The sequence below is a fragment of the Betta splendens genome, chromosome 17 (genome assembly GCF_900634795.4).
Source record: "Betta splendens chromosome 17, fBetSpl5.4, whole genome shotgun sequence".
Classification (NCBI taxonomy): domain Eukaryota; kingdom Metazoa; phylum Chordata; class Actinopteri; order Anabantiformes; family Osphronemidae; genus Betta; species Betta splendens.
This window is the reverse complement of record NC_040897.2, coordinates 16,712,882-16,784,970: the sequence shown is the minus strand read 5'-3', so window position 1 is coordinate 16,784,970 and position 72,089 is coordinate 16,712,882. Positions and strand designations below refer to the sequence as shown.

The window sequence follows — 72,089 nt, the reverse complement described above, 5'->3', positions numbered from 1 at the left end:
AGGAGGCAGGCGCCTGCTGCAGTTCCTGCGCCCGTCGCGGTCCCGGCGGACCTCCAGGAGGGGGTCGCGCCCGTCGCGGTCCCGGCGGACCTCCAGGAGGGGGTCGCGCCCGTCGCAGTCCCGGCGGACATCCAGGAGGGGGTTGCGCCTGTCATAGTTCCTGCCGACCTCCAGGAGGGGGTCGTTCCCGTCGCAGCTCCCGCTGCACCTGCATCGGTGCCTGGCGGCTCGGCTCCGGACGCGCCTGCATCGGTTCCTGGCGGCCCGGCTCCGGCCGCGCCTGCATCGGTTCCTGGCGGCCCGGCTCCGGCCGCATCTGCATCGGTTCCTGGCGGCTCGGCTCCGGCCGCGCCTGCATCGGTTCCTGGCGGCTCGGCTCCGGCCGCGCCTGCATCGGTTCCTGGCGGCTCGGCTCCGGCCGCGCCTGCATCGGTTCCTGGCGGCCCGGCTCCGGCCGCGCCTGCATCGGTTCCTGGCGGCCCGGCTCCGGCCGCATCTGCACCTGTTTCTCGTCGCGGTGGTCCAAGGAGGACGCCGCTGGTTCCTGTCTCTCGTCGCGGTGGTCCAAGGAGGACGCCGCTGGTTCCTGTCTCTCGTTGCGGTGGTCCAAGGAGGACGCCGCTGGTTCCAGTTTCTCGTCGCGGTGGTCCTAGGAGGACGCCGCTGGTTCCAGTTTCTCGTCGCGGTGGTCCTAGGAGGACGCCGCTGGTTCCGGTGTCTCGTCGCGGAGGTTCAAGGAGGGCGTCTCTGGCTCCTGCCTCGTCCTTGTCTCGGCTGCCGGACTGGTGGCCTGGCCCTCGGTGCCTCCTGCTGCCTGGATGGCGTTGCCTCCTGCGGCGACGTCCACCTCGACTCCTCAGCCCCTCGGATCAGCGTCCGCCTGGAGGACATCGCCGTTCGGGGGGGTCCCCGTGGACGCTGGCCCAGCCCAAGGGCACTGGGTGTGCCCCTCTGCCTCAGCGGCGGCTGGGCAGGATCTCCCGCTCCCTCTTAAGGCGGGTGGAGACGCGGCGAGACGTCGTTGTTGTTTTTCCTGTTCGTGGACTTCTGTCGTGTCGTGTGGACTCTTGTTTCGACCCTCCTCGGGTCCTCCCTCCACCCACCCTGCTCGTGTGCCTTGTGGGGTAGGGGTTCGGTCCCTCCTCCTGGGACCACCCTCCGCCCGCCCTGGTTTGGGGGGGGGGGGGGCTTCCGTGGGCGCCGAGGAAGGCGCCATAGGGGGGGGGCTACTGTCATGATCTGGGTTTTCGTTCTAGTTGTTTCCTGTTGTCACGCCATGTCCTGTTTTATTTTGTTAAGCTTCAAAGTACTTTCTCAACGTTAGGCCCCCCTAAGACTCGGGTCCCTCGTAGATCAAAAAAAGCTCCATCTTTTAAGCTCCATCTCTCACATCGTGGACTGCGCTCAGATCTGTAACCTTTGTCCACACACCCAGTACAGACGAGACTCGGTTCCATGAGCCAACCCTTATCAAACCTTTGTCTCACCACCTATAGCAATCTTTTGACTTTATCAATTTAACTATTAACATTTTCTAATGTTTTATTCAACTAGAAGACATTTCAGTCTCCCTCCTTTCTGACCAGGCCAAGCCGATTTGGATATAATATTTACACACATCACAAAGTATTGTAGTAAAGAATTATCACAGAATGTTAATATTAATACACCACTCCCACAATGTTCTATCTAATTAATCAATGAGCCTGTTCTTGCCTCTATCTTGATTCACACATGCCTTTATATTTGTGTTGAGGCCGTTCCAGTCCCTGTCGGCCATGTTGCGGCCGTTCCAGTCCCTGTCGGCCATGTTGCGGCCGTTCCAGTCCCTGTCGGCCATGTTGCGGCCGTTCCTGATCCTGTCGGCCATGTTGCGGCCGTTCCTGATCCTGTCGGCCATGTTGCGGCCGTTCCTGATCCTGTCGGCCATGTTGCGGCCGTTCCTGTCGGCCATGTTGCGGCCGTTCCTGTCGGCCATGTTGCGGCCGTTCCAGTCCCTGTTCCTGTCGGCCGAGTAGAGGTTGTTCCTGTTCCTGTCGGCCGAGTAGAGGTCGTTCCTGTTCCTGTCGGCCCAGTAGAGGTCGTTCCTGTTCCTGTCGGCCAAGTAGAGGTCGTTCTTGTCCCTGTCGGCCATGTTGCGGCCGTTCCAGTTCCTGTCCCTGTCGGCCATGTTGCGGCCGTTCCAGTTCCTGTCCCTGTCGGCCATGTTGCGGCCGTTCCAGTTCCTGTCCCTGTCGGCCATGTTGCGGCCGTTCCAGTTCCTGTTCCTGTCGGCCATGTTGAGGTCGTTCCAGTTCCTGTCCCTGTCCCTGTCGGCCAAGTTGAGGTCGTTCCAGTTCCTGTCCCTGTCCCTGTCCCTGTCGGCCAAGTTGAGGGCGTTCCCGCCGGCCAAGTTGAGGGTGTTCCCGCCGGCCAAATTGAGGGGGTTCCCGCCGGCCAAGTTGAGGGCGTTCCCGTCGGCCAAGTTGAGGGCGTTCCCGCCGGCCAAGTTGAGGGCGTTCCCGTCGGCCAAGTTGAGGGCGTTCCCGCCGGCCAAGTTGAGGGCGTTCTCGCCAGCCGCAGTCTCATCGGCCAAGTTGAGGGCGTTCCCGTCGGCCAAGTTGAGGGCGTTCCCGTCGGCCAAGTTGAGGGCGTTCCCGTCGGCCAAGTAGAGGTCGCCCCAGGCCCCGTTCCTGTCGGCCCTGTAGCGGTCGTTCCAGTCCCCGTTCCTGTCGGCCCTGTAGCGGTCGTTCCAGTCCCCGTTCCTGTCGGCCCGAGAGAGGTCGTTCCAGTCCCTGTCACCCTCGGAGCCGCAGCGCCCGCCGGCCTCCAGGAGGAGGCAGGCGCCTGCTGCAGTTCCTGCGCACCTCCAGGAGGAGGCCGCGCCAGCTGCAGTTCCTGCGCACCTCCAGGAGCGGGTCGCGCCAGCCGCGGTCCCGGCGGACCTCCAGGAGCGGGTCGCGCCAGCCGCGGTCCCGGCGGACCTCCAGGAGGGGGTCGCGCCAGCCGCGGTCCCGGCGGACCTCCAGGAGGGGGTCGCGCCCGTCGCGGTCCCGGCGGACCTCCAGGAGGGGGTCGCGCCCGTCGCGGTCCCGGCGGACCTCCAGGAGGGGGTCGCGCCCGTCGCAGTCCCGGCGGACATCCAGGAGGGGGTTGCGCCTGTCATAGTTCCTGCCGACCTCCAGGAGGGGGTCGTTCCCGTCGCAGCTCCCGCTGCACCTGCATCGGTGCCTGGCGGCTCGGCTCCGGACGCGCCTGCATCGGTTCCTGGCGGCCCGGCTCCGGCCGCGCCTGCATCGGTTCCTGGCGGCCCGGCTCCGGCCGCATCTGCATCGGTTCCTGGCGGCTCGGCTCCGGCCGCGCCTGCATCGGTTCCTGGCGGCTCGGCTCCGGCCGCGCCTGCATCGGTTCCTGGCGGCTCGGCTCCGGCCGCGCCTGCATCGGTTCCTGGCGGCCCGGCTCCGGCCGCGCCTGCATCGGTTCCTGGCGGCCCGGCTCCGGCCGCATCTGCACCTGTTTCTCGTCGCGGTGGTCCAAGGAGGACGCCGCTGGTTCCTGTCTCTCGTCGCGGTGGTCCAAGGAGGACGCCGCTGGTTCCTGTCTCTCGTTGCGGTGGTCCAAGGAGGACGCCGCTGGTTCCAGTTTCTCGTCGCGGTGGTCCTAGGAGGACGCCGCTGGTTCCAGTTTCTCGTCGCGGTGGTCCTAGGAGGACGCCGCTGGTTCCGGTGTCTCGTCGCGGAGGTTCAAGGAGGGCGTCTCTGGCTCCTGCCTCGTCCTTGTCTCGGCTGCCGGACTGGTGGCCTGGCCCTCGGTGCCTCCTGCTGCCTGGATGGCGTTGCCTCCTGCGGCGACGTCCACCTCGACTCCTCAGCCCCTCGGATCAGCGTCCGCCTGGAGGACATCGCCGTTCGGGGGGGTCCCCGTGGACGCTGGCCCAGCCCAAGGGCACTGGGTGTGCCCCTCTGCCTCAGCGGCGGCTGGGCAGGATCTCCCGCTCCCTCTTAAGGCGGGTGGAGACGCGGCGAGACGTCGTTGTTGTTTTTCCTGTTCGTGGACTTCTGTCGTGTCGTGTGGACTCTTGTTTCGACCCTCCTCGGGTCCTCCCTCCACCCACCCTGCTCGTGTGCCTTGTGGGGTAGGGGTTCGGTCCCTCCTCCTGGGACCACCCTCCGCCCGCCCTGGTTTGGGGGGGGGGGGGGGGGGGGGCTTCCGTGGGCGCCGAGGAAGGCGCCATAGGGGGGGGGCTACTGTCATGATCTGGGTTTTCGTTCTAGTTGTTTCCTGTTGTCACGCCATGTCCTGTTTTATTTTGTTAAGCTTCCTGTTGTGTCAGCTGTCACTTACCTGTTCCCAGTATCCACACCTGTCAGTAATTACGTAATCACTCTGTGTATTTAGCCACCACCTGTTCCCATAGTCCTTTGCCAGATTGTCGAGTTTCATTAGTGTCGCGTGTTTCTTCAGAGTTCCGAGTTTCGTTCGTGTTTCTTGTGAGTCCCCGAGTTTCATGAGTGTTCCGAGTTTCCCGTGTTCCTCGTGTGTTGTTCCTGTTTTGCCTTGTGTATCCTGCCTGACCCTGGACTAACTACTGACCGTGAGTTTGCTTGATCCCTGCCTGTATTTTTGCCGTGATCATTTTGTGTATGACCTGGACCGTCTGACCCTGCTGTGAAAAAATAAACCTCTGTTTGATCATAATCCCGCCTCCGTGCTGTGCATGTGGGTCCGCCGCCTGCCCGAGTCCTGACAAAGTACTTTCTCAACGTTAGGCCCCCCTAAGACCCGGGTCCCTCGTAGATCAAAAAAAGCTCCATCTTTTAAGCTCCATCTCTCACATCGTGGACTGCGCTCAGATCTGTAACCTTTGTCCACACACCCAGTACAGACGAGACTCGGTTCCATGAGCCAACCCTTATCAAACCTTTGTCTCACCACCTATAGCAATCTTTTGACTTTATCAATTTAACTATTAACATTTTCTAATGTTTTATTCAACTAGAAGACATTTCAGTCTCCCTCCTTTCTGACCAGGCCAAGCCGATTTGGATATAATATTTACACACATCACAAAGTATTGTAGTAAAGAATTATCACAGAATGTTAATATTAATACACCACTCCCACAATGTTCTATCTAATTAATCAATGAGCCTGTTCTTGCCTCTATCTTGATTCACACATGCCTTTATATTTGTGTTTAAACACATCAATTCTATTACTGATTTTATTTTCTCATTCAATTTATGCCATAGCTTTACACCACTTCTAGAAATACAAAATCTTTTTTTCGTTGTGCGTTAAGCATGAATTTTGAAATTTGACTGTCCCCTTAAATTATATCTCCCAGCTTTTTCTTTAAATAATAATTCTGAATGTTCGCAACAGGATCTTATCTGAGTGACATTTAAGGTGCGAATCTTAGCTGATTTTGTGTTATCTAATTGGACACCATTACAACACATATCTGACCTTCGTCAGTGGGACACAACAAAACGGTCACACGCATGAGGTGGATGTGTGAAAGTACGTGTGTACTGGGTCTAGCCTGTGAGCATATAATGTTACAAGTTTACCTGCAACCACAGGTTTTGGTTCTATTCAGTTGGCACAAATCTTTTCAGGGTTGTGATCAGCTGACAACAGAGACACTTGGGATTTGTTTCCCTCCCAATGTCGCCTGAATCACTGTCACTCCCGTGATGTGAAGAGTCTATGCGTCGTCCGATGTGGGCAACTCATGGCTGCTCGTGTATGTGTTTTCTCAGGATCGTGTATTTGGTTTAAACTGTGATTCGACGGTGCAGCTTCAGGCGGCGCTTGGCTCACACCTCAGCTGTATGGTCAACGCTGCCTTTTGTTTAGAAGTTTGTTACTGTTGATCTTGATCTCCGCACTGGTTCACAATTGGTGACGGGTCGTCTGTTGTCTCCGGAACCTTCCTGCAGTGGCTGGTGTGAATTTGCCAAGTTGCTCGTTCTTCCACCTTTACGGCCGTGTGGGTGGTCAGTAGCACCTGGAATGGGCCTCGCCACCTCCTGGAGTTCCAGTGTTTCCTGCAATGTTCCTTCACGATCACCCAGTCTCCAGGTTGGAGGCTGTGGAGGAGTCCCTCCACCTGCTCAGGAAGGGCTGCCTTCACCTGCTTCTGCTGGCGTTAGTTCTATGAAATCCACCATTAGATGTTTAAACCCTCGTTTTGGTGGCGGATGTGCCGCTGGTGGTTTATGACTTTCTTAACTGGATTGTGCTGAGCACATATTACCCAAGATTCAGTGTTTTTGTGCATAAATAGCAAAACCCTTTGTTTAGGTCCGTGCATGAAGTGCAATTCATTATTTATGTCTAAAATGAAAATTGAATAACGACTTTTTATGCTGTGTCTCGTTTCCGTAAATCGGTAAAACACATTTGCGATATACTGATTTACTCATTCTCCTTTTCTCCACTTTCAAAACGAAATAAGAAAAAGGAAACCGGGGGCAGGGCCAGTCGCCGGACTTTCACAATAAAACGCCCAAGAGCATTTGAAGCGCAACATTGGCAAATATTTGTAACTCTTGAAGAATTGCGGTCGCGTTTTGACACACAATGAGACCCACATTGTTAACATTAATCAACGTAACAATCATTTATTTAAATCATTTATTTAACCAAGCTATTTAACCAAGTGCTGACAACTGTCGTTTACGTTACGACTCATGGCGTTTGCTAAAGGAATGACAGGTCAGTCAGCTCGCCACCGTCGGGTCACTTACAGAATCACATGCCAACAAAGCTAAGTTTTCTGTGCATCCTGCTTCATTAGTGCAGCGATATCACGACCTTGTCGACACCTGATGAGGAAGAATTTAGCGCATCTGCGGTGTTCCGGTGATTTTGAGTTTATGATAAGACTGAAATCGCGTCCTCCTGCTTGGCCGGTTGATGCTCTTATGCCCAGGAAGACGCTCTAATGTTGTGCCGATCTTTGCAAGTATTCTAAACAGTGATTTATTACAGTTTATTGTGGCTGTTTAGACATGCTCCATCATTGGACTTCCTGTCTCAGAGCCTGCTTTACCTGCGGGAGAATAACAGCCACTCAATCTGCCTCACAGTAACTGAACTCATTGTGAGCCATGACTGCCCTAATGTGCATCACATCATCTTTATGAGGCAGATTCTGTGGCAAAGTGTGTGTGATCAGATGATCCGTCACGCAACAAGGTGTTACTGTATGTACAGAGCAGATGAGTGACAGGAACTTTTTATTTCCCACCACCTACCTTCGGTATTGGTTTAGTAGTCATCATACCTGAGAGACTGGTTCTGCATCAACAGCGCTGCATGGTGAGCTCAGCAATGGTTCTGCCTACCAGCCTGGCGTCGGAGTAGAGGACGCCATCATCTTCCTGCTCCATGGTTCCCTGGCCCACTTTAAGAAGCCCAGCAGCACTGTGAGGATTCTGTTCTTTGACCTCTCCAGTGCCTTTAATACCATACAGCCGGCTCTCTTAATGAACAAATTGAAGTCAGCTGGTGTGGACAGTTACCTGACAGTGGATACTAGACTCCCTCACAAATCATGCCTAGTTTGTGAGGGTCCAGGATTGGTGTCAGCAGAACCACCTTCTAATCAATGCAGGGAAGACCAAGGACATGGTGGTGGACTTCCACAGATGTCAGTCTACACCCCCTCCTCCAGTAAACATTCAGGGAATGAACATCCAGACAGTGGACTGTTACAAGTACCTGGATGTTCACCTTAACAACAAACTAGACTGGACGAACAACACAGACGCACTGTACAGGAAGGGTCAGAGCAGACTCTACCTACTAAGAAGGCTGAGGTCGTTTGGACTGAAGGGGACACTCCTGAGGACTTTCTATGACTCATTGTGAGCCATGACTGCCCTAATGTGCATCGCATCAGCAGATTCTAAGGCAAAGTGTGTGTGTGATCAGATGATCTGTCACGCAACATCAAGGTGTTACTGTATGTACAGAGCAGATGAGTGACAGGATCTTTTTATTTTCCACCACCTACCTTCGGTATTGGTTTAGTAGTCATCATACCTTGCATTGAACATCTTATGTGCTGATGACAGATGAATCAGAAACAACAGTGCATCCTGGAACACTGTGGGTTCACGTCTTGTAATGCAGTCCCAAATAATAGCTCTGTATGCTGTTGTTCTTGGTGTGGAAGGGATTTTGGCCAAAAGAGGACATTCGTGTCCTGCCTCATATACAGTAGGTCATAGGACTGCATTACAAGAGGTGAGCCCACAGTGTTCCATGATGCACTGTTTTTTCTGATTCTTCGGTCATCCTGATCTGAGGAAAACAGTCTGTAGCTCTTTTAGCAACATGTTTCAAATAATTAAGCCATTGTTTTATATGTTTCTATGCTGATAGATAATATTACATTTTACATGTTCTATAAAGTTCAGCCTTGAAGATGTTGAAGATTTTGAGTTGGCAGATTTAAACTTGGTAATAAAACATTGGTTAAAAAAAACATATGGGCAGTTCTGACTACAAATGTTTTGTGAAAAAAAGGACTGCTGCTTTACTTGTCAGGCTTTTGCAGATATCAGACCCACATGCACAGCGCGGACAGGTTGGTGTTTTAAGAGGTGACAGTCTTTATTATGTAACTTAAGGCAAGCAGAGTTATACAAAGGTGCTCTCAGACGTGAGCACCAAAGGAGCAGGCTCTAATCTTGGTCAAACGCTCAGGTACGTTACCAGTCTTTCCACGGCAAAAGTACAGGCAAGGAACAGGCAGGAATCCGAAGTCAAGGTACGAAACAAGATCACTGGCAAGGTAAGCTATATGATACTGCTGGAAAGCAGTGAGTACACGCGTAACAATCTGGCGTCTGACTGGTGTGTGAGGTGGCGGCTAAATACTGGTGCTTAATTTCGAGATAACTGTCAGGTGTGCGTGATTAACTGGGAATGACATGGAAACAGCTGAGATGTGGGTGAGACAAGAAGTGCTTCAAAATAAAACCAGAAACAGGACTAAGACATGACATTACTATCACGGGAACATGCACATAAAATATTCAATGCAAGGTAGATAGATAGATAGAATACCTTTATTGTCCCGCGATGGGGAAATTACCATGTTGCAACAGCACAGAGACATACAGACATATATACGAAATTAGAACATCATGCACATATAACAATGAGGTAAGGTGACTGCACCAAACAAAGTGAGTAAGATATTAAAGTGTCTGGTGCAATTGCTCTGGAGATGTAGTGTGTGTGTGTGTGGCAGTGTGGTAGAAATGTGCACCATGAGAGAGTTGACAATAGTTCGAGTTATCTACTTGCATAGTAATAACACCAGCGTGTAGTGTTCTGGGCGAGTCACAGCCAAGTCCAAAGTCCTGTCTGTGAGTGCGTGTGACGCTGCAAGAAGGAAAGACCTGCGGAATCTGTCCTTCCCACAGCGAGGGTGGATCAGTCTGTCACTGAGTCTGCTCTCCAGGGCAGACAGTGTGTCCTGCTGTCGGTGGGACTCGTGGTCCAGCATGGATGTGAATTTTGCCAGAACCCTTCTGTTTGCCACCTCCCTCACTGACTCCAGAGTGCAGCCCAGGACAGAGCTGGACTTCTTAATGACCTTATCAGCTTCTTCCTTCCTGTGATCCTGCTGCTCCAGCAGACGACTGTACAGGACAGCTGATGACACCACAGAGTCATAGAAAGTCCTCAGGAGTGTCCCCTTCACTCCAAAGGACCTCAGCCTTCTTAGTAGGTAGAGTCTGCTCTGACCCTTCCTGTACAGTGCGTCTGTGTTGTTCGTCCAGTCTAGTTTGTTGTTAAGGTGAACACCCAGGTACTTGTAACAGTCCACTGTCTGGATGTTCATTCCCTGAATGTTCACTAGAGGAGGGGGTGTAGACTGACATCTGTGGAAGTCCACCACCATCTCCTTGGTCTTCCCTGCATTGATTAGAAGGTGGTTCTGCTGACACCAATCCTGGACCATCACAAACTAGGCATGATTTGTGAGGGAGTCTAGTATCCACTGTCAGGTAACTGTCCACACCAGCTGACTCCAATTTGTTCATTAAGAGAGCCGGCTGTATGGTATTAAAGGCACTGGAGAGGTCAAAGAACAGAATCCTCACAGTGCTGCTGGACTTCTTAAAGTGGGCCAGGGAACGATGCAGCAGGAAGATGATGGCGTCCTCTACTCCGACGCCAGGCTGGTAGGCAGAACCATTGCTGAGCTCACCATGCAGCGCTGTTGATGCAGAACCAGTCTCTCGGGTATGATGACTACTAAACCAATACCGAAGGTAGGTGGTGGGAAATAAAAAGTTCCTGTCACTCATCTGCTCTGTACATACAGTAACACCTTGTTGCGTGACGGATCATCTGATCACACACACTTTGCCACAGAATCTGCCTCATAAAGATGATGTGATGCACATTAGGGCAGTCATGGCTCACAATGAGTTCAGTTACTGTGAGGCAGATTGAGTGGCTGTTATTCTCCCGCAGGTAAAGCAGGCTCTGAGACAGGAAGTCCAATGATGGAGCATGTCTAAACAGCCACAATAAACTGTAATAAATCACTGTTTAGAATACTTGCAAAGATCGGCACAACATTAGAGTGTCTTCCTGGGCATAAGAGCATCAACCGGCCAAGCAGGAGGACGCGATTAAAGTCTCATCATAAACTGAAAATCATCAGAACACCACAGATGCGCTAAATTCTTCCTCATCAGGTGTCGAAAAGGTCGTGATATCGCTGCACTAATGAAGCAGGATGCACAGAAAACTTAGCTTTGTTGGCAGGTGATTCTGTAAGTGACCCGACGGTGGCGAGCTGACTGACCTGTCATTCCTTTAGCAAACGCCATGAGTCGTAACGTAAACGACAGTTGTCAGCACTTGGTTAAATAGCTTGGTTAAATAAATGATTTAAATAAATGATTGTTACGTTGATTAATGTTAACAATGTGGGTCTCATTGTGTGTCAAAATGCGACCGCAATTCTTCAAGAGTTACAAATATTTGCTGATGTTGCGCTTCAAATGCTCTTGGGCGTTTTATTGTGAAAGTCCGGCGACTGGCCCCGCCCCCGGTTTCCTTTTTCTTATTTCGTTTTGAAAGTGGAGAAAAGGAGAATGAGTAAATCAGTATATCGCAAAAGTGTTTTACCGATTTACGGAAACGAGACACAGCATAAAAAGTCGTTATTCAATTTTCATTTTAGACATAAATAATGAATTGCACTTCATGCACGGACCTGTTTACCATTGTTGTGTTAAGGCCTCTAACATCCCCCCCTTGGACGTATAGTCTAACCCATGCATCAAATGTGCAAAATGCAGAAAGAAATGTTTAGGGAGACCTGGTTTGCCATCCGGGCCTAGCCAAATATCATATTCCTTGTTTGGCACCTGCTCGTGCCCAAACCGCGTGTTCCTGAGGAGTTGCAAAAGTTTGCATGTCCAGTGAGGAAGAAAGTGATGGAGCAGGCGACACAGGAGATGAATCAGACAGGCACAATGGTGGAAGGACCCAAATGCACAGCGAGGCTTGAGTAAATAAGTATTTTAATAAGAACGTAGTCAGGCAGGCAACGTTCATACACAGGTTGGCAAAAACAAGATCCGACAAGGCGTGGGCAAAGACGTGGTCAAAAAACAGGCAGACTAGACTATCAGAGACTGGGCTAGAATCAAAACGGTATTACCAAACTGGGTCATGCACGGGAACTGGAAACTCGACAACGCTGGAATGCAGGTCATGAAATGAACACAGACAATCTGGCAGGGTGCTGGGGTGAGAGGTGGTGCTTAAATACTGAACTACTGATTACTGATGATGTGCAGGTGAGGCTAACAAGGGTTGGAAGTAAAGCTGGTCTGACTGGAAATGGGAGCTAAACAGGAAGTGGTGACAAAATAAAACCAGAAATGACTAAGACAGTGAAGTGTAATAGAAAAATTTTGCTTTGTGCTATTTCTTATCCAACACAGTCGTCATGTGCTGGTTAGGTGCAATACTGAACATTCTTACACAAACAAATAATCTCTTGTGCTGTCGTACATCAAGTCTAAACATCTGATGTTCCATTTGACTGACTAATAATTTATGATATATGTTTGTCTTTTATTGGGCGGCACGGTGGTGCGGTGGGTAGCACTGTCGCCTCACAGCAAGAAGGTTCTGGGTTCGATTCCCGGAGGCGGACCTGGTGCCTTTCTGTGTGGAGTTTGCACGTTCTCCCCGTGTTTGCGTGGGTTCTCTCCGGGTTCTCCGGCTTCCTCCCACGGTCCAAAGACGTGCATTAGGTTGATTGGCTTCTCTCCATTGCCCGTAGGTGTGAGTGTGTGTGTGAATGGTTGTGTGTCTATGTGTTGCCCTGCGATGGACTGGCGACCCATCCAGGGTGTACCCTGCCTCTCGCCCGTAGCCAGCTGGGATAGGCTCCAGCACCCCCGTGACCCCGCACTAGGGAGTAAGCGGTTAAGAAAATGGATGGATGGATGGATGTTTGTCTTTTACACCCGGACTCTGGCCCCATCCTATCTGACTCCCCACCAGACCCAAGGCTGTTAAAGCAAATGCACCTTGTCTTGGAAGCTCGGTGTTCCTTCCTTTGGATAACAAGACATGACGATGCAGAAGTGAGAAAGCAAACATTCTCACTCACAGCGAGATAAGGTGGCGCAAACAATTCCATTGCTGCAGAGAGACATTTATACCAGAGCCAGAGAAAGGGGTTAAAAGTAAGAAGCGACTTTAGGATCGTGGGCTCTTTGCATCACACCTTCGTGGTGTGTGCACTGATCTCCCCAGCTGGTTTTTGGTTTGTTGATGTGCACGATCAACATCCATGCTTTTTATTTGCTTTCCCCATTATTTTTATTTTCTTTATTATTTCAATAAATCGCACAAAAGGACAACTCTCTCTCATCTGCTTCTTTATGGAAAATTTCCACCACAGAAGTCGTTGACTGAGGTTGTGACATGTGTGTTCTCACAGGGACAATGACACCTGCTGTGAGAAGAGAGTTAAAAACAGTAGTGATACCTTCAATTGTCTCTGATTTTAGTGGAAACTGTGGTTTGCATGATCAAATTTTGTTGTGTTGACCACTGGTTCACAATCTGCTCTTAACCCAACATCGTACTTATGTGCTGCCCATAGAGCAGAAGGCACTTGTTGGAGCTCAGAATGTTGCCACAGTGCATGTGTGGAAAGAAAAAGAGTTGCAAGCGCGATGATGATGTCATTTCCCAAATGCACAGTGCGCTGTGCATGACAAACTGACTAAAGAGGTTTACGATAAATGTGATGCTTCATAATGTACAACACTGTAGGATCTGATGTGGCTTCCTACTGAGTTTGTACTTACGCGGCAAAAGAATGCTTAAACTTTATGCCTTCAGGGGAGTCACATGGCAAAGGTTAGTTAGTTTCTTTACTATTTGAAGGCCATGTTACTCCTACTCGACAGATTGAAATAACGTGTGTAAAGTTCAGGGAGTAATTATCTTAGACTTTAGTATTAGGCTTTTGTTTTGAATCTATTTTGTGTTGTCTTTGTTTTGATGTTAGATTCAGTTTGAAGACGCTCGGACACAAAAAGCAGAAATGAGGAGGGGTCCAGTGTTTCTCACAGCAACGTACGAGGCTCCTCCCACTGACTGCACATGTGGCTGCTTCACAGCTGGATTGCAGCTGTGATCATCAGACCCACAACAACAGTGTGTCAACTCTGAACATGGACACACTCGCTGCACTTCTGTTCGTTTCAGCTCTCGTAGGTACGTATGTTGTTAAAAACCCTGAAACTGAACATTTTCTAAACTTCACACATTTAATGTAAATTGTCTAGACTTAAGTTCAGACTGGAACATTTTAAATATGCACAATTACATGTCAGCACTTATTTTTACAGACTAAACTGTTGATGAACATGTAAATGTGACCTGTTGCTTCCTCACTAGGTAACAGCTTGGAAGATGATATTACTGCCATCAGAACTGAAGTGTTTTCATCAGAGGGTCGTAGCGTTACTCTCTCCTGTAAATACTCAGTTAAAGCTGATAATCTCCAGTGGTACCGACAGGATGCTGGATCAGCTCCTCAGTATCTACTCCTGATCACTGATACGAAACAGCCTGAAGTGATTCAAGCAAAGCCCTCAAACCCTCGACTGACTGCTAAACTGAACGACCAGAGAAATCAAGTGGATCTGGAGATCTCCTCTGCTGCAGTGTCTGACTCTGCTGTGTACTACTGTGCTCTGCAGCCCACAGTGACAGGAAACACCTCAACTCTGTACAAAAACCTCTGGAGCAAAGACAACACAATACTCCACAGCATCCACCAGAGGGAGACACTGTGAGAAACTTTAGGAGTTCAGACCAGGAATGTTCAAACAATTAAAACGAGACTCATTCTGTTAAGGTTCTGCCTGAAAATGGCAGAGCGTGTTGAAAATATATATGTATCCATTTACAGAAACTGGTAAAAATGTTTAATAAAAGAATGAAACAACCAAAAACACTCCCATACACAAAAGACTAAAACACGGAGAACTGGGAGGAAAAATACTATTGGCAAGAAACTTTGGCTCACAGGACTAGATGAGAGAACAGAACTAAATAGTCGGCATGGCACCTTTGACATGGACGACAACAACTGACAGGAAATTCATCCAACATTTTTTCCTTCTTTAATTATTATTCTTTAAATCAGAATGTAATTCAAACAAACATTTCTGTTACAATCAGGGGTCAAACTGGACCTGAACAGTATTCTAAAACATGCATGTTTATAGGCTACAATGGCCTACAAACTGAACTGGAGGGAGGACCCAAATGCACGACCCACAGACAGGACTGACAATAAATGATTTAATAAATAAAACATACAGACCGAGGACAATACGAACTAAGGACGCTGCGTATGCAGGATAGGCCAGAAATAAACCATGCAAACTAACATATATAACATATAACTCACAGGTTAACTAAAGATCACTGCTGAGTAGGAAACTAAATTAACCATACTAAGAATACCAAACATGCAAACAACAGTACCTAACACTAGTGATGGGTCCCGCAACACCGATGCGCCAGCGCATGCGTCAAGTTCGTAAAGCGAAACGCCGGGCCGATACGTGTATTAGTTTGAGGGAGTCACGTGACCGATACGGTAACTGTATCGGTCACGTGACATGTGTCTCTGGCGCGCCAAACTGTGTTTATAAAGAAGCGCATACGTCAACGGGATTCATCTACCAAAAACAATTTCTGAACATTTACCAACGACTTACAAATTCCTCAGGAATTATGGAGCCGCCTCCAGCAAAAAGAAAGGTTTCCGCCGTGTGGGATCATTTTGACCTTCTGTCGGAAAATAAGGTATTTAATTTCCTTGTTTTTTAATTCTGTTCCTCTCAGGGTTTCCACTTGATTTTTCCGAATTTAAATTAATTTCAAAGTGACTCCTAGTTCGCTAATAATATTATTTTCTGCAGGTAAAATGTCAAATTTGTTCGACAGAACTGTCTTTTATAAATAAATCCACCTCCTCAATGCTGAGGCATTATAGGGCAAGGCATGAAAATGAAGTCCCTGATACGCGCAGGATAAACTCAGGTATAAAGCCATTCCACAACTTAGACAGTTGCTTCATTATTATATAATTACTATTAATTTATTCTTTACTTCATTTTTAACAATCAAGCGTCCAGGAAGCAGATGCTGGATGAGGCTCTGCTCAGTTTCATCCTGAAGGACTGCCAGCCCCTCAGCGTTGTGGAGAGTGAAGGCTTCAGGGAACTTGTTCAGGTCTTTCAACCCACATATGTTTTGCCAACCAGAAAGGTTTGTGTGGGAATTATCTAAATTAGTAGTTGATATGTCAAATTTTGTAAATCCTTAAATACATTGCTCTGCTTTGTTTTGACTTGGTGCAATTTTCAGACCATCAAACAAATGGTGGCCAAAAAGTATGAGGAGGAAAAGGAACAAGTCAAAATGGAAGTACAGCAAGCTGTGGCAGTGAGTATAACAGCTGACATGTGGACATCTGTGAACATGGAGGCTTACTTGGCTCTTACCTGTCACTACATAAATGAGAATTTGCAGTTGTGTACATCTGTGTTGGGAGTGAAATACTTTCCACAAAGTCACACTGCTGACAATTTGGCCCAAGTCAAAAGGGGCATGATGGAGGACTGGGCCATAACCAATAAAGTAAAATGTTTTGTGACCGACGCAGCACCAAACATGATTGCATCCACTAGACAGCTCCAAATTCAGCACTCAATTTGCATTGCACATAGTCTAAATTTATTAGTTCGAAAATCATGTGATCAGGTCCCCACACTTACATCCATCAGACACAAAGCTAGGAACATTGTCACATATTTCAGATCAAGCACTACAGCGAAGGAGAAGCTTGCTCAAGTGCAGCAACAGATGGGACGACCAACCCTGAAACTCATCAATGAGGTGCCAACACGCTGGAACAGTACATATGAAATGCTGTCAAGGCTATATGATGAGCTGGAACCAGTGTGGGTCTCTGGCCTCTCTAAAAACAGTTTTGACTCCACTTACAGCTGATGAGTATACTGTACCATCATAGGAGAAACACTTCTTGTGCTTGCTCCTTTCCATCAAGCTACAGTGGAGTTGTCTGAAGAGAGGCGAGTCTCAGGGTCAAAGGTCATTCCGATGATGAAAATGCTCTGTTTTGCACTAGAGCGTAGTACTTTGACCTTGCACACACAGGCAGCCATCCACCTACACGAACACCTGAAGCGTCGAGTCACAGACACTGCTTCCAATCTGGAGTCATTAAGTGTGATGACCCTAGCAACACTTCTAGACCCCAGATTTAAATCACTCGGGTTCCGCAGTTCCTCAAAGTTCAATGAGGCCGTCAGTAGACTGCGGTCAGAATGTGCGTCTGTTATTGGACGTACAAATGAGCCCCAGCCAGGACCGTCTTCACAGCAGCTGTCTGCACCCACTTCAGGCATTTTATTCAGCATTATTTGTATGTTGTTTTTTTTGGAAATCATGTGCTAAAATGCCACTTTTTTTCAGACAACCTTTGGCAAGACTTCGACATTGAAGTGGGCAGGCAGACTACAAGTGCCACAGCTGATGCCATCCAGGAGATTCAGCGGTACCTGGCAGAGGACAATATTGCTAGGTCACAGGATCCATTGAAATACTGGGACAACCACAAATCTTTATACCCAAACCTGTTTAACCTTGCACTGCAGTTTCTCTGCACTCCAGCCTCATCGGTCCCTTGTGAGCGAGTGTTTTCTGCAGCTGGAGAAATAGTCTCAAAAAAATGTAACAGACTTAATTTTAAAACTTTGGAAAAACTTATTTTTTTTTAATAAAAATCTGTAAAAAGAAACACATCCCAGTTCACAAGCATGCTTATTCACAACACGGTCAGTTAGATTTTCATGTTATGATAATGATGTTCACATTATTCTATCTAAAAGAGTAAAGAGATTTTTATGTAAATAAAAATGAGAAATAAAACAATCTAAAATACAATGACTTAAATTATACTATTGTATATATTAGGTCATCAAATCAGTGTCAGCCGACTCTGTTAACTAGGTTGCCTGTAGGGATTTTTAAGGTCCAGCAGGTAACAGTATTCAGTGACACAGTATCAACACAGTATCAATACAGTTTGGCAATGTGTCGAAACGCATCATGACGCTTCATCTACCCATCACTACCTAACACAATCAGTGAACAAACACACAAACCTGGCCGGAGAGCACGATGACACAGTAACATGTAACGCACAACAAAGACTGTGCACAAACTGAGATTTTAAATACGAGACAAGACAGGTGAACCCAATCAAACTAATACAGGAAACACAAGACAGAAACAAGGACACAAAACCAAAGGAGTGAAACCAGGCTGCCCCTGGTGGCGTGGAAGCCGAGTCACAACAATTTCAGTCATATATATTTCAGTTTGTCCTCTGAGACAAACTGAAATACATATGACTGAAACGTTCAGTATCATAATAATAACTCTACCTAGGACTTACTGCCATTGGTATGAAGTCAACACCTCCCTCTACAACTGGATTTTAGACTTCCTCACCAGCAGAACTCATCATGAGAGATCAGGCCACAACCACTCCACCAGCATTACCTTCAACACTGGTGTACCACAGGGCTGTGTACTCAGCCCATTCTTCTACTTACTCTTCATCCACAACTGCAAAGTTGTACATGGTTTCAACTACACCCTCAAGTTTGCAGACTACACTGCTGTGATTGGCCTCATAAGGGACAACAATGAGAACAATGAAATGGACAAACTCAATCCACCACTACATTAAAGTTTAAACGGTGACACAAAGTGGTGACATAATATTATCAGCAAGGAAGAAAAAACAGAGCAGTGGTGAGAGGTCGCCTAGTCTCTGCAGGAGGGTGTGAAGCCTGAGAACCCCAAAATCCCAGACAAGTCATCCATCGGTCCATGGGGCTCTGCCCCTCTAAGGCTGAGGCACGAGCTACTGTAACCCTGATCCTACGTCAGCTAGACATCTGGTTTCGTTCTAACTTCTGGCCTGATACCAGTGGTCAACAATAAGTGTTTATTCAAAAGTAAATGTCTGTTTCCTTGAGTCTATCCCAGACATTTCTTAGACAACGCCTCTGCCAAAATACAAGGGTTATGGAACAGACAACCTGTTTGCAACCTGTTAACATGACCAGAACAAATTGTTGATTCGGCAGACACAGTGTACTTATAATAATATATGATATGGTACGTAAATATACTACAAGCGCTTACAAGAAGGAGTCACAGCACTTAGTGCCATCCAGCACATCTAAAGGAGCTCCAAACAGAGGCACAAGACCTCGACCGATCAACATGATGGCAGTGGAACATGTCTCCAACATCAACCCATTACTCAGTAAACGTGTCCTGGATCACTGACAAATCCATCTCTACAGAGCCTATTTTTCCTGAGGCCAATGAAAATGAATCACCTGTCTTCAGCCACTCTGGTGAACTTCTACCGCTGTGGGATAGAGAGCGTCTTCACCACTAGTACAACAGTTTGTTTTGGGAACTGTAGTGTTGCTGAGCACAAGGCACTGCAGCGGGTTGGCACTTGGAACAATGTTGATGATGTCATTTGTACAGCTTCAATCACTCGAGTAAAAACAGAGCAATGAAAGAGGAGGAGCTGAATATGAAAGTCTTCATGTAGTAAGTGAAGAGCTGCCGTCTTCTCTATAGTTGATTCACTACAGGTGAAAATAATGTCACTGCTTTTCTTGTGGATGATGATCGTCTCCTTCCAAACTGGTGAGTGATCAACACAAGTGGAAAAGCAGATGGAAGACGTTTAACAAGTGGAGTTTCCCTCAGTTTTTTAAACCTTCTGATACTAAATACACATTTCATGAGCTCAACACTCAGACATCAGATGTTGAGCTGAACTATGTGTTTGTTTTCTGCAGGATCCTGTGAGGATTTACTGAAACCATTTAAAGATGTGATGACGACTTTGGAAGGAGACGCTGTGACTCTGTCCTGTAAATATTCAGGCTCTGTGAACTCCTTGTTCTGGTACCAGCAGAAGTCCAGTTCATCTCCACAACTTCTGATGGCAGAATATTCAGAAGAAACAGAGAAGTTGTCTTTTAGACACAACAAGACAACAAAGGAGTTTCATCTGCAGGTCTCCTCTGCTGCAGTGTCTGACTCTGCTGTGTACTACTGTGCTGTGACGTCCACAGTGACAGGAAACACCTCAACTCTGTACAAAAACCTCTGGAGCAAAGACAACACAATGCTCCACAGCATCCACCAGAGGGACACGTCATCCAGTAGGAGCTGCACGACCTCTGCACTGTTCAACCACTGTGTCAGTCATAACTGCTGCACTGAACAGAACAATTCTCAGACTGAATGTTGAACATCAGCCTCTTTCTCCTCTTGACTTCAACCTTGTTGTAGAGATGGATCATTGGCTGTGGATTATTCTGGCTGCTCTTTGCTACGGTGAGACAGAAACTAACAAGAGTTGATTGTTCTATGTAAAGTCATTAAGTGAGTCCTGAGCATAAACAGGTTTGATTGTTACATTTAACATGTTTGTCTCAGTAAGTGATTAACTGCACTGATTGTCCTTTAATCATCTTTATTGATCGTCTCTTCCTCTGCATGTTCGGTTCTTCGCCAGAGTGTAAAGGAGAAGACAGAGTGATCCAGACAACAGGAGACGTCACTGCTACTGAAGGAGACGCTCTTACGCTCAACTGTACATTTGAGACCAGTTACACTGGTTACACATTGTTCTGGTACAAACAAGAAGTACACAGTTCTCCAAAGTACATGTTGAAGTGTTTCTCAAAATCAGTGGACAACGCGCCAGAGTTTCCAAAAGAAAGATTTGATGCTGCAATTGAAGGGACATCAGTTCCTCTGAAGATCCAGAAGCTTCAAATGTCTGACTCTGCTGTGTACTACTGTGCTCTGAGGCCCACAGTGACAGGAAACACCTCAACTCTGTACAAAAACCTCTGGAGCAAAGACAACACAATGCTCCACACAACTATGGAACTCATCTAATACATCTGTTTCTTGTTTGGGATATGAAAAGAGCATATATAGCAGATTATAGCTCCTGAGTGGAAATAGCAGTTATGCTGTAAAAACTGTACAGAAACCTCTGGAGCAAAGACTCAACACAATACTCCACAGCATCCACCAGAGGGAGACACGGTGAGAAATTCAGGAGAATCTCACCAGAAGTGCTAAAACTCATCCAACTACATTTTTCTTCTCTGCTGAATCTTCTGCAGCTCAGTGAATTCACATCTGACTTTATATTAACTGGCTGCAGGTTTCTATCCATACGTTGTTTTTTGTCTGTAAACTTGAAACCCAGTGATTTTGTCCTTGAATTAACTTTTCTTTGTTACTTGTGTCAAACATCATTAGAACAAACTCATCACATAACTGACACAAAGTCTGCAACCACTGCGTTTAACATCAGTGACTGAACCTCAGCTACAGACCAGCAAGAGCTGATTACCTGACTCCGCCCACTGAAGTCCAGCTCAACCAATTAGCTTCTCTGTGTCTCCAGAGCAGAAATGTTGGAGGAATTCAAAGCACCATCCTCCTGATGCTGAGGAGAAGGGCTGTGCAGCAGAGAGGCTGTTGACTTGTTTCCTTCTACTGCAGTGGAAGAACATTGTTCATCTACTGTCTGTTTGGCTCCAACTGCTCCAACGACATGTTGCTTTACCTCTGTCTCTGTTTGTTTCACTTTGTAGGTGAGTTTACTACTGATCAGTGTCTCATTCAACAAAATGATGATCTGTGTATTCTTGTCCACAGAGTAACACTGTACAGTCACATTTTTACTGCAGTCTCATGGACAATGTTCATCTAATGGCTTCATTTCTCTACTTTCTCCAGGACCAACAGCAGGAGACACAATCTCTCCTGATAAAGATGAAGTCAGTGGAGGAGAAGGAGAATCTGTCACACTCAGATGTAACTATGACACATCTGATACCAATATTATCCTTCACTGGTACAAACATGATTCTGAGCTTCAGGCTCCTCAGTTTATTCTCTTGAAAGGAGCAAAGTCATGGAGAGATGCAGAATACATGCCTGATAAACGTTACTCATCCCAAACATCAGATTCATTCACTAAACTGACCATAAACAAACTAACCCTGGCAGACACAGCTCTCTACTACTGTGCTCTACAAACACAGTGATACAAAGTGTAGAAGAGGCCGTACAAAAACCGGAGCACAGACATCTGACTAGTCTTCAAAGAGCAGGGAAGTGGTGTTCAAACCACATGGATTCTGATCATTCCTGTTTTATCAGACTCTGTGGTTACAGCTGTCAATCAAACACTGTGGGAGGAGTCACATGAGCAGCAGCATCAACCACAAACCAACTGTTGATTCTGTATGAATCATTACAGAATCATCTGCACAGACTGAACCAAATGTCCCAGAGCTGCACATAAAGCTCTGATCAACATGAACAGTGTCAGTGGGCACTGCTACCAGCACCTCTGGGTTTACATGCAGTAAAAGTCATCTTAGGCAGCTGTAGCCTGGTTGAAGGCTGAGGAACAATGACATCAGTTCTTTTCTGCTGCTGATGCTTCCTCCTGATTCAGCCTCACAGAACAGTTTATTAGCGCTGCACCAAGTCCTACCCCATGACATCACCTTTACTCATTGCTTCAACCCATAATTATTTTAACCACTTATACCAAGTCAATGTTTAGTTTGTGTAATGACAAGTTTAATATACATAATTCAAATTCAATAGACATTTCAGTCTTTTCCTTTTTCTTTTGCAGTTCTAAAACAACTGTGTGTCTTTCACACTGAGTGATCCACCTTTTTGAAATCCATGATGTTTGATGAAACCCGCGTATATATGTTATCATATATACAGTACGCCTCATTCATTTTGCAATGCACTGTCCGATGGCAAAGACTCGGATTGCCCCAAACCCATCCTTCAGAGTGCAGCGGTTTCCTGCCTTCGATTTTTCCTGTTATGGCTGGAACAATTTAGCAAATTCCTTTCCACGGACGTCTCCGCACAAAGGGAACCAACCAGACCTGGAGGCAGAGTCTACCCTGAAGTACTTTCTCAACGTCAGGCCCCACTAAGACCCGGGTCCCTCGTAGATCGAAAAAACCTCCATCTTTTGAGCTCCATCTCTCACGTCGTGGACTGCGCTCAGATCTGTAACCTTTGTCCACACACCCAGTACAGACGAGACTCGGTTCCATGAGCCAACCCTTATCAAACCTTTGTCTCACCACCTATAGCAGACTTTTTACTTATTCAATTTCACTATTAAAATTTTCTAATGTTTTATCCAACTAGAAGACATTTCAGTCTCTCTCTTTTCTCTTTTTTTCCCAATAAATCACAGCATAAAGAAATCTCTCTGACCAGGCCAAGCCGATTTGGACATAATATTTACACACATCACAAAGTATTTTAGTAAAGAATTATTACAGAATGTTAATATTAATACATCACTCCCACAATGTTCTATGTAATTAATCAATGAGCCTGTTCTTGCCTCTATCTTGATTCACACATGCCTCTATATTTGTGTTTAAACACATCAATTCTATTACTGATTTTATTTTCTCATTCCTTTTATGCCATAGCTTTACACCACTTTTAGAAATACAAAATCTTTTTTTCGTTGTGCGTAATCATGAATTTTGAAATTCGACTGTCCCCTTAAATTATATCCCCCAGCTTTTTCTTTAAAAAGCTTTTGAATTTCACCAGGTAATAATTTGTTCCTGGCTTTATACACGAACACAGCAGTCTTTAGAAGTTAGAATTTTACTAACTTAGACTGTATGAAAGCTACATTGGTATGATTCCTATATCCCATCTTATTCATGATTCTCATTGCTCTTTTTGTAATATATCTAATGGTTTAAGTGTGTTTTGGTGTGTGTTTCCCCAGTTTTCAGCTCAATAGTCTAAGTATGGTAAAATCAGTGAACAATAAAGAATATGTAGCGCTTTCCAGTCCAGAATATTTCGAAACCTTGCCAATATAGATATGTTCTTGGCCATGTTGTTTCATATATATCTGATATGAGATTTCCAAGAACAGTTATAATCCATTATGACACATAGAAATTTCATTTCATATAGTCTTTCCATATTAGGTCCCCCAGTTTTCAATTGAAGTTTGTTATCTAATCTACAATTCCCAAATACCATGAATTTAGTTTTATCCAAATTCAGAGATAGTACAGTATTGTATTGTATTGTACAGTACTGTATGTTACTGTCACACCATTTCTTTACTTTCTCAATTTCCTGTGAAACCAGTCCAGAGAGTTGCCATTCCTGTAATGCCATATCTTTCTAACTTCTTACCGCCTTTTTTAGGTAAATAAATATTCCTATCGTGTATTTCTTCTCATCCATAGCAGTTGTAATGTCCTCCATCTCGTCGGTAATGGCCAATGATGTTGATCTGTTCGACTATATAATTTGTGAAGTTGTGCTTGTCATCCGATTTATACAGTGGATTAACTTTTGCTGTGTTCATTCTACTGGGGAACTGCTGTTAAAGATATTGTCACGGCGCTCTAGGTAGCGGACCCACATGCAACAGCGGAGACAAGACTGGGTGGGGAAATCCCTTTACTGGCTCTCGTGGTCAGGCAGGCAAGGGTCGGTACACAAAGACGGCGTTACAGTACAGGCAGGGATTAGACAGTCGATGGTCAAGAGACAGGCTGGGGTCAAACTTACGACAGGACAGGATCAAAGGCAAGGCAACAGGCAAGGTCAGGAGAAGCAGGGTCATCCACAGATCAGGATACAAGATATAACGCTGGACTGATGGCTAGTACACACAGACAATCTGGCAACTGGGCAGGGCTAGAGCTGGTGCTTAAATGCGGAGTGATGATGACTAGATGGGTAGCAGGTGAGTTGATTAGAACCGGAAGTAAAGCTGGCTGAAACTAACAATGAATGAGACAGGAAGTGGCAAGAACATAAAACCGGAAATAACATAAAACAGTGATGTAATGACTGAGTCCATGACAGATATGAGTTAGTGGTTTGCATATCCCCTCAATTACCCACTTAACTGTTATGGTGATACCATCACTATTAGAAGATACCTTGATACCACATTTGTTCACTCTCTCTATAATTTCCTTTTCAGCAATAGGTTTCAAAAACATAGAACTCATGCTCCTTTCAATTATATTATTATTTATGGAATCATATGTTTTGTCTGTACCAATGTTTTTTGCTAAACCAGGACCACTATTCACAAAGAATTTATTAACCTGTCTACTACTTCCTCCATTTTACAGGGTGGGCCATTTATATGGATACACTTTAATAAAATGGGAATGGTTGGTGATATTAACGTCCTGTTTGTGGCACAATAGTATATGTGAGGGAGAAAACTTTTCAAGATGGGCGGTGACCACGGTGGCCATTTTGAAGTCGGCAATTTTGGATCCAATTTTTGTTTTTTTCAACAGGAAGAGGGTCATGTGACTGTGCCTCGGGGTACTGGTCTTAGGTTGTGGGTCCACGTTCCGAGGTCGGGTCTCCCTTAGCTCCGGCATCAGCTCCTTTCTCTTCTTCTTCACCTTCGCCTCCGTGTAGTCATTTATGTAGATGTTAGATTCTTTAAGTTTCTTCGCTTGTTGCAGTATGTGTGCCTTATGTTTCTCTTTCATCATCTTTACCAACACCGCCCTCGTTTCACAATCTGGTGTTTCCCTACTCTGTGAGCCGCTCCATCTCAATATCATGTTGAATTTGCAATTTATCCTTCAGTATTTCCTTCACCTTACACTCCGCTTCCGTCCAGCTTTCTCCAGCTGGCTCCTTAATTTCTTGTGGACTGTGCTTCCAAGTACTCTATTTTATCTGTTATTGTTAACAGACTCTTACAAGTATTGTAAACATCAGCCCTCATTTCCTTACTTTGTTCTTTCTGTTCTCCCATGGCTGGTTTGATTTGATCCTCATCTTGCTGGGTAAACTGCATATTTGTTTTTAATTCCAACACTTCTCTGGTCAGGTCGTCCAGTCTATTATTATTTGACTCCATGAATGGTTGCACAAAGCCTTCAAAATCTTGTTTCTCTCTGACCTGAGATTAAAATTCCTGATATAAACATTTTGTAAACTTGTCCAACTAACTCTGCTATTGTAGGATGTATCCAGGGTAGTGATGTCACTGAGTATCAGGTATTAGTAATATTCTATGAGTCTGTGGGTCCAGTGTTGATCAGGAGGACTGGTTCTGTTCTGGGCCGGAGATCCTTCGTACCGGTGCCATCAGCCTGTACAACTCCTATCTCTGTAAGGGTTGATCTTCATCCTGTCACAAACCGACGATGGAGGAAGGACCCGAATGCACAGCGTTGGCCTGATTATGATAAGGCAGGCAAAGATCATACACGTGCTGGTTGCAATCAGAATCCGACAATGAGCAGGCAGAAGCGAGGTCAAGGTACAGTACAGGCGTTGGTCAACTTACGGCACTGGATTGTCATAGGCAAAGCGAGAGCAGGGTCGATGGCGAAGCAAGGTCAAAACACAAGGCACGAGTACAAAAAAGGCTGGAATGCTAGTGAGTAATCAACGTAGACAATCTGGCAGGGAACTACGGCTGGAGGTGTTGCTTAAATACTAAATGATTAATGGCTGATGAAACACAGGTGAGGTTAACAAGAAACGGAAGTGAAGCTGGATAACTGGATATGAATGCCAGACAGGAAGTACTACAAAATAAAACCGGACATGACTAGTTAACGTGACTAAGAAACATGAATCATGACACATCCATGCAATAACATGTATAATTAAACTTTAACTAGTAATTAGATGTGAGTGTGTGTGTGTAGATGTGTTAGCATTCTTATCTTTTTTTTCTTTGTGTACCTCCAACCGTGACAGCGATCAAAGTGTGCAAAATAATTCCCCTCTGGGAATAATAAAGTTTTTTGAATCTTGAATCTTGAATCTTGAACAGCTATTTGCTGTCTGAATCTGGAGGTAGTGGAACAAAGAGAAGTGAAAACACACACATGAAAGGAGACAGATTCAGGGAGGAGCTGAGCTGTGACTGAATGTAGAAGAGAGACAAATGTCTCCATTCAACACTGTTTGATACACAGTCAGTGATCATCATTCATCACGCTGGAGCACGCTCTGGAGCAAAGACAACACAATGCTCCACAGCATCCACCAGAGGGACACGTCATCCAGTAGGAGCTGCACGACCTCTGCACTGTTCAACCACTGTGTCAGTCATAACTGCTGCACTGAACAGAACAATTCTCAGACTGAATGTTGAACATCAGCCTCTTTCTCCTCTTGACTTCAACCTTGTTGTAGAGATGGATCATTGGCTGTGGATTATTCTGGCTGCTCTTTGCTACGGTGAAACAGAAACTAACAAGAGTTGATTGTTCTATGTAAAGTCATGAAGTGAGTCCTGAGCATAAACAGGTTTGATTGTTACATTTGACATGTTTGTGTCTCAGTAAGTGATTAAACCCACTGATTGTTCTCCTTTAATCATCTTTATTGATCGTCTCTTCCTCTGCATGTTCGGTTCTTCCCCAGAGTGTAAAGGAGAAGACAGAGTGATCCAGACAACAGGAGACGTCACTGCTACTGAAGGAGACGCTCTTACGCTCAACTGTACATTTGAGACCAGTGACCCAATGCCGTATTTGTTCTGGTACAAACAAGAAGTACACGATTCTCCAAAGTACTTGTTGAAGTGTTTCTCAAAATCAGTGGACAACGCCCCAGAGTTTCCAAAAGAAAGATTTGATGCTGCAATTGAAGGGACATCAGTTCCTCTGAAGATCCAGAAGCTTCAAGTGTCTGACTCTGCTGTGTACTACTGTGCTCTGAGGCCCACAGTGACAGGAAACACCTCAACTCTGTACAAAAACCTCTGGAGCAAAGACAACACAATGCTCCACAGCATCCACCAGAGGGAGACACTGTGAGAAACTTAAGGAGTTTCACACTAGAAATGCTTGAACAACTATGAAACTCATCTAATACACCTGTTTCTTGTTAGGGATATGAAAGGAGCATGATAACTGGGATTATAGCCTCTGAGTGGAGATAATCATGCAATAATTTAGGTTCACAAATTCAGACCAGAAACATCCAAACAACTAAAGCAAGAATGATCTAACTGCATTCTTTTTCTTCAGCTTTCTTTCTGCAGCTCAGTGGATCCACATCTGACATTATACATCTGGCAAGACAGAGACATACAACCATTCACACACACACTCACACCTACGGCTAATGGAGAGAGCCAATCAACCTAATGCACGTCTTTGGACTGTGGGAGGAACCCGGAGAGAACCCACGCAAACACGGGGTTCTCTCACCTCCAGGAATCGAACCCAGAGGGTTCGTGAGGCGGCGGTGCTGCCCACTGCAACACCGTGCCGCCCACTGTCTGCAACCACTCCGTTAACATCAGTGAATGAACCTCAGCTACAGACCAGCAAGAGCTGATTACCTGACTCCGCCCACTGAAGTCCAGCTCAACCAATGAGCTTCTCTGTGTCTCCAGAGCAGAAATGTTGGAGGAAGTCAAAGCACAATCCTCCTGATGCTGAGGAGAAGGGCTGTGCAGCAGAGAGGCTGTTGACTTGTTTCCTTCTACTGCAGTGGAAGAACATTGTTCATCTACTGTCTGTTTGGCTCCAACTGCTCCAACGACATGTTGCTTTACCTCTGTCTCTGTTTGTTTCACTTTACAGGTGAGTTTACACCAAACCAGTAACTTGTTGGTCAATATATTTGATGTTATATCGCTCATATAATGTTTATTCATGGACCATGTGAGACCAAGTGAAGAGCATCAGTCCAGTCGTCTGGTGGTGGAGTCTCTAATAAACTATCTGACATTAATCTCACTTTTTTCGCAGCCATTGGCTCCATGAACAGTATAAATCCAGAAAAAGCTGAAGCCGTTGTGACAGAAGGAGGAAACATCAACCTGACCTGTACATATAGTGGTTCTATCTACAACATCCAGTGGTACCGGCAACACCACAGATCCAGACCAGAGTTCCTGCTCTACATCACAGAGGGAGGATTAATTCATCCAACTGGTTCTGTTTTCCCAGCTCACATCAATAAAACAGAGAAACGTGTGGATCTGGAGATCTCCTCTGCTGCAGTGTCTGACTCTGCTGTGTACTACTGTGCTCTGAGGCCCACAGTGACAGGAAACACCTCAACTCTGTACAAAAACCTCTGGAGCAAAGACAACACAATGCTCCACAGCATCCACCAGAGGGAGACACTGTGATAAACTGATGGTTTGGGATCAACTAGATTGAGACTGAGATATTTTCCCTTGACTCACGAGTGTCAAGAATCGTTGACCAGAGAAGAAAAGAAAAAAGAAACCAGAGAAGCTTATTGTTGCTCAAGATGCTCTCCCTATTAGCTCTTCGTCAGCATATTTAGTCTCGTAGTGTAACTTTATGAGTCATTTATTCCTTTTGACAGGGCTGGCCAGAAATAAGACATTATTAAACTGAGAGAATGGATCCTGACCACTGTGAGTGGGCCCCAGGCTGGGTTTTGGACATGCCTGAGTTCAACTATGGAAACCTTGGTTTTACTCATGTCCAAGGAAGGTGAGAGCTGTGTTGGATTTAGTAAAGGCGGGTTGTAATTTAGTGTTGAACTGTCTGTTAGTGAACAAAGTCAATGTGCACCAGCTTAAAGCTCTAATGGTACAGGACAAGCAGTACCAGGAAAGAACAGAGGTACAAACTCTGAGTGCGTAGACGTCAGTAGGGGGAGTATCGCAGGGCTGTGAATGAGCCTCATCACTGATCACGTTCCTCCTTCTTAACCCAGAGGTCACAGCTGAGCTCTTCCTGCTGTAGCTCACACTTCAACCCTGCAGATACGATGCCTGTCTTCATGTCAGTGCTGCTGGCTGCCATGTGCCTTGGTATGAACACACTGTGTTTCTGTCATATCCACATGATTCTGACATGATTCTCTAACAGCGAACACAAAGCTTGTTGATGTTTTGCAGAATGCAGGGCACAAATAGACAATGTGCTGCAACCAAGAAGACACGTGACTGCTACTGAGGGACAGGCAGTAACACTGGACTGCTTCTATAACAGCAGTTCATCCAATGACTATCTGTACTGGTACAAACAGGATGGAAGCAACGGACCAAGATTCATCATGAGCAACTTTAGGATTGGCGAAGGAAGAACAGAGGACGAATTTAAGGAAAGATTTTCATCCATACTGAATTCAACCATTAGATCGGTTCCTCTGAAGATCCAGAAGCTTCAAGTGTCTGACTCTGCTGTGTACTACTGTGCTCTGCAGCCCACAGTGACAGGAAACACCTCAACTCTGTACAGAAACCTCTGGAGCAAAGACAACACAATGCTCCACAGCATCCACCAGAGGGAGACACTGTGATAAACTTTAGGAGTTCAGACGAGAAATGCTCAAACAACTAAAACGAGACTCATTCTGTTAAGGTCTGCCTGAAAATGGCAGGACATGTTGAAAATAAAGTTATGTATCCAATTACAGAAACTGGCAAAAATGTTTAATAAAAGATCAAAACAACCAAAAACACTCCCATACACAAAAGACTAAAACACGGAGAACTTGGAGAAAAAAATACTATTGGCAAGAAACCTTGGCTCACAGGACTAGATGAGAAAATGGAACTAAATAGTCGGCATGGCACGTTTGACATGGACGACAACAACTGACAGGAAACTCATCCAACAACATTTTTTCCTTCTTTGATTATTATTTTTTAAATCAGAATGTAATTCAACTCAACATTTCAGTCATATGTATTTCTGTTTGTCTCAAAGGACAAACTGAAATGTTCAGTATCATAATAATACCACTACCTAGGACTTACTGCCATTGTTATGAAGTCAACACCTCCCTCTACAACTGGATTTTAGACTTCCTCACCAGCAGAACTCATCATGAGAGATCAGGCCACAACCACTCCACCAGCATTACCTTCAACACTGGTGTACCACAGGGCTGTGTACTCAGCCCATTCTTCTACTTACTCTTCATCCACAACTGCAAAGTTGTACATGGTTTCAACTACACCCTCAAGTTTGCAGACTACACTGCTGTGATTGGCCTCATAAGGGACAACAATGAGAACAATGAAATGGACAAACTCAATCCACCACTACATTAAAGTTTAAACGGATACATTTTAATTTATTACAAGTGGTGACATAATATTATCAGCAAGGAAGAAAAAACAGAGCAGTGGTGAGAGGTCACCTAGTCTCTGCAGGAGGAGAGAAGCCTGTGAAGCCTGAGAACCCCAACATCCCAGACAAGTCATCCATCGGTCCATGGGGCTCTGCCCCTCTAAGGCTGAGGCACGAGTTAATGGACCCTGATCCTACGTCAGCTAGAGATCTGGTTTCGTTCTAACTTCTGGCCTGATACCAGTGGTCAACAATAAGTGTTTATTTAAAAGTAAATGTCTGTTTCCTTGGATCTATCACAGACATTCCTTAGACAATGCCTCTGCCAAAATACAAGGGTTATGGAACAGACAACCTGTTTGCAACCTGTTACCAGTTCTATAACCAGAACAAATTGTTGATTCGGCAGACACAGCGTACTTATAATATATGATATGATACGTAAATATACTACAAGCGCTTACAAGAAGGAGTCACAGCACTTAGTGCCATCCAGCACATCTAAAGGAGCTCCAAACAGAGGCACAAGACCCCAATCGATCAACATGATGGCAGTGGAACATGTCTCCAACATCAACCCATAACTCATTAAACGTGTCCTGGATTACTGACAAATCCATCTCTACAGAGGACAATGAAAATGAATCACCTGTCTTCAGCCATTCTGGTGAACTTCTACCGCAGTGGGATAGAGAGCGTCTTCACCACTAGTACAACAGTTTGTTTTGGGAACTGTAGTGTTGCTGAGCACAAGGCACTGCAGCGGGTTGGCACTTTGTACAATGTTGATGATGTCATTTGTACAGCTTCAATCACTCGAGTAAAAACAGAGCAATGAAAGAGGAGGAGCTGAATATGAAAGTCTTCATGTAGTAAGTGAAGAGCTGCCGTCTTCTCTATAGTTGATTCACTACAGGTGAAAATAATGTCACTGCTTTTCTTGGGGATGATGATCGTCTCTTTCCAAACTGGTGAGTGATCAACACAAGTGGAAAATGAGATGGAAGACGTTTAACAAGTGGAGTTTCCCTCAGTTTTCTACACCTTCTGATACTAAATACACATTTCATGAGCTCAACACTCAGACAACAGATGTTGAGCTGAACTATGTGTTTGTTTTCTGCAGGATCCTGTGAGGATTTACTGAAACCATTTAAAGATGTGATGACAACTTTGGAAGGAGACGCTGTGACTCTGTCCTGTAAATATTCAGCCTCTGTGGAGCACCTGTTCTGGTACCAGCAGAAGTCTAGTTCATCTCCACAACTTCTGATGGCAGAATATTCAGAAGAAACAGAAAAGTTGTCTTTTAGACACAACAAAACAACAAAGGAGTTTCATCTGGAGATCTCCTCTGCTGCAGTGTCTGACTCTGCTGTGTACTACTGTGCTCTGAGGCCCACAGTGACAGGAAACACCTCAACTCTGTACAAAAACCTCTGGAGCAAAGACAACACAATGCTCCACAGCATCCACCAGAGGGAGACACTGTCATAAACTGATGTTTCGGGATGGAACTTTTATTTTTTTTTTTTTCACTTATGAGAAACAAACAAAATTCCATTTCCAACACTTTAATTTCAAATAGTTCACTCTCAGTTTTTCTACATCTCTGTATTTCAAACTAAATTTAAAACGACGGCAACATGAGCAAACAATAAATAAAACATTATCTACTAACTGTCAGTGTTAAAACAATGTATTTTAAACCAATCAGACCTATGGAAATAACGTATTTTAACCATTTGCTACAACCAAAGTTGGTTAATGAGTCTGGAAGAAGCCGTGGGTCTTCACAAATTGAGATAGAATGCTTAATTAATTAAAATGTATTAATCTAATTAATATATGCTATATTTATCACATATTAGGATAATATTATTATTATCATCATTATTACAGTACAGGACAAGGTTCTGTGGACGCATGGGTGTATTATTAAACGATCTGGAACATCTGCAACATGTGGAGTCAAATGTCGGCTGATGTTGCAAAGGTGTTTGTTGTTTCAGGGCGAAATGCTGTAAATGAGGGAAACTCAGATCCTGAAGGAGAATGTTACTGTAGCTCATCAACAAAATGAACACAGACATCACAGTACAAAGCAAAACGACTGAGTCTGGACACAAACTATCAATGTGTGTAAAGTTCAGGGAGTAATTATTTTATCACTTCAGGGACTTTAGTATTAAGCTTTTGTGTTGAATCTATTTTGTGTTGCCATGGTTTTGATGTTAGATTCAGTTTGAAGACACTCGGACACAAAAAGCAGAAATCAGGAGGGGTCCAGTGTTTCTCACAGCAACGTACGAGGCTCCTCCTACTGACTGCACATGTGGCTGCTTCACAGCTGGATTGCAGCTGTGATCATCAGACCCACAACAACAGTGTGTCACCTCTGAACATGGACACACTCGCTGCACTTCTGTTCGTTTCAGCTCTCGTAGGTACGTATGTTGTTAAAAACCCTGAAACTGAACATTTTCTAAACTTCACACATTTAATGTAAATTGTCTAGACTTAAGTTCAGACTGGAACATTTTAAATATGCACAATTACATGTCAGCACTTATTTTTACAGACTAAACTGTTAATGAACATGTAAATGTGACCTGTTGCTTCCTCACTAGGTAACAGCTTGGAAGATGATATTACTGCCATCAGAACTGAAGTGTTTTCATCAGAGGGTCGAAGCGTTACTCTCTCCTGTAAATACTCAGTTAAAGCTGATAATCTCCAGTGGTACCGACAGGATGCTGGATCAGCTCCTCAGTATCTACTCCTGATCACTGATACGAAACAGCCTGAAGTGATTCACGCAAAGCCCTCAAACCCTCGACTGACTGCTAAACTGAACGACCAGAGAAATCAAGTGGATCTGGAGATCTCCTCTGCTGCAGTGTCTGACTCTGCTGTGTACTACTGTGCTCTGAGGCCCACAGTGACAGGAAACACCTCAACTCTGTACAAAAACCTCTGGAGCAAAGACAACACAATGCTCCACAGCATCCACCAGAGGGAGACACTGTGAGAAACTTTAGGAGTTTCAGACCAGAAATGCTTGAACAACTATGAAACTCATCTAATACATCTGTGTCTTGTTGGGGATATGAAAGGAGCATGATAACTGGGATTATAGCTCCTGAGTGGTAATAGTTATGCTATAATAACAATTAGGTTCACAAACGCTGGTTCCCCAATGTTCTTGTTCTTCTTTGTTTTTTGTTCTTGCTGTTATTTGTCCTCAGAGATATTTTGAACACACTCATCTGTGGAGTTTGGTTTCAATCACTCATCTACTGATGAACTTTATTTGTTATGATGCAAGTTTAACGTGTTCATCATTCTATCAAGAGTGTTTCCTTGATCAATACTCTAAGTCCTCTGTTGTAAATATACTGCATTTTAATCATTGAAACATTTTTTTGCTGAAGACTCGTTAGCTGTGACTTTTTTTTTCAGACACTTTCTCCTTCTGCTCTGCAATAAAAGTGACTACCTGTGTGTCCAGAACTGTAACATCTTTATCTGATGTGCTTGGTGCAAGAAATATTTTCCCATGTACTGTGATTATGCACCGGCCCAGGGTGGAAACCATTCATATAACGAAGCTGTACTTCCTTCCCTCTTTGAGTGAGAGGAAGTTGCCTGTGCTGTAAACTGCTCACTCCTGCGCAAGTAAAAATCCTGAAGAAGGTCTCACTTGTTTGTGTCTCTTTTATTTAAGGTATAACTACAGAGGGGGATTCAATTTCAACATCCTCTGTCATTTTTTAGTCATTCAGTAACTTCTTCTGATAATGTCGGTTTTACTACATCACACATCCTGTGACGCTTTATTAAAATCTTCCTGTCTCGTCACGTGGTTCCTACTGTTTAGAACAAGCTGTTTCCTGGTGTTTCAGGACGTTCTGCAGCTCAGTGAACCACAATTTGATGCTATATTGTCTGGTTGCAGGTTTTTATAAACTTGTCCTGTAGAAATCTGGACACTAAGACAGTTCAATCCACTTCCAGGTGTTATTATATATATTATATTATTTGTTAAGTCCTGTTTTCGTCTGCCATGTTCATGTTTTACTTCAGTCTCAGCTGTAGTTCATCAGTAGCTGTTTCCATTCACCTGTGCCAGATTGTCTGCACTGTCAAACATCATTACAACAAACTCATCACATAACTGACACAAAGTCTGCAACCACTCCGTTTAACATCAGTGACTGAACCTCAGCTACAGACCAGCAAGAGCTGATTACCTGACTCCGCCCACTGAAGTCCAGCTCAACCAATGAGCTTCTCTGTGTCTCCAGAGCAGAAATGTTGGAGGAAGTCAAAGCACAATCCTCCTGATGCTGAGGAGAAGGGCTGTGCAGCAGAGAGGCTGTTGACTTGTTTCCTTCTACTGCAGTGGAAGAACATTGTTCATCTACTGTCTGTTTGGCTCCAACTGCTCCAACGACATGTTGCTTTACCTCTGTCTCTGTTTGTTTCACTTTACAGGTGAGTTTACTACTGATCATGTCTCATTTAACACAATGTTGATCTGTGGATTCTTGTCCACAGAGTAACACTGTACAGTCACATTTTACTGCAGACTCATCTCAGTCTCATGGATCATGTTCATCTAATGGCTTCATTTCTCTACTTTCTTCAGGACCAACAGCGGGAGACACAATCTCTCCTGCAGTAGATGAAGTCAGTGGAAGAGAAGGAGAATCTGTCACACTCAGATGTAACTATGACGCATCTGCAAGTGGTGTTCACCTCCACTGGTACAAACATGATTCTGAGCTTCAAGCTCCTCAATTTATTCTATGGAAAGGAGCAAAGTCAAGGAGAGATGAAGAATACATCCCTGATGAACGTTACTCATCCCAAACATCAGATTCATTCACTAAACTGACCATAAACAAACTAACCCTGGCAGACACAGCTCTCTACTACTGTGCTCTAGAAACACAGTGATACAAAGTGTAGAAGAGGCCGTACAAAAACCTGAGCACAGACATCTGACTAGTCTTCAAAGAGCAGGGAAGTGGTGTTCAAACCACATGGATTCTGATCATTCCTGTTTTATCAGACTCTGTGGTTACAGCTGTCAATCAAACACTGTGGGAGGAGTCACATGAGCAGCAGCATCAACCACAAACCAACTGTTGATTCTGTATGAATCATTACAGAATCATCTGAACAGACTGAACCAAATGTCCCAGAGCTGCACATAAAGCTCTGATCAACATGAACAGTGTCAGTGGGCACTGCTACCAGCACCTCTGGGTTTACATGCAGTAAAAGTCATCTTAGGCAGCTGTAGCCTGGTTGAAGGCTGAGGAACAATGACATCAGTTCTTTTCTGCTGCTGATGCTTCCTCCTGATTCAGCCTCACAGAACAGTTTATTAGCGCTGCATCAAGTCCTACCCCATGACATCACCTTTAATCATTGCTTCAACCCATAATTATTTTAACCACTTATACCAATTCAATGTTTAGTTTGTGTTTAATGACAAGTTTTATATACATAATTCAAATTCAACAGACATTTCAGTCTCTTCCTTTTTCTTTTGCAGTTTTAAAACAACTGTGTGTCTTTCACACTGACTGATCCACCTTTTTAAAATCCATGATGTTTGATGAAACCCGCGTATATATGTTATCATATATACAGTACGCCTCATTCATTTTGAATGCACTGTTCGCTGGCAAAGACTCGGATTGCCCCAAACCCATCCTTCAGAGTGCAGCGGTTTCCTGCCTTCGATTTTTCCTGTTATGGCTGGAACAATTTAGCAAATTCCTTTCCACGGACGTCTCCGCACAAAGGGAACCAACCAGACCTGTAGGCAGAGTCTACCCTGAAGTACTTTCTCAACGTCATGCCCCACTAAGACCCGGGTCCCTCGTAGATCGAAAAAAGCTCCATCTTTTAAGCTCCATCTCTCACGGTGTGGACTGCGCTCAGATCTGTGACCTCGGTTCCATGAGCCAACCCTTATCAAACCATTGTCTCACCACCTATAGCAAACTTTTGACTTTTCAATTTCAACAATTTCACTATTAACATTTTCTAATTTTTTATTCAACTAGAAGAAATTTCAGTCTCTCTCTTTTCTCTTTTTTTCCCAATAAATCACAGCATAAAGAAATCTCTCTGACCAGGCCAAGCCGATTTGGACACAATATTTACACACATCACAAAGTATTTTAGTAAAGAATTATTACAGAATGGTAATATTGATACACCACTCCCATAATGTTCTATCCAATTAATCAATGAGCTTGTTCTTGCCTCTATCTTGATTCACACATGCCTTTATATTTGTGTTTAAACACATCAATTCTATTACTGATTTTTTTTCTCATTCAATTTATGCCATAGCTTTACTCCACTTATAGAAAAATCTTTTTTTTGTTGTGCGTTAAGCATGAATTGTGAAATTTGACTGTCCCCTTAAATTATATCCCCCAGTTTTTTCTTTAAATAGTTTTTGAATTTCAACAGGTAATAATTTGTTCCTGGCTTTATACATGAACACAGCAGTCTTGTATTCCACTAGACCAAAGAATTTTACTAACTTAGACTGTATGAAAGCTACATTGGTATGATTCCTATATCCCATCTTATGCACAATTCTAATCGCTCTTTTTTCTAATATATCTAATGGTTCAAGTGTGTTTTGGTGTGTGTTTTCCCAGTTTTCAGCTCAATAGTCTAAATATGGTAAAATCAATAAACAATAGAGAATATGTAGCGCTTTCCAGTCCAGAATATTTCGAACACTTGCCAATATAGATATGTTCTTGGCCATGTTGTTTCATATATATCTAATATGAGATTTCCAAGAACAGTTATGCTCCATTATGACAACTAGAAATTTCATTTCATATAGTCTTTCCATATTAGGTCTCCTAGTTTTCAATTGAAGTTTGTTATCTAGTCTATGATTCCCAAATACCATGAATTTAGTTTTATCCAAGTTCAGAGATAGTACAGTATTGTATTGTATTGCACAGTTCTGTATGTTACTGTCACACCATTTCTTTACCTTCTCAAGTTCCTGTGAAATTAGTCCAGAGAGTTGCTGTAAGTTTTTACCCGATGCCCATATACTGTAGAAGTGTCATCAGCAATTAAAACTGATTTCACTAATTCAGAGGCACTACACACATAATGTCTAAGTCACTTGATAGATATTCACCCAACATCACAAATCTGTGCCACATAACTTCTGATCCATTTTAGAGCCATTCCTGTAATGCTATATCTTTCTAACTTCTTACTGCCTTTTTTAGGTAAATAAATATTCCCATCGTGTATTTCTTCTCATCCATAGCAGTTGTAATGTCCTCCATCATGTTGGTAATGGCCAATGATGCTAATCTGTTCGACTATATAATTTGTGAAGTTTTGCTTGTCATCCGATTTATACAGTGGATTAACTTTTGCTGTTTTTATTCTACTGGGGAACTGCCCGATTCAAAATCACCTGTTAAAGATATGAGTTAGTGGTTTGCATATCCCCTCAATTACCCACTTAACTGTTATGGTGATACCATCACTATTAGTAGATACCTTGTTACCACATTTATTCACTATCTCTATAATTTCCTTTTCAGCTAAAGGTTTCAAAAACATAAACATCATGCTCCTTTCAATTGTATTATTATTTATGGAATCATATGTTTTGTCTGTATCAATGTTTTTATCAGGCTTAGGCAGAGATCGGACCCACATGCACAGCGTGAAGACAACAGATCGATGGTAAAACCAAGGTTTAATGCAATAATCATAGTCACAAACAGTCCAAGTCATACACAGGCAGGCACAGGATTGAGGTACAGACGGAGCAGACTAATCAGGTCCAGTAACAGGCAGGGTTCAGCAACAGAGTAAACGAGGCTATAGTACCATTCGGGATCAGGCAGAAATCGGCGGTCAGGAATACGGAACAGGATCAATGACGAGGTAAGCTGAACTGAGAACTGCTGGAACGTTACGACTTGCATACAACGATCTGGCAAATTACTGAGGTGACTGGTGGTGGTTAAGTACCCAGGTGAGTGATGATTAATACGAGACAGGTGCGTGTAATGATAAACGGAAGTAATGCTAGCGCTAACAGGATGAGGCTGGAAACCGGAACTGCTACACAATAAAACAGGAAATGATCTCAAAACCTGACCGTTTTTGGCTAAACCAGGACCAATATTCACAAAGAATTTATTAAACTTGTCTACTACTTCCTCCATTTTACAGGGTGGGCCATTTAAATGGATACACCTTAATAAAATGGGAATGGTTGGTGATATGTTGTGGAAAAAAAATACCAAGAAAGCTTCTGACGACTCAATGAAAAGAAGAATTCAAAAAGCTGTCTCTTGTCACAGTCTCTGGTCCTGCTCCTTGTTCTATTTTGAGTTCTTCATTTTCGGTATTGTCTGGTTTTATTCTAGGGTTTTATTTTGTAAGGACTTAGTTTGTCATCCATGTCGTCATGTTTTGGTTCCAGTTTTCATTTCCTGTTTTATTTTGGTAGTACTCCCGGTTGCTGTTTCTGTTCTAGCCTTACTTCCGGTTTACGTCATGTCACAGCTATTCCCTGCTTCACCCGGTCATTATCCACACCTGCACGTCATCAGTAATCAGTTCACCTTGCATTTAAGCACCACCTCTCACCCCAGTACCTTGCCAGATTGTTTAGTTCGTGTTCGCGTGCGTTCACCGTCATCCTGCGTTTTTGTTCTTGTCTCGACCCGTGTTTCCGATCTTGTTTTGCCTACCGTTACCGAGCCTTGCCTGATCCCTGCCTGCTTCGTCTGCTGAACTTATCTGGTAATGACCCTGCCTGTCTTATGATTACGATTCTGCCTGATCCTGATCGGTACTGCTATCTCTGCCAACACGGTAAACGAATCCGGTCTGTCCACTAGAGATGTCGAAATCGAAGCCTCACGAATCATTGAACAACTATGACGCAGTTGGGCTGAAATCGACACATTACTCGACACCATTTGACACAGTCAGAACAGCGACATGTGCTAGTTGTGTGTGAGAACTGCATCAGAGCAGACTGACATCAAACCCTCGCTGATACGTGGTTGTTCAGGATCACAGTCCATGTTTTATTGTCAAATAAAAGTTATTTAATCAAAGGTGTGTAATTGTGTTTCTCTGTGGATAATAATATATCATTAGCCTTGATTTGGTGAATATTTTTGATAGTTAGATGTTATTAAAGCTGTATTTGGTGCTTCTGCAACTCTGTTTATTACTACATTAAGGAGACATGTTTGTCATTTAGTTAAGTCAAAGACTTTTATTTTATTTTATTTTTCCACAGAACATGACTTTAATCACATTCTCACCGCCTCTCCAGCTTTGGAGAAGAGCCGCTGATGTCTGACTAATATAGGTTGTAGTCTTTAATTACATTTTGAACTTGTCATAAATACATTGCAGATATCTGTAACTTGAAACCTGTATATCTTATAGATCATCCATCATCTTATAGATCATCTCCGGTCCGCTTGTCTGACATATTGAAACAACCATCCGTTCAAACTGCAGATAAGCCGCTCGGCAGTCACGTGAAGTATCGACGCCTCTCGCTCTCATTGGTCACGTGATTTGGAACGCGCTCGAGATTCTGCTTGACGACACTTCCGCTTCAGAAGATCGAGTCGAGTGGGAGGTCTCGAGTTGGACATCTCTACTGTCCACGGAACTGAGCCTGCCCGAACCCTTGCATTGAGCCTGTCTGCTTACCTGTGTATGACCCTGCCTGATCCTGACTCTGAGTTTTGGAATAAAATCCTTTTGTTATTCATATCCCTGCCTGTCCGTGCCGTGCATGTGGGTCCGCCGCCTTTGACGTTCTGACATCTCTTAGTTTTCGACTTATTTCTGCATATGTATGTAGAAAAATTAAAAAAGAATGGGTAAAAGAAAAGAAAGGCACCCGGGTGGAGAGAACAAGTTGATGCTCACACAAAGTGCACACCAAGGTTCTCTGAAAATGTCTCCTCCTGTCTCGAGTTTTAAAGCCTACAGAAAACACCAAACCTCCACACATGAGCTCAAACTTCAGGACAATTTGCCAAGTCTACATGAGCAAAGGTGACAAAAGAGGAAGAATGCTCACTCAAGGAGCATTCTGTTCTGCTCAGAGGCTTGCAGCAATATACTTGAACAATGCATAGAATGTTTAAGGATGTAAATGATCAACACTTATGAATATGAACATGAATCAAAAACAATCAGATCATTATTACGGCATTAATAATGAAAATGATCAACATTAAGGGATAATATAAAATTTCCATAACAGATATTAACGCCCTGTTTGTGGCACAATAGTATATGTGAGTGGGCAAACTTTTGAAGTTGGGCGGTGACCACGGTGGCCATTTTGAAGTCGGACATTTTGGATCCAACAGGACACATCAAGAAAAACAATGGTGTGCTTGATTTTAACGTAACTCTATGCTTTTATAAGTTATTTACAGGTTTCTCTTTGTTCACAACCATTGACATGTTGAAGAGGCTGACACGTGATGAGTGGATCGAAAATGTGTTGATATCTGATGAATGCAGATTTCAATGCAAGACACCCTATGAGACCACCCATCTCCCATGCTACAGTTAGCAAACTGCTTGCTAAGAGGACAGCCACTGATGTTTCTTCATTAGTGACAGTTTTCATGCGTCCACATTTTGGCAAATCCAACACTGAACCAGTTTCATGAAACTTAGCAGGCAGTTTGCTTCTATACTCTCCTTGCCTCGGGGTACTGGTCTTGGGTTGTGGGTCCACGTTCCGAGGTCGGGTCACCAACCCGTCATACCACAGGAACGCGATGTCTCCCCTCTCCCTGGTCTCCCTTAGCTCCGGCATCAGCTCCTTTCTCGTCTTCTTCACCTTCGCCTCCGTGTAGTCATTTATGTAGATGTTAGATTCTTTAAGTTTCTTCGCTTGTTGCAGTATGTGTGCCTTATCTTTCTCTTTCATCATCTTTATCATCACCGCCCTCGGTCCACGATCTGAAGGTTTCCCTACTCTGTGAGCCGCTCCATCTCAATATCATGTTGAATTTGCAATTTATCCTTCAGTATTTCCTTCACCTTACACTCCACTTCCGTCCAGCTTTCTCCAGCTGGCTCCTTAATTGCTTGTGGACTGTGCTTCCAAGTACTCTATTTTATCTGTTATTGTTAACACAGACTCTTACAAGTATTGTAGACATCAGCCCTCATTTCCTTACTTTGTTCTTTCTGTTCTCCCATGGCTGGTTTGATTTGATGCTCATCTTGCTGGGTAAACTGCATACTCGTTTTTAATTCCAACACTTCTCTGGTCAGATCGTCCAGTCTTTTATTTTTTGACTCCATGAATGGTTGCACAAAGCCTTTGAAATCTTTTTTCTCTCTACAAACTCTGAACTGAGATTAAAATCCCTGTTATAAACATTGTGTAAACTTGTCCAACTGACTCTGCTATTGTAGGACGTATCCAGGGTAGTGATATCACAGAGTATCAGGTATTAGTAATATTCTATGAGTCTGTGGGTCCAGTGTTTTAGGCTGTGTTCTGTGGGGAAGCAGCATGAATGTACTGTAGCAGACAGTAACAGACTGGACAAATCATCAGGAGGGCTGGTTCTGTTCTGGGGGTGGAGCTGGACTCCTCCTCTCTCTGTAAGGGTTGATCATCCGGGCAATAACATGTATAACAAATCTTTAGCTAGTAAGAAGATGTGAGTGTGTGTAGATGTGTTAGCATTCTTATTTTTAATCTCTCTGCCTTATTGTGTTCCTAAAACTGTGACAGCGATCAAAGTGTACAAAATAATTCCCCTCTGGGATTAATAAAGTTTTTGGAATCTTGAATCTCAAAAAGCTATTTGCTGTCTGAATGTGGAGGAAATGGACCAAAGAGAAGTGAAAACACAGACATGAGAGGAGACAGATTAAGGGAGGAGCTGAGCTGTGACTGAATGTAGAAGAGGAACAAGTGTCTCCATTCAACACGGTCTGATACAGTCAGAGATCATTCATCACGCTGATTATGAAAGTCTTCATGTAGTAAGTGAAGAGCTGCCGTCTTCTCTATAGTTGATTCACTACAGGTGAAAATAATGTCACTGCTTTTCTTGTGGATGTTGATTGTCTTCTTTCAAACTGGTGAGTGATCAACACAGATGTAAAATGAGATGGAAGACGTTTAACAAGTGGAGTTTCCCTCAGTTTTCTACACCTTCTGATACTAAATACACATTTCATGAGCTCAACACTCAGACAACAGATGTTGAGCTGAACTATGTGTTTGTTTTCTGCAGGATCCTGTGAGGATTTACTGAAACCATTTAAAGATGTGATGACGACTTTGGAAGGAGACGCTGTGACTCTGTCCTGTAAATATTCAGGCTCTGTGAACTCCTTGTTCTGGTACCAGTAGAAGTCCAGTTCATCTCCACGACTTCTGATGGCAGAATATTCAGAGGAAACAGAAAAGTTGTCTTTTAGACACAACAAAACAACAAAGGAGTTTCATCTGCAGATCTCCTCTGCTGCAGTGTCTGACTCTGCTGTGTACTACTGTGCTCTGAGGCCCACAGTGACAGGAAACACCTCAACTCTGTACAAAAACCTCTGGAGCAAAGACAACACAATACTCCACAGCATCCACCAGAGGGACACGTCATCCAGTAGGAGCTGCACGACCTCTGCACTGTTCAACCACTGTGTCAGTCATAACTGCTGCACTGAACAGAACAATTCTCAGACTGAATGTTGAACATCAGCCTCTTTCTGCTCTTGACTTCAACCTTGTTGTAGAGATGGATCATTGGCTGTGGATTATTCTGGCTGCTCTTTGCTACGGTGAGACAGAAACTAACAAGAGTTGATTGTTCTATGTAAAGTCATGAAGTGAGTCCTGAGCATAAACAGGTTTGATTGTTACATTTGACATGTTTGTGTCTCAGTAAGTGATTAAACCCACTGATTGTTCTCCTTTAATCATCTTTATTCATCGTCTCTTCCTCTGCATGTTCGGTTCTTCCCCAGAGTGTAAAGGAGAAGACAGAGTGATCCAGACAACAGGAGACGCCACTGCTACTGAAGGAGACGCTCTTACGCTCAACTGTACATTTGAGACAAGTAGTGGACTGCCGTATTTGTTCTGGTACAAACAAGAAGTACACGATTCTCCAAAGTACATGTTGAGGCGTTTCTCAAAATCAGTGGACAATGCGCCAGAGTTTCCAAAAGAACGATTTGATGCTGCAATTGAAGGTACATCAGTTCCTCTGAAGATCCAGAAGCTTCAAGTGTCTGACTCTGCTGTGTACTACTGTGCTCTGAGGCCCACAGTGACAGGAAACACCTCAACTCTGTACAAAAACCTCTGGAGCAAAGACAACACAATGCTCCACAGCATCCACCAGAGGGAGACACTGTCATAAACTGATATTTCGGGATGGAACTTTTTAGTTATTTTTTCACTTATGAGAAACAAACAAAATTCCATTTCCAACACTTTAATTTCAAATACTTGACCCTCAGTTTTTCTACATCTCTATCTTTCAAACTAAATTTAAAACGACGGCAACATGAGCAAACAATAAATAAAACATTTTCTACTAACTGTCAGTGTTAAAACAATGGATTTTAAACCAATCAGACCTATGGAAATAACGTATTTTAACCATTTGCTACAACCAAAGTTGGTTAATGAGTCTGGAAGAAGCCGTGGGTCTTCACAAATTGAGATAGAATGCTTAATTAAATAAAAAAGTATTAACATAATTAATATATGCTATATTTATCACATATTAGGATAATATTATTATTATCATCTTCATTATTAAAGTACAGGATAAGGTTCTGTGGACTCATGGGTCTATTACTGAACGTCTGTAACATCTGCAACATCTGGAGCAAAGACAAAAAAAATCTAAGGTCAAATGTTGGCTGATGTTGCAAAGGTGTTTGTTGTTTCGGGGCGAAATGCTGTAAATGAGGGAAACTCAGATCCTGAAGGAGAATGTTACTGTAGCTCATCAACAAAATGAGAACAGACATCACAGTACAAAGCAAAACGACTGAGTCTGGACACAAACTATCAACGAGTGTAAAGTTCAGGGAGTAATTATTTTATCACTTCAGGGACTTTAGTATTAAGCTTTTGTGTTGAATCTATTTTGTGTTGCCTTTGTTTTGATGTTAGATTCAGTTTGAAGACACTCGGACACAAAAAGCAGAAATGAGGAGGGGTCCAGTGTTTCTCACAGCAACGTACGAGGCTCCTCCTACTGACTGCACATGTGGCTGCTTCACAGCTGGATTGCAGCTGTGATCATCAGACCCACAACAACAGTGTGTCACCTCTGAACATGGACACACTCGCTGCACTTCTGTTCGTTTCAGCTCTCGTAGGTACGTATGTTGTTAAAAACCCTGAAACTGAACATTTTCTAAACTTCACACATTTAATGTAAATTGTCTAGACTTAAGTTCAGACTGGAACATTTTAAATATGCACAATTACATGTCAGCACTTATTTTTACAGACTAAACTGTTAATGAACATGTAAATGTGACCTGTTGTTTCCTCACTAGGTAACAGCCTCGAAGATGATATTACTGCCATCAGAACTGAAGTGTTTTCATCAGAGGGTCGTAGCGTTACTCTCTCCTGTAAATACTCCGTTAAAGCTAATAATCTCCAGTGGTACCGACAGGATGCTGGATCAGCTCCTCAGTATCTACTCCTGATCACTGATACGAAACAGCCTGAAGTGATTCAAGCAAAGCCCTCAAACCCTCGACTGACTGCTAAACTGAACGACCAGAGAAATCAAGTGGATCTGGAGATCTCCTCTGCTGCAGTGTCTGACTCTGCTGTGTACTACTGTGCTCTGCAGCCCACAGTGACAGGAAACACCTCAACTCTGTACAAAAACCTCTGGAGCAAAGACAACACAATGCTCCACAGCATCCACCAGAGGGAGACACTGTCATAAACTGATGGTTTGGGATTAAACACTCTAGAATCAACAGAAGTGAAAACACAGACTTGAGAGGAGACAGATTCAGGGAGGAGCTGAGCTGTGACTGAATGTAGAAGAGAGACAAACGTCTCCATTCAACAGTTCAGTAGAGACCGAATCATTACATTTATTAAACATGACATCGTTGAAGTTCATCCAGCTCCTGTTTTCATTAACTCTTATTAAAGGTGAGATTCATTTAAATAGTATTTAATATAATGTGTGTCTTTATGTTTAACAACCGTGTTTCTTCTTCAGGTGTCAGATGTGGAGATCTCACTCCTGTCAGAGCAGAAGATTTCAGTGAAGAAAGCAGCAACGTCACTCTGTCCTACACATACTCCACTAAAGCTACTGCTAGCGACTATTTCTTCTGGTACCGACAGTATCCAGGAAAACCACCAGAGTTCCTCATGTCTCATTTAGGAACAGGAAAAATATTAAATAATCCATTAACTGGACTGACTGTTACAATGAATGAGAACAAAACAAAGATGGATCTGCAGATCTCCTCTGCTGCAGTGTCTGACTCTGCTGTGTACTACTGTGCTGTGAGGCCCACAGTGACAGGAAACACCTCAACTCTGTACAGAAACCTCTGGAGCAAAGACAATACTTCACAGCATCCACCAGAGGGAGACACTGTCATAACCTGATGGTTTGGGAACTTTTTTGTTTTTTTTTCCACTTATGAGAAACTAACAAAATTTCATTTCCAACACTTTAATTTCAAAACTAAAACTTTTAACTAAATTTAAAACAATGGCAACATGAGCAAACAATAAATAAAACATTATCTACTAATTGTCAGTGTTAAAACAATGGATTTACACGCAGGAGCTAATGACGCCCGGTTACGCCAATCGGAAGTCACTAAAACTAACATTGAGTCGGTGTGTTCGTTCGCCAAAACAATGTCGGACTCTGTAGTTTTCTCTGGACCCCTCCCCAATGTGACCAGCGATGACATGTATAGCCGGCTGTCATCGCTCCACCGCTGGTTGTCTAGGTGGTGTCCTGCAAACGGTGTGGGCTTTGTGGCTAATTGGAGCACTTTTTGGGGAAAACCTGGGCTGATTAGAAGAGACGGCGTCCATCCCACGTTGAACGGAGCCTCTCTGCTTTCTAGTAACATGGCCATGTTGCTTAGTCCCCCCACTGCTTGACAACTCAGAGTGGAGCCCAGGACGCAGAGTCGCAGTCTTACACGCCTCTCTGCATGTTCTCTACAGCCGCGACCCACTCTTAGTCTTAGTTATCGCATAGAGACTGTGTCTGCTTCTCGACCACCTAAACTATACAAGTCACAAACAAATCAAAGAGGAGTGACTTACCAGAATTTAATAAACATCAAAACAGTTCCTCTTACAGAACAAAGTAACAGTAAGCTAATAAAGTGTGGTTTATTAAACATCAGATCTCTCTCATCTAAATCCTTTTTAATAAATGGCTTGATAAGTGACCATCACATAGATCTGTTCTGTCTCACTGAAACCTGGCTGCAGCAGGATGAATATGTTACTTTAAATGAGTCGACTCCAATGAGTCACATCAACTATCATGTTCCAAGATGTTCAGGTAGAGGTGGAGGAGTAGCAGCAGTTTATAAATCAGATTTTTTAATTACTCCTAAACCTAAACATAGTTATAACTCATTTGAGAGCCTCACTCTGAGTCTTTCTCACCCAGACTCTAAAACTCAGAAACCAGTTGTGTTTTGTATTGTTTACCGTCCTCCTGCTCCATATTCAGAGTTCTTAACTGAATTCCCTGAATTCTTATCTGACTTAGTTCTTAGCACAGATAAAGTCATTGTAGTGGGAGACTTTAACATTCATGTAGATGTTGACAGCAACTGTCTCAGCACTGCTTTTAACTCCTTAATAGACACTATTGGTTTTACACAGCAGGTAAATGAACTCACTCATCGTTTTAACCACACCCTAGATCTTGTCCTGACATATGGGGTTGAAATTGATAATTTAATAGTTCTTCCCAAAAACCCTCTGTTATCTGACCATTTCTTATTAACTTTTGAATTTAGCACAACTGACCCTATAACAGCTGGAAAGAAATGTTACTATAGCAGATGTTTATCTGACAATGCTGTTGCCAGATTCAAGCAGATGATTCCATCATCTTTTGCCTCAATGTCTTGTAGATACACAGAGAACAGTCAACTTAATCCTTATGAACAGGTTGACTGTCTTGTAGATGATGCTGCAGCTTCTCTACGTACAATGTTAGACACAGTGGCTCCTCTAAAGAAGAAGACAGTAAATCAGAGGAGGTTAGCTCCGTGGTATAACTCAGAGATCCGCAGCCTGAAGCAAAGGACTAGACAACTAGAAAGACAGTGGCGTTCCAACAAAATAAATGTAAACTGCATTGCATGGAAGGACAGTCTAATGAAATATAAAAAAGCACTTTGTCCTGCTAGAAAAACATATTATTCCTCCCTAATTGAGGAAAACAAAAACAACCCCAGGTTTCTTTTCAGCACTGTAGCCAGGCTGACAAAGAGTCATAGCTGTATTGAGTCTACTATCCCCTTAAATCTCAGCAGCAATGACTTTATGAACTACTTTACTAATAAAATTATCATCATTAGAAAAAACATTCAGCAGCAACTTCTTCCAAATGACAGAAAGCACTGTCTAGATCCATCAACTTTAAATTTATTAAATCCTCTGTCTTACCTAGACAGCTTCTCCCCCATAACTCATATGGAGTTAACCTCAATAATTAACTCTTCCAAGTCGTCCACTTGTCTTTTAGATCCAATCCCAACCAGATTACTCAAAGAAGTTCTACCTTTAATCAGCTCATCCATATTAAATCAAATCAACCAATCTTTACAACTAGGCTATGTACCACAGGCTTTTAAGGTGGCTGTGGTCAAACCTCTATTGAAAAAACCAACCCTTGACCCTGGACAACTAGCCAACGATAGGCCCATTTCAAATTTACCCTTTATTTCCAAGATTCTGGAAAAAATCGTGGCTAAACAATTATCTGACCACCTTAGTGGGAATAACCTGTATGAAGATTTTCAGTCAGGATTTAGAAAACATCATAGCACAGAAACAGCTCTGGTTAGAGTCACTAATGATCTTCTATTAGCTTCGGACAATGGTCTAGTTCTGTCCTTGTCCTGTTAGATCTTAGTGCTGCATTTGATACAATTGATCATAACATTCTATTACAGACACTAGAACATAGAATCGGGATTAATGGAACAGCATTGGGATGGTTTTAATCCTATTTGTTGAACAGATTCCAGTTTGTTCATGTTAATGATAAATTCTCCACACGCACAAGGATTAGCTATGGAGTTCCACAGGGTTCTGTGCTGGGTCCAATTCTGTTTAGCCTATAAATGTCTCCTCTAGGTGAGATTATTAGAAAGCATTTTATTAATTTTCATTTTTATGCAGATGATACTCAGCTATATATGTCCTTGGAACCAAATGAAACAAAACAACTAGTCAAAATTAAGGGTTGTTTAAAAGACATCAAATCCTGGATGTCCCAAAACTTCCTTCAACTAAACTCAGATAAAACCGAGATTCTTTTTGTTGGGCCTAAAAATCTGAGAGAGACACTATTGAGTCAGATAGCCACCCTGGATGGCATAACATTAGCTTCAGATTCTACTGTGAGGAACCTTGGTGTCATGTTTGACCAGGATCTCTCTTTTACATCATACATTAAACAAATCTCCAGAACCGCCTAGTTCTACCTTAGAAATATAGTTAAAATCAGAAGCATCCTCTCTCAGAGTGATGCAGAGAAACTGATCCATGCATTTGTTACCTCTAGGCTGGACTACTGTAACTCCTTACTCATAGGATGTCCTAACAGCTCCTTAAAAAGCCTACAGCTCATTCAAAATGCTGCAGCCAGAGTTCTGACAGGACTTAGAATGAGAGATCACATTTTTCCTACATTAGCTTCTCTGCACTGGCTGCCTGTAAAATGTAGGATAGAATTTAAAATTCTCGTACTCACATACAAAGTACTCAATGATAAAGCTCCTTCTTATCTTAAAGACCTTATAGTTCCTTATGCTCCCAGCAGAACACTTCGTTCTCAGAGCGCTGGGCTACTTGTGGTTCCTAAAGTGTTTAAATGTAGAACAAGGGGCAGAGCTTTTAGCTACCAAGCTCCTCTCCTCTGGAACCAGCTCCCTCTTCAGGTTCGAGAAGCTGACACACTCTCCACCTTTAAGATTAGGCTTAAAACCTTCCTTTTTGATAAAGCTTATAGTTAGAGATGGTTCAGGTCGCTGGCAATTATTGTTAGTCACAGGAACCATCTCTTAGTTAAGCTGCAATAGACATAGACTGCTGGGGGACTTAATTTATACACTGAGCTCCTCTGTTTCCTTCTACCTCCTCTGTCCCATAACCTCCCATCATTGTCCCATGTTTAACTAACCTTGTCTCTTTCTGTCCAGTAGTTGTGCCCCCCCCCCCCCCCCCCCCACCCCCACTCTTTCTCCCTCTCTGTCCTCACCTACAGGTATCATTGGACTCAAAGGTTGGTGTCTGTGATGGGCAGCTGCAGATCCAACCGTCCTGCCTGCATCCAGTCCCTGGTCCTACCATCCTGCCTGTGCTCTGTTGTTGCTTGTTGTTGCTTGTTGCTGTTGCTGTGCTTTTCTATCTCTTTATCCTCTCACCCCAACCGGTCGAGGCAGATGGCCGCCCACATCCAGTCTGGTTCTGCTGGAGGTTTCTTCCTCGTTAGAGAGGGAGTTTTTCCTCTCCACTGTTGCTGTCAAATTAAATGCTTGCTGTATGTGGGATTTGTTGGGTTTAGTTGTGTGAGGTTTTAAACCTTACTTTGTAAAGTGCCTTGAAATAACTTTGTTGTGATTTGGCGCTATATAAATAAATTGAATTGAATTGAATTGAATTAACAGGAAGCACAACAACATTAACAGGAAGCACAACAACATTAACAGAAAACACAACAACATTAACTGGGGCCCGTTTCAAGAAGGAGGTTTAACAAACTCTGAGTTAAAACGAAACTCTGAGTTGATCTACTCTGAGTTTGCAAATCTGGAGTTTTCGGTTCCAGAACAGCTGAAAAGAGTTGGTTTAAGCAACTCTGAGTTGTCTGACTCAGAGTTAAGCGCGTGCACCGCGACGATACAAAGCCCTGATCAATGGAGTGAAGATATTACGAGTCACCATGGCAACAGGACAACAAAAGGAAATGGATATGATACGCCAAGCATATAACGACTTCGAGTCTATAATCCGTAGAAAAAGCAACACGGCTGCAGCAGCGAAAAAGAAAGAATTAGCTTGGAAGAAAATAGCTGCTCGAGTCAATGCGTAAGTTTACATTTTATTCATACAGCGTAACTAATTACTAAATAATTTTAGTATTGTTGTTATATTTCACTCGTAAAGTAAGCACTTGTTAAGTAATTGTTCACTCATCTAAGAAGTTTCTTCAGTAATTGCATAAATACCGATGTTTGTATGAATTGAAAGTGCAGTGTTATGTCTATGCATTTTTAAAATTCCTGTTGTGGTTGATGTGGGATTTGTAAAGTAATGATAATTCAATAATGCAATACGTTTCATGGAGAGCAGTTATTACATTAATCTAATAGGTTTTTAAAATTCACCCAAAACTCATGTAATAATATAGGAATTTAATTTCAATTTTTATGTAGGTGCAATCCTGCAGGCATAAAAAGAACGTGGCTAAAAATATAAAAACATAATTCAAACAGGTATAAGGCACGATCATATCATGGGTGTAGACTACCTGACTTTACAACATTTGACATATTAAATAACTAAATAGCATGCAGAGTATACAGTAGCAGTGCAGCAGCATTTTCAACATGGTGTAATGTTTTCACACAGTTAAATCGTTTGACTTCTACTCAGCCAATAGAAAGAAGGCAGAGGGTAGAATAACTGGTGGAGGACCTGCACCACCACCACTGACGCATACAGAGGAGATGGCCCTCGGCCTGAACACTGGAAAGCAGGGGCTAAAGGAATTCCTGAGGGAGTTCATCAGAACCAGTCACTCCCCAGGATACAAGTGCATGTGTAAAATGTAAGAGGCCTACTTTTATATTTGATTTTTGAGTCTGGGTTGGGTTCTTTGATGGTCTTAACAGATTCTGATGGTAATATGTGAATGCTCATATGCTCCCAGCAGAACGCCTCGTTCTCAGAGCACTGGGCTACCTGTGGTTCCTAGAGTGTTTAAATGTAGAACAGGGGGCAGAGCTTTTAGCTACCAAGCTCCTCTCCTCTGGAACCAGCTCCCTCTTCAGGTTCGAGAAGCTGACACACTCTCCACCTTTAAGATTAGGCTTAAAGCCTTTCTTTTTGATAAAGCTTATAGTTAGAGATGGTTCAGGTCACTGGCAATGATTGTTAGTCACAGGAACCATCTCTTAGTTAAGCTGCAATAGAACATGACTGCTGGGGACTTAATTTAAACACTAAGATCCTCTGTTTCCTTCTGTCTTTTCTATACAATAACCTCCCATCATTGTTCTATGTTCAACTAACCTTGTCTCTTTTTCTTCAGTAGTTGTGCTTCTCTCCCTCTCTCTCTCTCTCTCTCTCTCTCTCTCTCTCTCTCCTCCACTCTTTCCTCACCTACAGTTATCATTGGACTCAAAGTTTGGTGTCTGTAATGGGCAGCTGTGGATCCAACCATCCTGCCTGTGCTCTGTTGTTGCTTGTTGTTGTCGCTGTGCTTTTCTCTCTCTCTCTCCTCTCACCCCAACTGGTCGAGGCAGATGGCCGCCCACATCCAGCCTGGTTCTGCTGGAGGTTTCTTCCTCGTTAGAGAGGGAGTTTTTCCTCTCCACTGTTGCTATCAAATTAAATGCTTGCTGTATGTGGGATTTGTTGGGTTTAGTTGTGTGAGGTCTTAAACCTTACTTTGTAAAGTGCCTTGAGATAACTTTGTTGTGATTTGGTGCTATTTAAATAAAACTGAATTGAATTGAATTGAATCTTCCCGTCACAACAGAAGCCCAGGATGTTGTAAGTATACTACTAAATGAAGCTTAAATTATCATAAGCAGTATTATAAAGTGTAATATTAATACAGTTTATACACATCACATGATTTCTGATGTTTGTGTTGCGTAGCTTAAATTATGCAACTTGATCTCCAAGTATAGTAACTCCCCTCTGCCCCAGAGTGTGGAAGAACAGCAGGAGGAGGGTCCGTCACATTCTGCTGCACAGATGCACACAGTTCAGTGATGTTCAGTGAATGCCAGAGTTCAATTCTGTTAGAGTAATGAGGAACTATGTCATGTAACTCTAAATCGTCTGTATTTATATGTTGTAGCGCCCTCCAAGTTATTCACAGACACAAGGTGTCACAAGGCATAAACAATTGCATCACTATGCATAAACATAAACCCATATATTACTTGGTGTGTCAGTAAGTGTGCTTCATCTAAAGCAAAATATTTAGCCTGGTGAAAGCATTAATTTTCAAAAAACAAATAAAATACTTTTTAAAAACTAAAATAATCAACCTACAGACATACAAAGATAGCAGATCTTAATATACAGTAGTAGGGGCCACAAATTGGAGGAAGAGGTCTAAACAGGTGCCAAAACAGTCATTAGGTGGGCTAAGCTAACCTAGCTAACTTAGCTCTCCTATACGGCCACCTCACGTTCAAATAATATTGGTTTATGTTTATGCATAGTGATGCAATTGTTTATGCCTTGTGACACCTTGTGTCTGTTAATAACTTGGAGGGAGCTACAACATGTGTCTGCATACTCTTGTTTAGACACACACACAGCTAACGTTATGGGTGACGGTTTCTTCTTTGTACCTGTGGAAAGTTAGCTAACTTAAGCATAACTGTTTCTCAACTGGCTTTGTGGTTGATATCTGTTCTGGTGCCAAGAAGTTGATAAAAGTAAAACATGGAGAGAACTGGTGGGGTGTCTGCTTCACATAAGATAAGCACTGTTAACTTGTTAATTAGGTTATTAAAAGCAGATTAATAATACAGTTGCTAACTGAGTGTTACGTTTATAGTCCAGCATCATGAGGATGACTTTCCTGACCATCCAACAAACAGGTGTTTTGTCATCACACGCAGGAAGGTAAATGAATATAAAATTTTTGTTTACACAAAATACAAACATTTGTCAATGAATCTGAACTGACTGACTGCTCAGACATGTGACACTTACACCATACAGTGGGCAGACTAGACGTCAATTAAAGTGTCACCATTTATCGTGCTGTAATGCTGTAGATTAGCAAAAAAATGTATCATTGTGCTGACACAATAAATTTACTGTTAAAAACCATCTTGCTACAGTAGCCTAATTAGATGGAACACTAACATAAGTGCGTATAATTATTGATTTCTGTCTTGTTATTTGTGATCCTCAGACCTCCCTGTTCTTCACCAAGATGGAAACGAGCCCTCTTCTATCCGAGATTCAAAAACTTCCCACAGGAAAATTGCCTCACCTGCTTTGATTGCAGAAACTAGAGGAAGATCTGATAATATAATCTAATAAAGAAAGCTGGTTATAATAGCTAGTTTTACAACTGATTCTAGTGACTGTGTGTGATGTACAGGTAGGTGCTTATTGTACAGTCTAATTGCAGCTAAGAGCAAAGATCAGCAAGGGTGGATCAGTCTGTCACTAAAGCTGCTCCCAGATCAGACGGTGTGTCCTGCAGTGGGTGAAAGTCAAGGACCAGGATAGACGTCGGCTTTGCCAGGACCCACCTCCTGTACTGCATCCAGAGCACAGCCCAGGACAGAGCTGACCTTTGAACTACTATGTTCCTATTTTGTCAGTCTATTTGTCAGGTTTTTTGGGTTAATTCCGGTTTTATTTTGGTATTTCCGTTTTTACCTAGTTCATGTTGCTGCCAGTTTGTCACTTCCGGTCCATATAACTCCACCTGTCTGTCATTAGCAATCATGCCTGTATTTAACCACCAGTACTCACCTGTATCCTCTGCCAGATTGTCGTGATTCTTTGTGCATTCCATCATTTATTTTGATTCCTTGCCTGATACCAGTTCTGTTTTCTGAGCCGACCTAGTCTTTGCCTTGCCCTTATCTGTACTGTTGCCGAGCCTGTTCATCGCTGACCATTGCTTGCTTTACTGACGCCGAGATCAACTAGCCCTTCTCTGTCCTGTCGCCGAGCTTGCATGTTACTGACCATCGCCTGTCCACTGACGCCGAACTAACTGATCCTCCGGTACCGTATCCCTGCCTCTCCGTTGTCGACCCGTGCTTGTCTGACCGCCGTTATCTGCCTGTCCCCTTGTTTGAAGATTGTGCCAGTGATCTCCAGCTTGATGCTCTGTATCCTGCGCAATAAACGTTATTTTATTGGAACGAATTGGATTCTGTGCCTTGCATGTGGGTCCGATCGGTCAAGGCAACTGCCTCGGCTGACACTATGTACCTGTTTCCAGTAAAACATTTCTGCAACCAAATGCAGGGTCATTTGGCATTGACACAGGTCTAAATTGTTTTATTTTTAGTTAATGCCGTTACTACTGTATGCTGTTATACTGTAAGTAAAGATTACATACAGTAGAGGATTGTCCATGCTGTGTTTGTTTGTATTTTATGAATTCAATCCAGGCGGCACGGTGGTGCGGTGGGCAGCACTGTCGCACCGCACCACCACTATGGACGAGCTGATTAAAGGTAGAACTTCTTTGAGTAATCTGGTTGGGGCTGGGTCTAAAAGACAAGTGTAGTTGTATTTAAGTTAGTTGAGGGGTGAACTCCGTACCATAGCCGACTCAATTTTCCAGTGCTGTAAAACCATATACAAACTATCACAGACAACGACCAATTAAATGATGACGCTTTATTAAACAATTCAGTGTCAACACTATCTTGAATAACTCAGCAAATCTTAACTTAATCGTAAGGTGTGTCCATCTGGACGTGCTGTATGTGTATGCATGTTACCTGAGATAAAAGGTGTGTGTGTGTGTGTGTGTGTGTGTGTGTGTGTGTGTGTGTGTGTGTGTGTGTGTGTGTGTGTGTGTGTGAGAGAGAGAGAGAGAGAGAGAGAGAGAGAGAGAGAGAGAAGGAAGAAGGAATAAGAAACGAGGGGGAAAGCGCGTCCCCCTTTAGGGGCGTGGTGAGATGGCACAGCTGCACGGAAGCTGCGTGTGCCGGTGAGCCCTTTGAATGGGCCTTGCAGTGCGGCGCGGTGCTTCGCGGTGATCGCGTCGTGATCAGCTGAGGCGGCGGGGAGGCGGTTAAGATGCCGGTTTCCTGCCTATTATTTGGTCCAATCAGGATGTCTGACGTCCAAGTTCCTACTCCGTGTGTCGCTTGTATCAGCGGGGGTTCGGACGTCTCAGCGGGTTGCCAGGTGTGGGTCCCCAGCCTGGCGCCTGGTTTTCACTCACTACTATCAGGATGAAGCCATTACATGTAGGCCGTAGTATTTCCTTTATTTGGGCATGTGGGACCTTAATAATGATTCTGTTATTAACAGATTATACAGATGAGATCCCCCAACATTTGTTCTTTTAAACAAGTAAAAGGAGTTGATATACCAACACATAATTTCACACATATACAAGAAAATGCATTTCAGCTTTCAATTGACCTATTACATGCTTGAACAGAGTAGGAAGAAGTTAGACCTAACGAGTCCTACCCCATGACATCACCTTTCATCAGTGTCTGTACCAATGTTTTTTGCTAAACCCGGACCAATATTCCCAGTTCTACACCATGAGGTCCTCTTTCAGCCTGCTTACAGCATGTTCATTCAACACCCACCTATAGAAACTATTTGTTTTTTGGCTACTCTTTTCTATACTGGCAATCATAAACCAAAAATGCTGGTAGATGATCACTAATATCATTTATAAGTAGTCCACTACTCATTTTGTCAGTCATTGGTAAATATATTATCAATAAGTGTTGCATGCTGGGTTGTTATTCTACTTGGCTTTGTAATTTTTAGGTGCATCTACAGTATATAACGTGTTAACAAACTCCTCTGTTCCTGATTTAACAGATCTATATTGAAATCACCACACATGAACATTAATTTATGACTTTTTGTAGAGTAACTTTCTTCCATCCACTCATTAAAGTTTTCAATGCCGACTCCTTCTTTTCCATAAGTTTTTCTGCTGTCTCACATTCCAGCAGATTGTCCACCGCCATTGACATTTTCTCCACTTTCTTATAACGCACCTCCCATCTTTATGTTCTCTGTTTATACATTCCAAATCGTAAGCATCAAGGTCAAAATGGTTTTAGACTCTACAGTAAGTTTGTTCATAGACTGCTATTAAAGTGTATTAATGATCTTTTGTTTTCAATCTGGTTATTGCTGTTAAACTGCTCATCTGTGTAATACAGTACTTGCAGCTATTATCAGAATTGATAGTGATCTTTAGTGTATTGATATTCAATGTCTCCAAATGTGTTCAGTCCTATTTCCAGTTCATCATAATGGGTTCTAGCCAATCGGACATCACAGATATCACTATTCCTGTGTACCTGCGTACTTATTCATACTGTACCACTTAGGGTCCAGCCTCTCTACACTCTCCTAGTCTCTGCGTACTGGTCTTTGGTTGTCCAGGTTCCGAGGTTTAGTCACTAATCGGTCTCTCTCTGTAAAGGTTGATCATCCGGGCAATAACATGTATAACAAATCTTTAGCTAGTAATAAGATGTGAGTGTGTGTAGATGTGTTAGCATTTTTATTTTTAATCTCCCTACTGTACCTTATTGTGTGTTCCTAAAACTGTGACAGCGATCAAAGTGTGCAAAATAATTCCCCTCTGGGATTAATATAGTTTTTGGAATCTTAAATCTCAAAAAGCTATTTGCTGTCTGAATGTGGAGGAAATGGACCAAAAAGAAGTGAAAACACAGACATGAGAGAAGACAGATTCAGGGAGGAGCTGAGCTGTGACTGAATGTAGAAGAAAGACAAACGTCTCCATTCAACACGGTTTGATACACAGTCAGAGATCATTCATCACGCTAAATACGAAAGTCTTCATGTAGTAAGTGAAGAGCTGCCGTCTTCTCTATAGTTGATTCACTACAGGTGAAAATAATGTCACTGCTTTTCTTGTGGATGATGATCGTCTCCTTCCAAACTGGTGAGTGATCAACACAAGTGGAAAATGAGATGGAAGACGTTTAACAAGTGGAGTTTCCCTCAGTTTTCTACACCTTCTGATACTAAATACACATTTCATGAGCTCAACACTCAGACAACAGATGTTGAGCTGAACTATGTGTTTGTTCTCTGCAGGATCCTGTGAGGATTTACTGAAACCATTTAAAGATGTGATGACAACTTTGGAAGGAGACGCTGTGACTCTGTCCTGTAAATATTCAGCCTCTGTGGACTATTTGTTCTGGTACCAGCAGAAGTCCAGTTCATCTCCACAACTTCTGATGGCAGAATATTCAGAGGAAACAGAGAAGTTGTCTTTTAGACACAACAAGACAACAAAGGAGTTTCATCTGCAGGTCTCCTCTGCTGCAGTGTCTGACTCTGCTGTGTACTACTGTGCTCTGAGGCCCACAGTGACAGGAAACACCTCAACTCTGTACAAAAACCTCTGGAGCAAAAACAACACAATGCTCCACAGCATCCACCAGAGGGACACGTCATCCAGTAGGAGCTGCACGACCTCTGCACTGTTCAACCACTGTGTCAGTCATAACTGCTGCACTGAACAGAACAATTCTCAGACTGAATGTTGAACATCAGCCTCTTTCTCCTCTTGACTTCAACCTTGTTGTAGAGATGGATCATTGGCTGTGGATTATTCTGGCTGCTCTTTGCTACGGTGAGACAGAAACTAACAAGAGTTGATTGTTCTATGTGAAGTCATGAAGTGAGTCCTGAGCATAAACAGGTTTGATTGTTACATTTGACATGTTTGTGTCTCAGTAAGTGATTAAACCCACTGATTGTTCTCCTTTAATCATCTTTATTGATCGTCTCTTCCTCTGCATGTTCGGTTCTTCCCCAGAGTGTAAAGGAGAAGACAGAGTGATCCAGACAACAGGAGACGTCACTGCTACTGAAGGAGACGCTCTTACGCTCAACTGTACATTTGAGACCAGTAACACTGGTCTGGTTGTCACATTGTTCTGGTACAAACAAGAAGTACACAATTCTCCAAAGTACATGTTGAGGCGTTTCTCAAAATCAGTGGACAACGCGCCAGAGTTTCCAAAAGAACGATTTCATGCTGCAATTGAAGGGACATCAGTTCCTCTGAAGATCCAGAAGCTTCAAGTGTCTGACTCTGCTGTGTACTACTGTGCTCTGACGCCCACAGTGACAGGAAACACCTCAACTCTGTACAAAAACCTCTGGAGCAAAGACAATGCTCCACAGCATCCACCAGAGGGAGACACTGTGAGAAATTTATGGTTTGGGATGAAACACTAGAATCAACAGAAGTGAAAGCACAGACATGAGAGGAGACAGATTCAGGGAGGAGCTGAGCTGTGACTGAATGTAGGAGAGAGACAAACGTCTCCATTCAACAGTTCAGTAGAGACCGAATCATTACATTTATTAAACATGACATCGTTGAAGTTCATCCAGCTCCTGTTTTCATTAACTCTTATTAAAGGTGAGATTCATTTAAATAGTATTTAATATAATGTGTGTCTTTATGTTTAACAACCGTGTTTCTTCTTCAGGTGTCAGATGTGGAGATCTCACTCCTGTCAGAGCAGAAGATTTCAGTGTAGAAAGCAGCAACGTCACTCTGTCCTACACATACTCCACTAAAGCTACTGCTAGCGACTATTTCTTCTGGTACCGACAGTATCCAGGAAAACCACCAGAGTTCCTCATGTCTCATTTAGGAACAGGAAAAATATTAAATAATCCATTAACTGGACTGACTGTTACAATGAATGAGAACAAAACAAAGATGGATCTGCAGATCTCCTCTGCTGCAGTGTCTGACTCTGCTGTGTACTACTGTGCTGTGACGCCCACAGTGACAGGAAACACCTCAACTCTGTACAAAAACCTCTGGAGCAAAGACAACACAATGCTCCACAGCATCCACCAGAGGGAGACACGGTGAGAAATTCAGGAGTTTCAGACCAGAAATGCTAAAACAATTAAAACAAGACTCATTCAACTGCATATTTATCTTCTCTACTGATTTTTCTGCAGCTCAGTGAATCAACTAGTACAAATTATTTACTGTCCATTAATATGAAGAACTTTAAATCATTCATCCATCTTCCATTCCGCTTAATCCCACACGCGGGGTCGCGGGGTGCTGGAGCAGTACAGCATCTCAGCTGGCTATGGGTGCACCCAGGACAGGTCACCAGCCCATGGCAGGGCACTTTAGATCATTTTTATTGATTTAATTAAACAAAAAACTTTTTGTTGCTTGTGTCAAACATCATTAGAACAAACTCATCACATAACTGATACATATTCTGCAACCACTCCGTTTAACATCAGTGACTGAACCTCAGCTACAGACCAGCAAGAGCTGATTACCTGACTCCGCCCACTGAAGTCCAGCTCAACCAATGAGCTTCTCTGTGTCTCCAGAGCAGAAATGTTGGAGGAAGTCAAAGCACAATCCTCCTGATGCTGAGGAGAAGGGCTGTGCAGCAGAGAGGCTGTTGACTTGTTTCCTTCTACTGCAGTGGAAGAACATTGTTCATCTACTGTCTGTTTGGCTCCAACTGCTCCAACGACATGTTGCTTTACCTCTGTCTTTGTTTGTTTCACTTTACAGGTGAGTTTACTACTGATCAGTGTCTCATTCAACACAATGATGATCTGTGTATTCTTGTCCACAGAGTAACACTGTACAGTCACATTTTTACTGCAGTCTCATGGACAATGTTTATCTAATGGCTTCATTTCTCTACTTTCTCCAGGACCAACAGCAGGAGACACAATCTCTCCTGCAAAAGATGAAGTCAGTGGAAGAGAAGGAGAATCTGTCACACTCAGATGTAACTATGAGACATCTGCAAGTGGTGTTTACCTTTACTGGTACAAACATGATTCTGAGCTTCAGGCTCCTCAGTTTGTTCTCCGGAAAGGAGGAAGATCAGAGACTAGGGAATACATCCCTGATAAACGTTACTCATCCCAAACATCAGATTCATTCACTGAACTGACCATAAACAAACTAACCCTGGCAGACACAGCTCTCTACTACTGTGCTCTACAAACACAGTGATACAAAGTGTAGAAGAGGCCGTACAAAAACCTGAGCACAGACATCTGACTAGTCTTCAAAGAGCAGGGAAGTGGTGTTCAAACCACATGGATTCTGATCATTCCTGTTTTATCAGACTCTGTGGTTACAGCTGTCAATCAAACAATGGGGAGGAGTTACATGAGCAGCAGCATCAACCACAGACCAACTGTTGATTCTGTATGAATCATTACAGAATCATCTGCACAGACTGAACCAAATGTCCCAGAGCTGCACATAAAGCTCTGATCAACATGAACAGTGTCAGTGGGCACTGCTACCAGCACCTCTGGGTTTACATGCAGTAAAAGTCATCTTAGGCAGCTGTAGCCTGGTTGAAGGCTGAGGAACAATGACATCAGTTCTTTTCTGCTGCTGATGCTTCCTCCTGATTCAGCCTCACAGAACAGTTTATTAGCGCTGCACATGTTATGGGAAAAAATTATTTTTTTCCTATTCTATGTGTTTTTTTACGGCGGTTCTGAAGTGCACGTCACAAACAAACAAAAAGACGAAACATGGCGCCATTAACAAAAAACACAACAACATTAACAAGAAACACGAAAACATTAACAGAAAACACACCAACATTAACAGAAAACACGACGAAATTAACAGAAAACACAACAACATTAACTGGGGCCCGTTTCAAGAAGGAGGAGGGAAACGTAACGCAACACAGAGATCCTGCTCGGATGTAGGAGCACGACCACGATGAGTGATGTGTTTAACGTATGGGTGAATAAGATTATTAATAAGATTATTAATATATGTATGGAGTCTAGAGAAAAACGGTACCGCTCAAATAAATATGCACGGCGATATGACAGAAAATTAACTCGTGGCGTCAAAATCCTCTCGCGGCGTAAATTCAATGCCGTGTGAATTAATACAGCGTCCTCATCTTTATCAACAGGAAGCAGAACAACATTAACAGGAAACACGAACACATTAACAGAAAACACACCAACTTTTCAACACACTAAACTGAGTTGACTTACGGTGAGTTTGCAAACGTGGAGTTTTCAATTTCAGAACAGCTAATAAGAGTTGGTTTAAGCAACTCCGAGTTGATTGACTCAGAGTTAAACGCGCATTATTACGAGATATTACGAGTCACCATGGCAACAGGACAATAAAAGACGTCCGGAAACGGATATGATACTTCAAGCATATAACGACTACGAGTCTATAAAAGAATTAGCTTGGAAGAAAATAGCTGCTCGAGTCAATGCGTAAGTTTACATTTTACTCATACAGCATAACTAATTACTAAATAATTTTAGTATTGTTGTTATATTTCACTAGTAAAGTAATTGTTCACTCATCTAAGAAGTTTCTTCAGTAATTGCATAAATACCGATGTTTGTATGAATTGAAAGTGCAGTGTTATGTCTATGCATTTTTAAAATTCCTGTTGAGGTTGATGTGGGATTTGTAAAGTAATGATAATTCACTAATCCAATACATTTTATGGAGAGCAATTATTACATTAATCTAATTAGGTTTTTAAAAGTTACCCAAAACACATGTAATAATATAAGAATTTAATTTAAATTTTTATGTAGGTGCATAGGTATAAAAGAACGTGGCTAAAAATGAAATATAAAAACATAATTCAAACAGGTATAAGGCACCATCATATCATGGGTGTAGACTACCTGACTTTACAACATTTGACATATTAAATAACTAAATAGCATGCAGAGTATAGCAGTGCAGCAGCATTTTCAACATGGCTGTAATGTTTTCACACAGTTAAATCGTTTGACTTCTACTCAGCCAATAGAAAGAAGGCAGAGGCTAGAACAACTGGTGGAGGACCTGCTCCACCACCATTGACGCATGCAGAGGAAAAGGCCCTCAGCCTGAACACTGGAAAGCAGGGGCTAAAGGAATTCCTGAGGGAGTTCATCAGAACCGTCACTCCCCAGGATACAAGTGCATGTGTAAAATATGGTAATATGTGAATGCTCATATGCTCCCAGCAGAACACTTCATTCTGAGAGTGCTGGGCTACTTGTGGTTCCTAGATCTCGATCTATCTTTAAATGTAGAACGGGGGGCAGAGGTTTTAGCTACCAAGCTCCTCTCCTCTGGAACCAGCTCCCTCTTCAGGTTCGAGAAGCTGACACACTCTCCACCTTTAAGATCAGGCTTAAAACCTTCCTTTTTGATAAAGCTTATAGTTGGAGATGGTTGAGGTCACTGGCAATGATTGTTAGTCACAGGAACCATTTCTTAAGCTGCAATAGACAAAGACCTCTCCCCAACCGGTAGATGCAGATGGCCGCCCACATCCAGCCTGGTTCTGCTGGAGGTTTCTTCCTCGTTAGAGAGGAAGTTTTTCCTCTCCACTGTTGCTATCGAATTAAATGCCTGCTGTACAGTGTATGTGGGATTTGTTGGGTTTAGTTGTGTGAGGTCTGAAACCTTACTTTGTAAAGTGCCTTGAGATAACCTTGTTGTGATTTGGTGCTATATAAATAAAACTGAATTGAATTGAATTGAATCTTCCTGTCACAACAGAAGCCCAGGATGTTGTAAGTATACTACTAAATAAAGCCTAAATTATTATAAGCAGTATTGTGTAATATTAATACAGTTTATACACATCACATGATTTCTGATGTGTTGCGTAGCTTAAATTATGCAACGTGATCTCCAAGTATAGTGACTTTATTATCTCCCCTCTGCCCCAGAGTGTGGAAGAACAGCAGGAGGAGGGTCACATTCTGCTGCACAGATGCACACAGTTCAGTGATGTTCAGTAAATGCCAGAGTTCAATTCTGTTAGAGTAATGAGGAACTATGTCATGTAACTCTAAATCTTCTGTATTTTCAGTTACTGGTTACCGGCGTCAAAACTAGTGTCTGTGAATAACTTGAAGGGAGCTACGACATGTGTCTGCATACTCTTGTTTAGACACACACACAGCTAACGTTATGGGTGAAGGTTTCTTCTTTGACCCTGTGGAAAGTTAGCTAACTTAAGCATAACTGTTTCTCAACTGGCTTTGTTGTTGATATCTGTTCCGGTGCCAAGAAGTTGATAAAAGTAAAACATGGAGAGAACTGGTGGGGTGTCTGCTTCACATAAGATAAGCACTGTTAGCTTGTTAATTAGGTTATTAAAAGCAGATTAATAATACAGTTGCTAACTGAGTGTTACGTTTATAGTCCAGCATCATGAGGATGACTTTCCTGACCATCCAACAAACAGGTGTTTTGTCATCACACGCAGGAAGGTAAATGAATATAAAATTTTTGTTTACACAAAATACAAACATTTGTCAATGAATCTGAACTGACTGACTGCTCAGACATGTGACACTTACACCATACAGTGGGCAGACTAGACGTCAATTAAAGTGTCACCATTTATCGTGCTGTAATGCTGTAGATTAGCAAACAAAATGTATCATTGTGCTGACACAATACATTTACTGTTAAAAACAATCTTGCTACAGTAGCCTAATTAGATGGAACACTAACATAAGTGCGTATAATTATTGATTTCTGTCTTGTTATTTGTGATCCTCAGACCTCCCTGTTCTTCACCAAGATGGAAACGAGCCCTCTTCTATCCGAGATTCAAAAACTTCCCACAGGGAAATTGCTTCACCTGCTTTGATTGCAGAAACAAAAGGAAGAGCTGATAATATAATCTAATAAAGAAAGCTGGTTATAATGGCTAGTTTTACAACTGATTCTTGTGAGTGTGTGTGATGTACAGTCTAATTGCAGCTAGGAGCAAAGACTCTTCCCACAGCAAGGGTGAATCAGTCTGTTACTGAAGCTGCTCCCAGATCAGACGGTGTGTCCTGCAGTGGGTGAAAGTCAAGGACCAGGATAGATGTCGGCTTTGCCAGGACTTTTCTGTCACCCACCTCCTGTACTGCATCCAGAGCACAGCCCAGGACAGAGCTGACCTCTAAACTACTATGTTCCTATTTTGTCAGTCTATGCACCTGTTTCCAGTAAAACTTTTCTACAACCAAATGCAGGGTCATTTGGCATGGACACAGGTCTAAATTGTTTTATTTTTAGTTAATGCCAGATAGGTATGTTAAAGCACACATTTTCCAGTTAATCTGCCGTAACAGCAGCTACTTTAACTGGTATATTAAACTGTGACTATGCTGTTATACTGTAAGTAAAGATTACATAGAGTAATGTCCATGCTGTGTTTGTTTGTATTTTGTGAACTCAATCTAAGACATTACGCTATTAAAGAGTGATACTTGAGTTATAAATATTACTCTATGGCAGAGGAAATTCAACTTCACAGGATTTCAGATTAAGATCAGCTCAGCTCTGAGAAAGAAGTTACTGCAACTCAGCTCTACAGTTTGTTCAGTAGTAGATACAGTAAAATTGAACTGAGTTCATTTCAAAGCCTAGAGGTTGCTGTACAGGAATTCAACTTGAACTGAATGTTAATAGAAGATCATAAATTTGAGGACTATTCATAAAAGAATGGTTGGATGCAAGCCTTGATATGCTGTCAACATATTTAAACAATAAATATTCGGACGCTCAAACCAAAAGTGAGAAAGAAGCAGGACTCAGTGGGACAGAGTACTCTTTAATAAGATGAGGAAGTTTTGGGACATCCAGGATTTGATGTCTTTTAAACTACTTTGAATTTTGACTAGTTGATCTGTTTCATTTGGTTTCAAAGACATATATAGCGGAGTATAATCTGCATAACAATAAAAATTAATAGAATGCTTCCTAATAATCTCACCTAGAGGAGACATGTACAATATAGGCTGAACAGAATTGGACCAACCACAGAACCCTGTGGTACTCCATAGCTAATCCTTGTGCATGTGGAGAATTTGTCGTTAACACGAACAAACTGGAATCTGTTCAACAATTCTATGTTCTAGTCTCTGTAATACAATTTTATGATCAATTGTATCAAATGCAGCACCAAGATCTAACAGGACAAGGACAGAAACTAGACCATTGTCTGAAGCTAAGAGCTGATCATTAGTGACTCTAACCAGAGCTGTTTCTGTGCTAAGAAGGTTTCTAAATCCTGACTGAAAACCTTCTTACGGGTTATTTCCACTCAGGTGGTCAGATAATTTTTTAACCCTATTTTTTTCAAGAATCTAGGGAAGTAAAGGGTAAATTTGAAACGGGCCTGTAGTTGGTTAGTTCTCCAGGGTCCAGATTAGGTTTTTTTCAATAAAGGTTTGACTACAGCCACCCTAAAAACCTGTGTGTCACAGTCTCTGGTCCTGTTCCTTGTTTTATTTTAAGTTCCTTACATTCGGTAGTGTCTGGTTCCCTGGTTTTATTTTGAAGTCCTTCCTGTCTGTCGTGCGTTGGTTCTGATCTCTGGTTTTATTTTGAAGGACTTCCTGCCATAATTACTCCACAGCTGTTCCCTGCCATTACCGGTCATTATCCACACCTGCACGTCACCACTTTCAGCGTTCTTTGACCTAGACCCGTCGTGCACCTTGTATTTTGTTTTTGCCCTCTGATTCCGAGCCTGCCTAGTCCCTGCCTGCCTTGTCTGCCCTGGTCTTCTGCTCTTGGCTGGTACCAACCTTGTCTGCCTGCCTGACCACGATTCTACGCCTGACGATCTGGTATTGTAAATCAGTCTCTCGTGTACAAACCTTGCCTGTCCCTGACACCGATTCTGCCTGCTCCTGTATATGCTGTATGAACTGTCCGTGTATGATCCTGCCTGACATCGACACTGAGTTGGAATAAATTCCTATTGCTACTCATATCCCAGCCTGTCCGTGCCGTGCATGTGGGTCCGCCGCCTTGACGTTCTGACACTGTGGTACGTATGTAAAGATTGGTTGATTTGATTTAATATGGACGAGCTGATTAAAGGTAGAACTTCTTTGAGTAATCTGGTTAGGACTGGGTCTAAAAGACAAGTGGACGACTTGGAAGAGTTGATTATTGAGGTTAACTCCATGAGTTATGAGGAAGAAGCTTTCTAGGTAAGACAGAGGATTTGGTAAATTTAAAGTTGATGGATTTAGACAGTGCTTTCTGTCATTTGGAAGAAGTTACTGCCTTTTCTAATTAGTAAAGTAGTTCATTAAGTCATTGCTGCTGAGATTTAAGGGGATAGTGTCAGGTTTTCGTGTTGACTTCCCGGTCCCGGTTTCCAGCCTCATCCTATTAACGCTAGCGTTACTTCCGGTTATCATTACACGCACCTGTCTTGCATTTACCATCACTTACCAGGATATTTAACCAGCACCTGTTACCGCAGTAATTCGCCAGATCGTTGAATCTATGTCTTCATGGTCCAGCAGTTTCTCGTTCAGCTTATCCCGTCTCCGACCTAGTTCTGTATTCCTGACCACAGATTCTCATCTGATCCCGACTGGTATTGTAAATTCCTTGTTTCTTTTGCTGAACTCTGCCTGTTACCGGACCTGTCTAATCCTGCTGATTCAAACACGGAAATCTGAGCCTTCTGGTATTGACCCACGCCTGTTATCGGAACCGATTACGCCTGCTCCCTCTGTGCCTCAATCCTGTGCTTACAGTACTCGTGTATGACCTGGACTGTCTTTGACTCCGATTGCTGTATTAAACCCTTGAATTTTATAATCTGTCTGCTGTCTCATTGCTGTGCATGTGGGTCCGATCTCTGCCGTAGCCTGACAGATAGTAGATTCAACACAGCTATGACTCTTTGTCAGCCTGGCTACAGTGCTGAAAAGAAACCTGGGGTTGTTTTTGTTTTCCTCAATTAAAGAGGAATAATATTTTTTTCTAGCAGCACAAAGTGCTTTTTTTATATTATTAGACTGTCCTTCCATGCAATGCAGTTTACATTTATTTTTTTGGAACGCCACTGCCCTTCTAGTTGTCTGGTCCATTGCTTTAAGCTGCGGATCTCTGAGTTATACCACGGAGCTATCCCGCTCTGATTCACTGCCTTCTTCAGAGGAGGAGCCACTGTGTCTAACATTGTACGTAGAGAAGCTGCAGCATCATCTACAAGACAGTCAACAGTCAGTCATAAGGATTAAGGTGACTGTTCTCCTCTGTGTAGCTACAAGACAATGAGCTAAAAGATGATGGAATGACAAAGGTCTATAGTTTGGTAAGTGTAACAACTATTATTGATTAATAATTATTAATTGAATTAATAATTAATTAATTTACGGGGCACCACCCTGTTTCCAGGGACCAATAACCAATTTGGAATAGCCAATACAGTCTCAATTGTATTTAAGTTAGTTGAGGGGTGAACTCCGTACCATAGCCGACTCAATTCACCAGTGCTCTAAAACCATATACAAATAATCACAGACAACGATCAATTAAATGATGACGCTTTATTAAACAATTAATATTAACTCCAGTATCAGCAATATCTTGAATAACTCAGCAAATCTCAACTTAATCGTAAGGTGTGTTCGTCTGGACGTACTGTACAGTATGTGTATGTGTGTTACCTGAGATAAAAGGTGTGTGTGTGTGTGTGTCACAGTTTTTGGTACTGCTCCTTGTTTTATTTTGTAGTCCTTCCTTTCGGTAATGTCTGTTTCTCTTCTCGGGTTTTACTTTGAAGGACTTCCTGTCAGGGGCAGCACGGTGGTGCGGTGGGTAGCACTGTCGCCTCACAGCAAGAAGGAGGCGGCCCTGGTGCCTTTCTGTGTGGAGTTTGCAGTTCTCCCCGTGTTTGCGTGGGTTCTCTTCCTCCCACGGTCCAAAGACGTGCATTAGGTTGGTTGGAATCTCTCCATTACCCGTAGGTGTGAGTGTGTGTGTGACTGGTTGTCTGTCTGTGTTGCCCTGCGATGGACTGGCGACCCTGCCTCTCGCCCATAGTCAGCTGGGTTAGGCTCCAGCACCCCCGTGGGGAATAGTGGGGAATGCATTAGGGAATAAGCGGTTTAGAAAATGGATGGATGGATGGACTTCCTGTCATGTCTTGGTTTCACTTCCGCTATTATGTTGAAAGGACTTCCTGTTAACGTCATATCACAGCTGTTCACTGCCATTACCATTATCTCATTACCCACACCTGCACTTCATCAGTAATCAGTTCACCTTGTATTTAAGAACCACCTCTCACCCCAGTAGTTTGCCAGATTGTTAACTCGTGTTGCGTGTTATTCTCCACATCCCAGCGTTCTGTATCCTAACCCAGTCTGGTATCGTGAACCTTGTTTTGACCACCGACGCCGAGCCTGTGTAGTCCCTGCCTGTCTTGAATGCCTTGGTTTTTGGTCCTGCCTGATACCGACCGTGCCCGCTACCCTGACCACGATCTTACGCCTGACGGAACAGTACTGTAACCCAGAATCTTGTTTGCCTTGCCTGTCCCTGACACCGATTCTGCCTGCTCCTGTATAACGCCATATGAACTGTCCGTGTATGACCCTGCCTGATCATGACACTGAGTTGGAATAAATTCCTTTTAATATTCGTGTGTGTGTGTGTGTGTGTGTGTGTGTGTGTGTTGATGATGATGATCATTTGTTTTCAATCTGGTTATTGCTATTAAACTGCTCATCTGTGTAATACAGTACTTGCAGCTATTATCAGAATTTTTATAGTGTTTTCAATGTCTCCAAATGTGTTCAGTCCTATTTCCAGTCCATCATAATGGGTTCTAGATTATCTGACATCACAGATATCAGTATTCCTGTGTACCTGCGTACTTATTCATACTGTACCACTTAGGGTCCAGCCTCTCTACACTTTCCTAGCCTCAGCGTACTGGTCTTTGGTTGTCCAGATTCCGAGTATGAGTCACCAATCGGTCATACCGCAGGAACACAATGTCTCAGAAGGTTTCCCTGCTCTGTGAGCCTGCTCCATCTCAATATTGTGTTAAATTTGCATTTTATCCTTCAGTATTTCCTTGTAAGAAGGCTCAGAGCAGGATGTACTTCCTGAGGAGGCTCAGGTCCTTTAACGTCTGCAGCTCCATGCTGAGGATGTTCTATGAGTCTGTGGGTCCAGTGTTTTAGGCTGTGGTTTGTGGGGCAGCAGCATGAATGTAGCAGACAGTAACACACTGGACAAATGATCAGGAGGGCTGGTTCTGTTCTGGGGGTGGAGCTGGACTCCTCCTCTTTCTGTAAGGGTTGATCATCCGGGCAATAACATGTATAACAAATCTTTAGCTAGTAAGAAGATGTGAGTGTGTGTAGATGTGTTAGCATTCTTATTTTTAATCTCTCTGCCTTATTGTGTTCCTAAAACTGTGACAGCGATCAAAGTGTACAAAATAATTCCCCTCTGGGATTAATAAAGTTTTTGGAATCTTGAATCTCAAAAAGCTATTTGCTGTCTGAATCTGGAGGAAATGGACCAAAGAGAAGTGAAAACACAGACATGAGAGGAGACAGATTAAGGGAGGAGCTGAGCTGTGACTGAATGTAGAAGAGGAACAAGTGTCTCCATTCAACACGGTCTGATACAGTCAGAGATCATTCATCACGCTGAATATGAAAGTCTTCATGTAGTAAGTGAAGAGCTGCCGTCTTCTCTATAGTTGATTCACTACAGGTGAAAATAATGTCACTGCTTTTCTTGTGGATGATGATCGTCTTCTTTCAAACTGGTGAGTGATCAACACAAGTGGAAAAGCAGATGGAAGACGTTTAACAAGTGGAGTTTCCCTCAGTTTTCTACACCTTCTGATACTAAATACACATTTCAGGAGCTCAACACTCAGACAACAGATGTTGAGCTGAACTATGTGTTTGTTTTCTGCAGGATCCTGTGAGGATTTACTGAAACCATTTAAAGATGTGATGACGACTTTGGAAGGCGACGCTGTGACTCTGTCCTGTAAATATTCAGCCTCTGTGGAGCACCTGTTCTGGTACCAGCAGAAGTCTAGTTCATCTCCACAACTTCTGATGGCAGAATATTCAGAAGAAACAGAAAAGTTGTCTTTTAGACACAACAAGACAACAAAGGAGTTTCATCTGCAGGTCTCCTCTGCTGCAGTGTCTGACTCTGCTGTGTACTACTGTGCTGTGACGCCCACAGTGACAGGAAACACCTCAACTCTGTACAAAAACCTCTGGAGCAAAGACAACACAATGCTCCACAGCATCCACCAGAGGGACACGTCATCCAGTAGGAGCTGCACGACCTCTGCACTGTTCAACCACTGTGTCAGTCATAACTGCTGCACTGAACAGAACAATTCTCAGACTGAATGTTGAACATCAGCCTCTTTCTGCTCTTGACTTCAACCTTGTTGTAGAGATGGATCATTGGCTGTGGATTATTCTGGCTGCTCTTTGCTACGGTGAGACAGAAACTAACAAGAGTTGATTGTTCTATGTAAAGTCATGAAGTGAGTCCTGAGCATAAACAGGTTTGATTGTTACATTTGACATGTTTGTGTCTCAGTAAGTGATTAAACCCACTGATTGTTCTCCTTTAATCATCTTTATTCATCGTCTCTTCCTCTGCATGTTCGGTTCTTCCCCAGAGTGTAAAGGAGAAGACAGAGTGATCCAGACAACAGGAGACGCCACTGCTACTGAAGGAGACGCTCTTACGCTCAACTGTACATTTGAGACCAGTTACCCCGGTCCCACATTGTTCTGGTACAAACAAGAAGTACATGATTCTCCAAAGTACATGTTGAAGTGTCTCTCAAAATCAGTGGACAACGCCCCAGAGTTTCCAAAAGAAAGATTTGATTCTGCAATTGAAGGGACATCAGTTCCTCTGAAGATACAAAAGCTTCAAGTGTCTGACTCTGCTGTGTACTACTGTGCTCTGACGCCCACAGTGACAGGAAACACTTCAACTCTGTACAAAAACCTCTGGAGCAAAGACAACACAATACTCCACAGCATCCACCAGAGGAAGATACTGTGACAAACTTCAGAAGTTTCAAACTAGAAATGCTTGAACAACTATGAAACTCATCTAATACATCTGTTTCTTGTTTGGGATATGAAAGGAGCATATATAGCAGATTAAAGCTCCT

General features: G+C 43.2%; 1 long non-coding RNA gene and 6 gene segments (V, D, J or C); all 7 read left to right on the top strand.

The window, feature by feature from the left end:
- The first annotated feature begins 13,586 nt into the window (after positions 1-13,586).
- LOC114844996 (T cell receptor alpha variable 21-like) lies at positions 13,587-14,666 on the top strand. The segment is given in 2 exon segments: positions 13,587-13,767; positions 13,951-14,666. Coding segments are annotated over 2 exon segments (444 nt in total).
- Positions 14,667-28,008: 13,342 nt separating this feature from the next.
- On the top strand, positions 28,009-28,970 carry LOC114845003 (T cell receptor alpha variable 12-3-like). The segment is given in 2 exon segments: positions 28,009-28,334; positions 28,503-28,970. Coding segments are annotated over 2 exon segments (426 nt in total).
- Positions 28,971-29,391: 421 nt separating this feature from the next.
- LOC114844988 (T cell receptor alpha variable 38-2/delta variable 8-like) lies at positions 29,392-30,893 on the top strand. The segment is given in 2 exon segments: positions 29,392-29,545; positions 29,633-30,893. Coding segments are annotated over 2 exon segments (447 nt in total).
- A 1,533-nt stretch (positions 30,894-32,426) lies between these two features.
- On the top strand, positions 32,427-34,527 carry LOC114844995 (T cell receptor alpha variable 21-like). The segment is given in 2 exon segments: positions 32,427-33,259; positions 33,443-34,527. Coding segments are annotated over 2 exon segments (444 nt in total).
- A 4,524-nt stretch (positions 34,528-39,051) lies between these two features.
- LOC129603253 (uncharacterized) lies at positions 39,052-40,653 on the top strand. Its single transcript, XR_008692988.1, has 3 exons — positions 39,052-39,962; positions 40,150-40,221; positions 40,302-40,653. It is a non-coding gene; the product is annotated as an uncharacterized LOC129603253 (long non-coding RNA).
- Positions 40,654-43,494: 2,841 nt separating this feature from the next.
- On the top strand, positions 43,495-44,449 carry LOC114844778 (T cell receptor alpha variable 18-like). The segment is given in 2 exon segments: positions 43,495-43,688; positions 43,875-44,449. Coding segments are annotated over 2 exon segments (441 nt in total).
- A 167-nt stretch (positions 44,450-44,616) lies between these two features.
- LOC114844990 (T cell receptor alpha variable 17-like) lies at positions 44,617-45,989 on the top strand. The segment is given in 2 exon segments: positions 44,617-45,245; positions 45,429-45,989. Coding segments are annotated over 2 exon segments (447 nt in total).
- The last annotated feature ends 26,100 nt before the right edge of the window (positions 45,990-72,089 follow it).